Here is a 71,742-nt window from a genome sequence, read left to right as displayed (position 1 = left end):
CTCAATTAGGACTCTCCTAGCTAGAGTCCTAACAGAATGTCCCTCTCAATTAGGACTCTCCTAGCTAGAGTCCTAACAGTTTTACATGAATGTCCCTCTCAATTAGGATTTTCCAAGCTAGAGTCCTAACACATGACTTGTCATTTTGGTACATAAGCCCAGCATGGCTTTACTGCAGCCCAGCATTCCATTTACTTGAGATTTGCAGTCCAACATTGTATAAGCTCCTGTTTGTCTATAATTATTTTACAAAGAGAATACTTAAAAGAATCAAATTCATAATTCTTTTACATTATATGAGCTCCTGTTTGGACCTAGATTTATCATATTACTGTGACAACAAGTTTAATGACCAAAATCTGTATGAAGGTTATAAAGTTTGACATAACTTAGTGCCAAAAATTTATTGGGGAACTACTTTTCATCAAATTGTATCCTTATGTTTAAGAACCTGACCTATTTACTTCTTTAGTAGTGCCTTGGCCATGTTTCAACATGTGGGCCAATGTTGTGGTTGCAAAACATAGCCTTCCAAATCCATCTATTCTGCTGATTGCGCCATATTGAACAAATGTCATTTGGTTCCTGCACACAATGGGGCAGGTTGTCCACAAAGTTATCCAGCATATACCCTTGTGCCACTATCATGGATTGCTACATGTATACCACAAAATCATGTCTCTGACTAGGCATTACATTACGTGCTTGTTAGTTTAGTTAGTAAAGACTTTGATAAATCATTGCAAGGTCCTGGGCTCGAATCTCGCCTTTGCCACATACTCTTTGCAAAAAAATTACATTACACCATCCTGGACTATGTGATTGAGCTCATGATATACTCACTGGAAGAGCACAGATATGCCTGGTTAGAACTGAAACATGCCACTCAGGATACTGCACAAATATTACCTTTTAACCGAAACTGTGGTATACACGTATCGGTTAATTTGTACATATTTATTAACTTACTGAATTAAGAAGAAATTAGAAAGGAAACTACATAGTATTTATTTGAATTGGATTGTGTTGGACAGTCTATTAATACTTATGTCTAATACTGAAGACATTTTCCTTTTATTGCATTATCTTTATGTTACATGACTTTTGCCTGATGAAGTCTGATGTTGTCACTTCCTACTGTTCAACTCTTAAAATTGTGAAACATGGGAATCTTTAGTTTGCATTTACTGCATTACTCTGCTGGTATAAAGGAACTTCTCATATCATCTAGAGTGAGGCATTACTTCTTGCTTGGTGCTGACATTCACATTGGGATGTTTAGTGGACATCTCATCATTATTCCAAATTCATGTGTAAATTGAAAGACTGAAACATCTTTTAATGTGTGCCATTTCTGATGCTTAATTTTGCAGTATTTGGCATCTTTAATATGAAGAACTATGAATCTTGCTTATCTACAAGACTGACAAGTATTTATCTTAACTTGCAGGTTCCTCTGGGTTTGATTCAAGGGAGGGTGACTCATGTGATCTGGCCACCCCAACGAATAAGCCAAGTGGAAAGAAAGAAGGCTATCGAGAGAATTTCACCACATTAATTTATTTTGTTACAGATTATCTACCATTTCAAGTCAGATTCATACAATTGTTGAACCTACAGTCTGCCCTTTGCATCTAGGCCATAACTGGATCCATCCTTAGATGGACCTTGTATTCTTCATCTATTCGAGTTTCTGTGCCATTTGTTTTCCATGGCAATCATAAATTCTCATTATTTATCACTTTGTTGGGGAATTAAGCGCTATTTCTAACTAGTTAGATTTCCCCTTGAAACTTACATGACCAACACATCTTAGGAGAAAAAAAGTTCTCTGCTGCGGTTAGCCTACCTGGCTGTTAATTTGCTCAGCTTAAGTAATATGCTTTCTCTATTTTGTTGCCTTCATGAATCAATATATACTTAATGTTAACATGTGTCTCTGCAGTATGTTTTCGGCCTATTATTGGTTCAAAAACATCTTTGTGAGTGCTGTGAAGTGCAATCACCATGAAAACATTTGCTGTTCTGTTCTAAGTTTTAGAGAGAACTAATCGTAGGCTGCCAAGTTTTCTGCTTCTACATTAGTCGTTTCTGCATGACCTAATAGAGATGGTTTTCCACATGAGTGTCCCCATGCCTTGAATCAAGAGAATCTCGACTTTTGAAAGAACCAAAATTCTTAGGCATATGAATTTCGATATTAATGCTCAGATGTTTACGAGGCATTTATGGATGATTAGAAAAGAGTTATCTGTTCTCTCTATAAAGGTCATGATGGGTACTATATTTGCGAGCAGAAGATATTTTTTTTCACTCTTAAGAGTTCCTAGATGAGTTACTAAATGAATTTTAACTATTCCATGTATGTATAATTAGTTGTCATTTATTTTGTCTTCAAAAATAGGGAATAATTAATATATTAAAAATCATCCATGTTTGGAAGATTGTTCAAAATTATCACTATATATCTCATGTCTTGTAGACCTTAGAGGATAGAGTGATTTGAATGCAAGTACTGTTTCTTGAAAGGCTTTATCCTTCTTATACAATTGTCTCCTCAGTGATTCTTTAGATAAGTGAATTATAAATCTTATATTCCTGACTAGCCTCCTTATGTGGAGATATTGATATCTTCTATATGTTTCAGGGTAGTAAGCTTGTTTATATCTTTTGTTTAACCTATTCCACTTGTTTGCTCTTCAACTAGTCATCAATGATGCATATGAATAGGATTGATGCATTCTTGGATTCCAAGTCATTGTACAGGGAACTCTCCTCTGTACATCCCTCTTGAAGGAAATGTCTAATAATGGGAACCATTGACTTCTTTTTGTTACTTGTCCTCAAAACCCTGACTCTTTGCATACCTTAATTCTTTTAACTTGATCTTTCAATGGCCAAGCAATTGGTTTTGTTCTTCTTCTCTCAAGAGTCTTGAATCAACATGCTAATAGAAGAATTGTTCTTGCACTGTATGGATAATCTCATAGAGAACTTCCTGTAAAGTTGAGATAGAACCAAGCTGGTAGTTTTCCTAATTCTCAGTTCCTGTCCTCTTTTACCATTTGCCACAAGAAAACAAACCAAGTAATCAACCTCACATGCTGTCTTCATATCTCCTCTCACCAGAAATGAAAAGGAGAAAAATACAAAAGGATGTTGATGGCAATACAAAGTTTTTTTTTGGGTAATACATGATACTTTTGATCGATATTACTAGCATTTGGCATAATTCGATATTGATCGATTAAGAAATAGTCACTGACGAACACCAAACTAGATTAGTCGACCGGCACAGGTTGCATCTGCTCTGCTTCCTGCCTTAATTCTTCAAACAAGGCAGATGATAAGTACCTCTCCCCCAAGCTTGGCAAAACAGTCTGCAACGCAAATATCAGATCATGTTATTTCCTTGGCATTCACCTGACTAAAAAATGCTAACATGCTGATTTATTACAAAAGCAATGAACAAATAGAAGCAGTCTGCATGATTTCTATCGGTGTCCGATCAAGTAAATAAAATGAAGAAGACAATTAAGTTTAGAGAAGAAAGCTATCGAACAATATAATCGATATGCATTAGTAAGTTGAAACTTCCAAACTACATATGACATAATTGCATACCACAATAAGTTTGCCTTTGTTCTCTGGCATTCTTGCAAGTTGAAGTGCTGCAACAGTATTAGCTCCAGAGGATATTCCAACCTACAAACAAATCAAACCAAAGTGACATTTAATGTAGATTGAAACAAAATTATTTAATTCTCATCACAGGAGAACAAAAAAAATTTCATTTTAACATGGGATAATTGTATATGGTCATTACCAAAAGCCCTTCCTTTGTTGCCAACTCTCTAGCCATCTTTACAGCATCCTCACTCTTGACCTGCTCAAAGTTAAGATAGTGATTACATTAAGAAAAAAAATTGCCAAAGATGTTCTAGAATGTCCGAGTAAAACCTAACTTGCCTCAAGAACTTTTTCCATTACATCCATGTCCAAGATCTTGGGCTTAAAGCCAACACCGTTACCCGTGATAAGGTGAGGACCTGCACCGGAGCTTGTGTAAAATTCTTCGATGATGTAGCATTAAGAAAACATTATCTGATTTTGACTACAATTAAGGATTATACAGTCATTTGCCTTGGCTTATGATTAGTTGTAACGATAGATTAAAATGCTATGTACCTACCTGGCTGACCACCATTAAGAATGTTGGATTCAGCTGGCTCAACTCCGTATATCTACCAAAGATCGTAAAAGAATGAGTGCAAAAATTAACAGCCTACATGCATCACTCGTAATAAAATCTGCATGATTAATCAAACATGACTTATTTTTTCAGTACATCTCTCGTTAGCATCGAGAGTCAATCTCTTTGATGGAGCACATACCTTTACATTAGGGTTCTTTGATTTTAGATACTGCCCGACACCGGTCACAGTACCACCACTCCCAATTCCCATTACGAAGATGTCGACTTGGCCTAGTGTATCATCCCATATCTCAGGGCCTGTGGTTTCAAAATGTACCTGCATGCTCTTGTTAGATATGAATAACTACAAAAAATTACTGCAAATAGATTGGATGAAATGCTTAGATTTTTTTTCCTCTGTTTTCTATCAAAAATCAAAACAAAACAAGATGTGATAACTACACTTACCATATTAGAAAGAGATAACTCAGGGAATTTTTCTTCAACACTGATGAAACTTTCTTTTATTAGCTACTATGCATGGATGTACCATGAACATCACAGAATTAACTATATTATGGTTAATGTCTAATTTGTGAACTTTGCATTGGAGTGCTAAGGACATCGGTAGATTAGAGATGGAAAGAAAATGTCTTTCTTGCTACAGGACGTTAACGGCAAAACCAATTAGTGTAGGCCGGAATCTTCAAATACTGAAGTAGCTTAGGGAATATTTCTGAGTATGAAGTGAATGCAAATGTTAGTGTCCGAGCAAAAGAAATATAATATTTAATATTGGATATTACGAAATTACTGAAAGTTCAAGACCACATAGTTTGCTCAAAATCAATTGATGTTGTGACCATATATCTAAAGAGGCAAAAGAAAGTTACCTTGACATTAGCAGGATTCTCAAACTGTTGAAGCATGAACGCATCTGGGTAAGACTCCATGAGTTGGTATGCCTTCTTCACTGTTCCCCCCATCCCCTTGGTTGGATCAGTGAGCACTAAGTTTGCACCAAAAGCCCTCATAGTCACCCTCCTCTCAAGACTCGTATACGAAGGCATCGTAAGCACAAGTTTATAGCCTTTTAGAGCAGCCATAAAAGAGAGCCCAATGCCCATATTTCCAGATGTGGGTTCAATTAAGGTTGTCTGATAAGAACCAGTGATGATAAGATTAGTATGAGCATGAACTAAAAAATCATATCATCTTATTCTTTGACTTATTTCATCTTAAGGTATGTGCAACAGGGTAAACGCCAGATCTTAGTTTTGAATTGCTTTGTTAGAGTTAGATATTTGATTATTGGATTGTGTTAATTCAACCAGAGCTGCAAGAGATGAAGTGGATCAGAAAGGATGGACATAAAACAAATAGCGATAACCTTGCCAGGAGTTATCAGCCCATTCTTCTCAGCATCTTCTATCATGGCCACAGCCGGCCTGAAAACAAAGAAAGAGAAGTAGACTGAGCAATTGCCTATCAATCAGATGGTGGCCAAGCCCACATCTTGCGGACTACATGAAGACAAGAGACAGGGGAACATGTCATACCTGTCCTTCACGCTGAAGGAAGGTTGCAAATATTCCAGCTTTGCTGCGATCTGTGCATGACAGCCTTCGGTCACTTTGTTCAGATACACCATCGGCGTCCTCCCAATAAGCTGCGTTCACCAAATCAAACTCTTGTCACCAAGAAAACAAAAAAAAATTCATTTTTGCTCTTTTTCTCCCTCTCTTTCTGTGCGTTTTCACCAAATCAAACTATTATCAACAAAAAAAGATCAATTTTTGCTCTTTTTTCTTCCTTTATTTTTGTACATTTGTCGAAGTTTGAAGATTGCTTGAGGATAGATGGAAAGAAAGAGATGAATGCAAAGCAAAAGGTTATTGCCCGACGAAGTGGTAAAGCAAAGAGCAAAACGGGGCTCACTTGCGTGGCTTCCTTGTTGATTCGGAGGCCGGACAAGTCCTTGAGGTTTGGAGAAGCCACAGCAGGATCCACCGCTTGTTGAGTAGAGAAGGGCGAGGCCATTCGCAGAAGATGCAACCCGCTCCTTCCCCTTCTCACAAGCTCCATCATGTTCCTCGCCATCTCTCTCTCTCTCTGCCTGCTGCTACTGCGGCCGCTGCTGCGCTCTCTCCCTCTCAATCTGTTCATCTATTTATCTTATTGGATGGCACAAGTGGGGCGCCACGCGTTCAACGCCAACCACGTTAAGCGGGCGGATCTCCTGTTAAATCACAGGCAGGGAACAGGATATAAGCATCTCGCGGACGTGAATGTGCTTCCGTGTCGATCATTAATTGCACACAAAGTGGGACCCCGCATAATGACCACCTCATATGTTCTGTTTGGTGGTTGTACTAAGTCACAAGTCGAGCAGACCTTACCAACTATTTGGTACATAAACTCGACTGCTTTTATAGACCATCTTCCCAAAAGAATCAAAGCGGAATCGACATCATGGCAATTACACGGCTCAAGATGCATGCACGGAACCCATCGATGCAGCCATCATGTTCGCCGGAATCATCATGCAAAGACAAGAGAAGATAGGACGGATAGGGTGACGGCAATCAACCGAGATGGTACAAAGGACAGCGTCAATGACATGGGTGTGCTCCGCATCGCAGCCACCGCATGAAGGGCGGTGGGAAGAAGAGGAGACAGCGGGCAACGGGTCAGAATTGGGCTCAATGTTGTCGGTATCGTAAGAACGGGACCAAATACAAAGCATCGGAAGGCCATCATCACCCACCAAAAATTCCCACGAGAGTATACTATTTATTCTTTTGTTGTTCGACTGATTTCCTGCGGTTTCCGGGAAAGTGGTAATGTTTCTTTAAAGAATAATTTTAAGTGGTTCTTGATATATAACTTGAGGAAAGACATTGGCTTTGATACCAAAGGGCAATATAGTGACTAAATAAGGATATGGCAAGAGGAGTCTCTCTCTCTCTCTCTCTCTCTCTCTCTCTATAAGCTCATTAAGCTCGAGTATCCCTCGTGAAAGAACTCGAAGAAGAGTCTTCATGGGGTTCTAGCATGCCTAATGTGTCCCCATCGAGTACATATATATAATTTTATATGACTCAACATATTTATTTATATTTAATAAAAAATCTAAAAATTTTATAAGATAATTTATCTAAAAATTTTAATAATAAGGTTTTACTATATGATACTTTCATGTTTGGTTTTTAGTATGGGGCACCTATTTTGTTGAAAATTCAAAAATATCTTTTTAAGAATCGATCGAACTGTTTCAAAACTAAACCAAAGACTAGTTCGGTCTGATCTAAATCTTAATATAGGTCGATTGGATTTAGGTCGGATCATTTGATGCGAATTTGGGTCGAATTGAATTTAAATCAAAATATAAGGGGTATAGACCAACGAGGGTTACATTTGAACGAGGATTATGCTTTCAAGCTTTTAACTTATGTAAATTTGAAATTTCATTTCAAAATTTCTTGTTATGATAAATTCTTGTAAAACTCATTTAAACTCTTACATATCTTTAAATACATACAAAATATGAAAGACTCAAGTGCCAAATATCATAACAAATCTTTATATTTCATTTTATAATATAAATAGTAGCAAATTTTTACCAGTTCAATATATATGTCATTGGTGACATGTTCATCTTCATCTAGAGACAAAGCTAAAACATTAAAGTTGAGATCATCTTCTTTCTGTAACCCTATCCTCCAAGAGATTTTATACACATCTGGATTGAAATCGATCAGCTTACTAACAATATCATGGGCATAATATGTATTATGTCATTGTGGTTGCACAAAGCTTAATGATCAACTGATGGTTACGACGATAACGAATAATAAGAAGGCTAATGTACTTTTGTTCACTTCTTGCGTCGTTGGTGATGATAATCGTGACCCCCCTTCCTCTCCTTTATGAGAATGGCTTGTTAGAAGGATTTGATGGAGATGGTGATAACTTCGTGATAGGATTCAATGCTAACGACACCACCAGGACCCAACGGCGACAATGCCACCATCGATATCTGATGTATTGTGATAGGAACTCCAACCTAATGGCTAGGGTTCATAATAGAGGGTGACAACAATAAAGATGGTAATAGAGACGATGAAGACGATGATGTTTGTCACCAACCACCACCAACAGAGTTCATCATTATTATTGTTGCATTAGTCAAACGAGAGTAGTTGGATGATTTAAGAGATAGAAGGGGAATCTAGGTACTAATAATAAATAATTTAATACTTAGTCCTATTGAATTGGTCTATTTCAATAAATTTGATTTGGTTTAATCCATCACATTGATTCAAGCCAAAAAAATAAATTAAACAAAATCAAAGTCTTTAGTTCTACTATGCAAAAAGGGTCTGTCTCCTGGTTAAAAAAAAAAACATGGGCACCATCTGATAAACCATTATTATTGGAGACTTTTTGATGTACATTATTTTTATATAATAATAATAATAATAATAATAATAATAATAATAATAATAAAAGTAGAAAATATATTCTTTAGTTATTCCAAACTCAAATCATAGTAAGAATTTTCTCTCCTGACATTTATAAGAAAATATGAAAAGACAATTCAGATGCGGAAGCGATCCGAAAGCGACGAGGAAACGACCTCAACTACAAATGAACATCAAAGTTTATGAGTTACTGTAGCAGAGCTCAAAACTCAAATCTCTAAGCAGAAAACTAAGCACATTCATTCATAGGGAAAATAAAAAAGATATTTTAGAAAACAAAGAGTATTCTTGGAATAATAAATTTATTTCTGCATCAATACTCTGTTTAAGTTTCCAAAGTGCATTAATCTCCAACACTCCCCGACAAACTCCAATTAACTCTTTGACCTGTGGTGAAGAGATCTGCAAGTTGGTCTTTGAGTCCTGCAGTGTTGTAATTGAACTCGGATTTCATCCTATTGGTATTTGTTTTCATAAGATAGGTACCAAATATCATGATTCAAGTTTGATGAGTTAATTGGCTTAAAACTTCGTTTGACTCAAATGATCAAGATGAAATTATTATAATATACTCGTCAAATCCTTAAAAGTTAATCTTAATCATTGTTCATTTTCGTTGTGAGACTAATTTCGAGTATCATGGTAGTGGTTCTCTCTTACTTTTCTCTACCATCCTCAAGAATTTTTCTCTGTTGCAGTATACTCTGCTTCAGCTTATGTTTAGGCTATAGGATTTTGCTTCTATAAAAACCAAGAAAATGCATGACCTCAATGCTTCCTACCCAATCACTGTCAAAATAACCAACCAATCTTGGCCTTCTTGTTGCCTTGTATATGTTAGGATCAAGAGCACTAAGAGGGAGGGGGTGGTGAATTAGTGCAGCAGAAAACTTTCGACGATTAAAATCGCGTTCGTACGATAAGAGCGATTTCGGTAGAAAATCCGATTCGTAAATCACTTTAACTTGTAACCAAGCAAGATGTAGTTAAAGCAAAGATATAAAGGCAGTTTACAGTTATGATAGAAATCAGAATGTAAACACAAACTGAAATATGATGTTCGTACGATAAAAACGATTTACGTCTAAACGTCGATTCAGAAAATGCAGAGCTTGAAACACGATCGTATATGCGCAGAAGGCAGTAAGCTTTTGAGGAGGTTTGCAGTAAAGATAAGATGCTCAAAGTAAATGCAAACCGAGATTTAGAGTGGTTCAGTCAATCTTGACCTATATCCACTTTTGGCTTCCTCCTCCGACGAGGTCACCAACGTCCACTAGAGGCCTTCCTTCAATAGGCGAAGGCCAACCACCCTTTTACAGTTTCACTCCTTTTGACGGGCTTAGGAGACAACCCTTACAGAATTTTCTTTCCTCTCTTATCATATTAGAACTTGGAAGAAAAGAGGAAGAAGAACTTTCAACTCATATAACACTTTTGAGCTCTAAAAATCACAAAATAAAATCAGAATTTCGGTGGTTTCTTGGTGCCCTTTCAGTGCTGAAAGGGTGGGGTATTTATAGGCCCCAACTCAGTTTGAATTTCGAGCTCAAAACTGTCAATTCCCAGAATTCCAGGATCTGGCGGTTGCATCTCCTGACTGAGGCGGTTGCACCGCCTGGCAGAGCTCGAAGACTGAGCCTCTGGGCGGTGCCACCTCCTGTCAGGGGCGGTTGCACCTCCTGCCAGAGCTCGAAGACCGAGCTCAAGCGGTGCCACCTCCTGTCAGGGGCGGTTGCACCGCCCAGTCTCGCTCGGAGACTGAGCCCAGGCGGTGCCACCGCCTGGCAGAAATCAGGGTCCGAATGGGTTGATCCATTCGGCCCAATTTGGGTTTTTCAGGGGCCCAATTGCCCCAAGATTAAGTTAATGGGATCACCTCCCATTTTCAACTTAATCATTGTGCTAACTACGATATTTCCTAAGACATTTACTGCAACTTGCTCCGGTGCGTCAATCGCTTCTTCCGGCGAACTTCCGTCGATCATCCGATGAACCCTCGATGATGCTCCTACGGACTTCCGGCAAACTCCTGGACTTGCGACGATCCACTGGCGAGTTCCGACGAGCTTCTTTGGTAAGCTCATGGACTTCTCGGATTTGTTCCCGCAGAACCTCCGACGACTGTCCGAACTTCCGTCGAACTCTCGAACTCCCAACGTGATCATTGTCTTGATTCCGGCGCAACTCCTGCTGCATATCTTACTTTCATCGTAGTTAATCCTGCACACTTAAAATAAAACTTCGAGTTAGACAATTAATCCTAAGCAATTAACCAAGTTGTCCGGCATGTCATTGGTCCCTCGACGCTTCGTCCGATTCTTCGGCGCATCGTCCTCTCCTGCAGCCTATTGCCCAATCGGCCAGTTGACTCCGCAACTCCAATATCCTTGGCACAATACTCGCTCTTCTTGGCTCGATGCCCGAGTCCACGGCCCGAAGCCTTCTGTCGATATGTCGACCGATCCACCAGCCCGACGTCCAATCTTCTGACATGTTCCTCCGGCACAACATGATTTTTCTGCTTTAATTGTCTCATCCTGATCGAAGCATCCTGCGTCACTCAAAACGCAGATTAAATCATAAACATATATCAAGTAGTTTCATCATCAAAATACGAGATTCAACAATCTCCCCCTTTTTGATGATGACAACCACTTGATGACGGAGTTAAACTTAACTCCCGGAGTTTAAACAAACTCCCCCTATCAATATGCCATATTGATAGAATCTTGAATTCAAACTGAATTCAAGTCATTGCAATATTCATCATGAATACTTGCAACACGTCATCATGAACTTATGCATAACATCATACTTCTCCCCCTTTGTCATCAACGAAAAGGAGAAGTCTAACTATTCTTGTATTTGGAATATTAGTTTAACTTATTGTATGAAAAACATAATATCAAATTTTATCACCATGCAGTTTTGAAGCCAGAAAATTTAGCAAATGTTACATCATGCTTAAAACATTCAAGCTATCAAGTTTTAGATATGCAAGTTTTATAGCATACAAGATAGCACTTTTAGAACATGCAACCTAGCAATGTTACAACATTTTAGAACTTGCAAGTTAGCAATTTAGAGATGTTCAATAAGGCAACTCTTGCTTCTTGAAATATGCAAGTTGCAAGCTAGCAAATTTTTGCTTCCTTTGCAATGTTTGAGCTCGCAATTTTGCTTCCATTGCAAGGTGTAAGTTTAGCATGTTTAATTTTCTTGAGATAGTAACTATTTGCTTCTCTTTATACTATAAGCTAGTAATTTTTACGATATGCAAGTTTTACTACATACAAGCTAGCAAAAATTTCGAAAGCAAATGCAAGATAGCTTTCTTGTGTAAGCTTATGATTCTTGCTTCCTATTGCAATGTGCAAGTTGCAAGTTTTGCTTCTTGAGATAGGCAAGATAGCACTTTTGTATTTTTTGTTTGGCAAGCTTGTGATGTTCAAGATAACAAGCTCTTTCTTCTCTTATGAGAAGTGTCATTTTTGCTTTCTTTGCAAAGTGCAAGCTAGCAAAATGCCAGACTAGCAAGAGATAATGTTTTACATGAGGCAAACAAACAATTTAGCAAGTGTTACATTTGCATCTTCTCTTTAGAGGAGTGTAATTTTTTGCTTTCATCTTGAATTGTGTAAGCTAGCTAGTTTGCCTCTTTTCATGATGTCCACACTAGAAATTATTGCTCCCCCTTTGTCATTGTTAAAAAGAAGGGAAGACCCTTTTTTCAATTATGACAAAGGTAAGTATCAATTTTATTTGTGCATCATTATATATTCAAATTAAAACATACATAATTTCAAAAACCTTATTTTTCATGCACGATACCGAAAAATAAATCAATCATCATTAATGGGTATATCATACATGATACTCAAACATTAAAATTTTTAAGCATTTATCAACATGTTGATCATGATACCAAACATTCATCATTTAAAGCATTCATGATACATATTATATGCAATACATTATGTACATCATTGTCATGAGTATTGCATGCATCATTTCAAATTCATGAATATTTCATCATTGCATGCATCATGCCAAATCATAAAATATACGATTATCATTAATGTATGATTCCTAATCATCATTTATTTTGCAATATGATGGTACCAAATTTGTCAAATTACATTCTACCATACATGATCAAAACTTCTTATTTGTATACATCAAAACAAATTAATGAATATTTCATGTATTCTTATCATCACATAAGGAATATCAAGAAGAATTATTAGGTGATGAGATAAACATTTCATGAATACAAGGAATTTCATAAAAATCATATCATGAAAGATTAGAACATGTGAATACCAAAAGACATGATTTCTTTTTGAAAAACCTACTCCATAATTAATCAAAAGAAAATCTTAGGAGAACGATTAATGAAAAAATCTTGATTCATAATAAATCTTAATTTGTAAATATCACGGAACCAAGATCATGATTTTGGATAAAACTCATTCAAATTCAAATCACCAAAAACCATTTTTATGGTTCACAAAATTCGTAACATAAGTAGATTCATGATTTTATTGATAATATATATATATATATATATATATATATATATATATATATATTTAAGTATTTCATTTTAAGTTATTGATTTCATATTAGCATGCTTTTTCATTTAAGTTAAACATGCATCAACGTTTAGGATCGAAAAATGAATTTCATCATAAAACCATCAAGATCAATAGATTCTCAAAAATAAACTATTATGATCAAGAAAATCCGAAAATGAAATTTAACACTTTCATGCATTCGGACAAGGTTTTGTAATAGATTTTCAAGTTCAATCATGAAGATAAAACATGCTCATGATCATAAAAATTTTTGTATCCAAAACACATAATTTCCAACATGTTATTAAGGCATGTAATAGTGTAAAATCATCATGGCAATTAAGTGATTTGAACATTGAATCAAGAAAGTCCGAAAAATAATCTTAACAAGTTCATGCATTCGAATACATTTTTGCCATAGTTTTTCAAATACACTCATGAAAATAACACATGCTTATCATCATGTATAACTTAAAATCTCATGCATAAAATTGTTAATCAAAATATTTAATATTACATCATTATGCATTTCTTCAAATCAAACATGATTTTTTTTAATCAAAATAGAAATCAACGTAATACACATTATTACTTCTTAACCATGATTTCATATTTTCAATCAAAATCATTTTATTTGTTTATCATAAAATATGCAATATTATCATTTTCGAAATTACTTAGCATGATCATAATTTTTTTTTTAACATGTAATTTTTAAGAAAATTAATTCTAAACTAAAAAAATAAAATACATCATGAGAGCATCAAGTAATTTCAAAATAAATTAGGGGGGTTTCGATTACCTCATCATTGAAAGCGATTAAGGCGTAGTTTGCCACCTCGCCTTTCTTGATTTTCTCCTCATCTTCGGAGGAGCTCGATTCATCCCACTTTGTGTTCTTCTTCTTTGGCCTCTTCCTTCGTTCAAGTTTATTGTTTATTTTAGATTTTTGTTTAATAAACTTATTAAGATTTAGTGTTCGAAGTTCAAGTTCATCATTGTCCTCATCACTTGAGTCATCGCTCAAGTGGTATTCATTTGTCCGGAGTTCCAAATCCTTCCTATTCTTTAGAAGGTGATTTTGTTCATCATGTTCATCATGTGCATTGTGCACCATTTCATATGCCATCAACGAACCAATTAGTTCTTCAAGTGGTAAGTTGTTTAGGTTTTTAGCTTCTTGTATTGCAGTTACTTTTGAATCCCACTTCTTAGAAAGAGAACGTAAAATCTTGTTTACGAGTTCAAAATCCGAAAAACATTTTCCGAAGAGCTCTTAAACTATTGACGACATCCGTGAAACGGGTGTACATGTCGCTTATAGTCTCGCTTGGTTGCATTCGAAAAAGCTCAAAATCATGCAACAAAATGTTAACTTTCGAGTCTTTGACTCTACTAGTTCCCTCGTGCGTGATTTCAAGTGTTCGCTAAATGTCAAAAGCCGTTTCGCACGTAGAAATCCGATTGAACTCATTTTTGTCCAAAGTGCAAGGCATTCATAGCCTTTGCGTTTAAAGAAAAATACTTCTTCTCCAAATCCGACCATTCGTTCATCGGTTTAGAGGGAAGTTGAAAACCATTTTCAACGATATTCCATAAATCCAAATTCATAGAAATCAAGAAAACTCTCATTCGAGCTTTCCAATAAGTGTAATCCAATCCGTTAAACAACGGTGGACGAACAATCGATAAACCCTCTTGAAAGCCATGAAGAGCCATTTCTCTCGGGTGTAAATCCGAAATGAGAAATACCGGGCTCTGATACAAATTGTTAGGATCAAGAGCACTAAGAGGGGGGGGGGGGGGGGGGGGGGGGTGAGTGCAGTAGAAAACTTTCGACGATTAAAATCGCGTTCGTACGATAAGAGCGATTTCGGTAGAAAATCCGATTCGTAAATCACTTTAACTTGTAACCAAGCAAGATGCAGTTAAAGCAAAGATATAAAGGTAGTTTGCAGTTATGATAGAAATCAGAACGTAAACGCAAACTGAAATATGATGTTCGTACGGTAAAAATGATTTACGTCTAAACGTCGATTCGGAAAATGCAGAGCTTGAAACACGATCGTATATGCGCAGAAGGCAGTAAGATTTTGAGGAGGTTTGCAGTAAAGTTAAGATGCTCAAAGTAAATGCAAACCGAGATTTAGAGTGGTTCGGTCAATCTTGACCTACATCCACTTTTGGCTTCCTCCTCCGACGAGGTCACTGACGTCCACTAGAGGCCTTCCTTCAATAGGCGAAGGCTAACCACCATTTTACAGTTTCACTCCTTTTGACGGGCTTAGGAGACAACCCTTACAGAATTTTCTTTCCTCTCTTATCATATTAGAACTTGGAAGAAAAGAGGAAGAACTTTCAACTCATACAACACTTTTGAGCTCTAAAAATCACAAAGTAAAATCAGAATTTCGGTGGTTTCTTGGTGCCCTTTCAGTGTTGAAAGGGTGGGGTATTTATAGGCCCCAACCCAGTTTGAATTTCGAGTTCAAAACTGTCAATTCCCGGAATTCCGGGATCTAGCGGTTGCACCTCCTAATTGAGGCGGTTGCACCGCCTGGCAGAGCTCGAAGACTGAGCCTCTGGGCGGTGCCACCTCCTGTCAGGGGCGGTTGCACCTCCTGCCAGAGCTCGAAGACCGAGCTCAAGCGGTGCCACCGCTTGACTGAGGCGGTTGCACCTCCTGCCAGAGCTCGAAGACCGAGCTCAAGCGGTGCCACCTCCTGTCAGGGGCAGTTGCACTGCCCAGTCTCGCTCGGAGACTGAGCCTAGGCGGTGCCACCGCCTGGCTGGGGCGGTTCAACCGCCTAGCAGAAATCAGGGTCCGAATGGGTTGATCCATTCAGCCCAATTTGGGTTTTTCAGGGGCCCAATTGCCCTAAGATTAAGTTAATGGGATCACCTCCCATTTCCAACTTAATCATTGTGCTAACTATGATATTTCCTAAGACATTTACTGCAACTTGCTCCGGTGCATCAATCGCTTCTTCCGGCGAGCGTTCGGCGAACTTCCGTCGATCATCCGATGAACCCTCGATGATGCTCCTGCGGACTTCCGGCAAACTCCTGGACTTGCGACGATCCACTTGGTGAGTTCCGACAAGCTTCTTTGGCAAGCTCATGGACTTCTCGGATTTGTTCCCGCAGAACCTCCGACGACTGTCTGAACTTCCGTCGAACTCTCGAACTCCCAACGTGATCATTGTCTTGATTCCGGCGCAACTCCTACTGCATATCTTACTTTCATCGTAGTTAATCCTGCACACTTAAAAAAAAACTTCGATTGAGACAATTAATCCTAAGCAATTAACCAAGTTGTCCGGCATGTCATTGGTCCCTCGACCCTTCGTCCGATTCTTCGGCGCATCGTCCTCTCCTGCAGCCTATTGCCCAATCGGCCAGTTGACTCCGCAACTCCGATATCCTTGGTACAATACCCGCTCTTCTTGGCCCGATGCCCGAGTCCATGGCCTGAAGCCTTCTGTCGATACGTCGACCGATCCACCGGCCCGACGTCCAATCTTCTGACATGTTCTTCCGGCATAATATGATTTTCCTGCTTTAATTATCTCATCTTGATCGAAGCATCCTGCGTCACTCAAAACACAGATTAAATCATAAACATATATCAAGTAGTTTCATCATCAAAATACGAGATTCAACAGTATAGAATACCATGATCAAGTGTTCCCCTTATAAATCTCAGCACTCTTTTAGTTGCACCACAATGAAGTTGACTTCCTTTATAAATCTTGAGATTAAATTTGCAGCAAATATAATGTCAGGTCTTGTAGTACTTAAATACAAAAGACTTCTAATTAATCTTCTATAAACTGAAGCATCAACTTTCTTAGCACCATCATCCTTCTTCAACCTTTCATTGCCTACCAACAGCCTTTGCAATTTGTCTTACTAAATTTCTACAACATATATTTTGCATAATTTTTTTGAGAAATAATGATTCCTTCCTTCATTTGAGAGACTTATAGTCCCAGGAAATAATGATGCATGCCCAAATCAGTCATCTCATATGCGTTCATCGTATCATTTTTGAATTCTTACAGTATATTATTATCAAGAAAAAATAAATCATCTATGTAAAGACAGAAAGTAAGGATATAATCACCTTATTGAAAATAAATAGGAAGAAGAGTTAGAACTATCACAAAAAAAAGTAGTAAGACAAGATAAAATCTTTTATCTTTCACTCAAATCTCTTTATAATTTCTTCTAAAAAACCCTTTCAAAAATCAATAGTTAATTTAGTTTGTCCTTTGTGTTTTTCTCTTAATGCAATAAACTCTCTTTTTAATATAATGAACCTCTTTATGATACTTTATTATGTTTAATTCTACACACCTTTGATAGTAAATAAGATTTTCCTAATTACATGAGGAAATCTCTCTACTTTATTGAGGGAAATTCTTTATTCTGTTGAGGGAAATCCTCCCTCCTAATCTGTATAAATAGGAGAGGGATATGTTAATACATTTAAGCATCTTCAATAAAACTTCTTCAATAAAGCTTCTTCAATAATTCTTCTTGTCTTCTATTCTTTCCAATATGGTATCAGATCAGGTGAGACGAGCGAGGCTCCACGACCATCCAAGCTTGCCATTCACCATATTCCTTGCCTCTACAGAGAAGAGAAGGGGGGAACTCTTTCCCGTCGGACTCACTTCCCCATCGGACTCCCCTCTCCATCCATTGTACGGGCGTCCATTATACGACGTGTGATGCTTTCGCTGTTATCCTAATCGCTGCTGTGACCACACCAGGCGTCGCCATCAGGTGCGACCACAACAATCAGGGCCTATTTTGGTGCGACCGGCTACTCGCCCTCGGTAGTGGATCCCTCTCCAACCCCTACCCGCTCCTTCCCTCTTCTCCTCCATGCGGCTTTCTTCTTCACTAGCGTCACCTGCATCGACCCCAGGCTCGGGTTGTTCATCACCGTAGCATCGTCTTCGTTAGGTTGTGATCTGCATCAATCGCAGCCCGTTGCCTCATTGTCAACTATCGATCCTCAGCTCCTACTAAGAGCAAATCGTTATAGGTTTCTCCACTAAATCGCTGCAGCTTCCTCCTCTACTACAGCTTTCTCTTCTATTGTAGCATTGCTGTAGCTACCTCCTCTACCGTAGCTACCTCCTCTGCTGTAGCATTACTGCTCCTTTGCTACACCTCTGTTGTAGCTTCCTCCTCTACTGTACTTCTATTGTAGCTTCCTCCTCTACTGTAGCTTCCTCCTCTACTGTAGCTACCTCATCTACTGCACCTCTACTGTAGCTTTCTCCTCTATTGTAGCATCGTTGCAGCTTCCTCCTTTGCTTGGCTTCTTCCTCTGCTACAGCATTGCTATAGCTTTCTCCATTGCTGTAGCTTTCTCCTCTACTATAGCCGTCGCCGTCGCAGCAACAATAACAGCAGCAGCGTTATGCTTTTGCCCTACTCACAAAACTTCTCGCTCGTAAACTATTTAGTTTGCATCGATTCAAGATTGGTATCCTTGACAGGAGCACCATCTTGCGGGGGCATGGGCATGATAACAGATAAGATTTCCCCAACTATATGAGGAAATATCTCTACTTTATTGAGGAAAATCCTTTATTCTGTTGAGGGAAATCCTATAAATAGGAGAGGACATGTTAATATATTTAAGCTTCTTAATAAAGCTTCTTATCTTTTATTCTTTCCAATAACTTTGACATATAAAATAGGTTTATTTTTACTCCTTTCATATTCACTTTGAACAAAATAATTATCAATTTTATTATACCAATCACAAGGGGCTTGTATAGTTTTGGAAATGATCTTTGATGTTGCTTGCCGTAGACACAATCTTCACAATCATCTGTTTCAACTTAAATTTCTGACAGCCCATCCACCATTTGTCTTTCTTTTGCGGACCTTATTTTCAAGAAGAGAAAGATAACCATTTTCAACTAGCTGCCAACAAGGAGGATATGATGAATGTACATCACACCTTTCCTGCAATCATACCTCGCACCTACTGAAGTATCTATTCGAAGAAAAATATTTTTATTCTCAGACATATACATATGATTACTATAGCCACTATCAAAGTACCAAATATTTCTTTTGTCATAGAAATGTATAAAATAGGACTTCCCTTTCATCTTTTCCTTTAGCAAAGTTAGATTTCTCTTTTGCTTTAAATCTACATTCTTTTTCAATATGGTCAAACTTTTTGCAATGATAACATGGAGGATTTTGGATTACTAGAGTGCAAATCTTTGTCAGTATGTCCGTCTTCCATCTTACTTGTGTCGAATTCCTTTCTTCTATTTTGATTGGACTTCTTTGAATCATTGCTGAAATTTGTCTTCTTTCAAGTCTTCCAAGATTTCAATCTTCTTTTCTCATGTGCTGTGCTTGAAAGGAGCCCATCAATTCACAAATAGTCAACTTGGTAAGATCTTTCGATTCCTCTATGGCAGCAACAATAGACTAATACTTATATCTTCAAACTCATCAACAATATTTTGATCTGCAACATTTTCACCATATGTTCTCATTTGATTAACAATTTCTATAACTCTTGCATGATAATCTATATTTACAAGATTTGAAAGTCTCTTCGCAAGGCTCGAAGATCCATAGTTCATACCTTCGAAGTGCGTAGGCATCTCGTCGACGATCTACATCAACTTTCTTCCTTTCTGCTTGTAAAAGTTGATCTTCGTTTTCTGGTTCTACGAAGCTTTTTTCTTCAAAGGTCTATATAGGCCTTCTCCCGTGAGTGCATTCTTCATTTTGATCTACCAATACTCATAATCTTCTCCATCAAAGAATGGAATTATTGATGTTGAGAAGCCATCGGTTGACGGTATAGAAGTCATCCACTTGTTGGCAGAAGCGACGAGGAAACGACTTCGGTGACAAATGAACATCAAAGTTTATATGTCGCTGTAACAGAACTCACAACATAGAAAGAACAATTGACACGAAGAGAAAAACTTTCAAAATATGGAATTGATTTAGAATGCTTACATACATATATGGCCTGTTTATACATACATAGGTTGTGCATCTAAGAAAAAAAAATTAAGGACATTCATACGAGAAATAAAAAGAATTTCTACATTAATTCTTTGTTTAAGTTTCCAAAGTGTATTAATCTCCGATTCTCCAAGCAAAAATTAAAATTAATAAAATACTACTAGAGACAATTCTAACAAATTGGAAGGATGAGAAAATTCCAACTTCTTATAGTGGAGAAACCTTTACATTATTTGAGCCTTTGTTTATATTGGTTTTAGGTCTTGAAAAATAGTCAATTGGTAATGTGGGATAAAAGAAATATAAAAATAATAAATGAATAACTTTAAGCTATTTAAAAATAATTTTCTTTTGTTTGTTCATATTAATCCTCTTAACCCTTGAGTTTATGTTTGGATATAATGAAGTTGATTGTGATTGTTTTATAAATTCATCAATAATAATATTTTTATCATATGGAAGTTTATCAATATTATCATGTTGTTCATTTTTCTTAATTCATTTGGTAATTTGGAAAACAACAACTTCTTGAATAGGAAATAATAAAAGAGTATCAATCTATATATTCTTAATAACAAATCTTCAAGATTTTTTACTTCCATTGGTTTCATCATTTTTTTAGAAACCTACATTGCCAAACTTAATTTTTCTTGTATTGTGGTTAGGGTAATAAGATATGTGTCCTTTAGATTTTTCTAGATAACTAATAAGCTATCTAAAAATAGCTATTAATTTAACTTCTTTTCATATTAGTTAAAGATCATTGGTCAATTTCAAATATGTAAATATTTTAAATTAGATTTTTTTATCAATCCATATCTCGAATAGAGTTGATAGCTTACTAGGAATCATATTTAAGTTATACATCGTTATCCTTTGAGCCTCACTCCACGTTAAGTTAGGTATAAAAAATTAATTCATCATATTTCTAATTATATTTATAAGAGTATGATTCATCTTTCAATAATTCATATTTTCTTGTGGCATACTGGTGAGGTACACTTATGCACAAATACCCTATTTTTAAGGATCATAATTCTTATCTTACTCATTGTATCTATCATAAAATAATCATTTTTAATTATCTAATAATTCTAATATTTCTATCTAATTATCTTTTGACTTTATTTATGTATACTTAAAGGCATTAATAACTTAATATCTTACGTGAATTAGATATATATAGTTATATTTTAATATATCATCTATAAATGTGTTAAAATATCTATTAATAAAATAGGAAAGATGAAGTGTTCTCAAGGAGTTCTTGAAACTATATTTTATTCCAATATTTGATTGTATGATTATTACAAACTTAATATTCATATTAATTCTATATAACTATCATACAAAATTTATAATCAATTTTTATTGAATGTATCATCACTAATAGAAGATAATATCCTAATAAATATAGATAAAGAAACTAATTTTTTTGAATTATAGAGATATAACATGATTCATCAAATAAACTATCTTTACGTATAGGTAATAGGTTACTACTATTATCATTTTTTACTTTATGATTTCGATGAATTTCTTTTTTTTTAATTTCTAAGTTAAAATAAATTACTTATATTATTGGTAATATAAGTTGAAGCTCTAGAATCAATCTACCGAGTATTAAAAGAGATTTATGTTACATTTGATTTGAAATAAAGGTCAAACTTATACTTTTTCTTTTCGAACACGTTATCGTCCATAACATTTCTTGCCACGTAAGTAATATTTTATTACGAAGACTTTTGATTTATGAGTTTGTATAGCATTTCCAAACTTACTAATAATTTACTAGGTAGATTATATTTTAGCTTTCTTTTATTCTTAAAACTCCTTTAATAGTAACTAAAATATTACAAATCTTTTCTACTTTAATATTGATTCTTCTTAAATACATATTTTAAACGAGTCAAACTAAAAAGGAAGAGAATTAATAATGTAATACATGAGGACTCATTATGTCCAATATTTTGAGTTTTACAACTTTGCCGACTATAATGAAGATTTGTCCTAAAATTTCTTAAATATTGATAGGGGTATTAATGGCGACATGACGTGTCACGACGTCGGCCTCACCCGGGCACCACTCTGCCCGAGGAGGAGGGCAATAATGCTGACTCGACACGTCCTGACGTCATCCGCTCTCAGATAACGACTTCGTCGTTGTTTGACCCCGCGCGCTTGGCCGAGGCAGAGGAAGACGACAACCGACCCTCGCCCATACCCTGCGGCAAGTCGGTTCTCCACGCAATGTCCATAGCAATGTCAGACGCCATCAGAGGTACGATCCTGCCTCCCGTAGGCAGGCACCTCAGGTAACGCCAAACTACCCTATAAATACCCTCGAGTTCTAAACGAAGGGGGGGACACTTCTTCACTAGAAAAACTCCCTTCCACATCATCTGACTTGATCGTCGGAGGGGTCGGGCCAAGCTTCTGACCCAACCTGTGTGCAGGAACGAAGGCGAGGACGCACCTCCCCGACGCTGCAGTGAGGCTTCACCCCCGCGCCATATTCCATTCGGACCACCGCGATCGGCCACCCCGGCTGCCCCGAGGAGCGCCGCGCCGGATCCCCGCGCATTCGGACCCGAACCAAGTCGCGTCGGCCCTGAGGCCACGGCTTACAGTTGTTTCCCGCAACATTTTGGCGCTAGAAGGAGGGCCCCGAATGTCGAGCGATCAGCAGATCCACTATGGCAAACCCGCAGCCATGGGGTTGCGTCCGATCAACACCCCAGAAGAACATCCCCTGCGGGATGAACCCCGTGACGAGCGCCCTGCCACGACATCGGAGCGCTACTGGCAGCTGTTCAACGACCCGGGTTTGTCGCCACCCGACGTCCCCGTTGGCCCGCCACCTGTTTCGCCCGAAGCCTTCCACGATCTCGCTCACCAAGTCTGAGTGCTGGCAGGGGTGATGCAGACTATCATCCCGCTCGTCTCCCAACCGACGCCCCCACATGTAACCCAGCCTTTGCAACAGCGTGAGCCCCCCGCCCGGACGCACGCGCCACTCCCCAAGCGCCCAATATCGCCTCGAAACCGAATGGCCCAGCTCGGGGACCGAGAGGCGGAAGGCACGTCGAGTCGCCCAGGGCCTGAGGTACCACCCACGGACTCGACGAGCGCCCTGCGAGCCCAACTACGCCTCTTCAATCAACGCCTCGAGGAAGTACAACAGGAGGTTCGCAGGTCGAAGGGGGAGCTCGGGGCGGACGGATACCAAGGGTCACCGTTCGCGCCCGAAATACAAGATCAAGTGATTCCACCACACTTCCGGCTCTCGTCCCTGGACGCCTATGACGACGCCACCGACCCCGCAGATCACTGGCCGCGTTTCGCACCCAAATGGTGCTATATGGGACTTATGACGCCTTTATGTGCAGGGCGTTCCCAATGACCTTAAGGGGACCAGCCCGCGCATGGTACAGCGGCCTGAAGACCGGGACCATCTCTTCCTTCGACCAGCTCGCCCGAGATTTCAAACTCAACTTCCTCGCCTACGCCCGTCCGAAGCCGTCCGTGGCGTTGCTCCTCGGACTCAACCAAAGGGAGGACGAGCCCCTCTCCCACTTCGTGAACCGTTTTACGGCGCAGATCCGAGGGCTCTCGGACGCTCACCCTTCTCTATTGATGCAGGCATTCATGATAGGCCTGCGGCCCTCCAGGTTCTTCTGGTCTTTGGTGGAGCGACCTCCCACGTCGGTACCTGAGATGCTCCAACGGGTGAGCCAGTTCGTCGCCGCGAGACGTGGATGGCCGGGAGACGCGAGGAGCACAAGAGGATCAAGCCGGAGCCGCCCCGGCAGTAGCAGCCCGCTGCGTCTCGGCGTAGGTTGGACAGATCCGACCTGCCAACATCGAGGCCCCCACTCCCGACCTTGAACTCGTCCCGAACGGAAATATTCCTCCACATCAGGGAAAAGGGACTACTCAAAGAACCTTACCCGATGAGGAATCCGCGGGCACTGGCGGACCAATCGAAGTACTGCCGCTTCCACCGGCAACATGGGCATGACACTGAACAGTGTCGGGAGCTCAAGAGGCAGATCGAGGAGCTCATTCGAAAGGGACACCTCGGTCAGTACCTCCGACCAGACAAGGAACTTTCACCGCGCCCGGAGGGTCCCATTGAATGACACATCGACGTAATAGTTGGCGGCCCCACATCTGGCGGGGATTCCATGACCAGAAGAAAGGCGTACGCTAGAGCCGCTCCGGCCGAAGCTCCCAGGTACGGGCCCGAGCCTAACGTCACCTTCCCGGCCGAGGCATCCGAACAAACCGAGCACGACGACGCGCTCGTGATATCGACCAGAATAGCCAATGCGCAAAGTAAGGAGGATCATGGTCGATACCGGGAGCTCGGCCGACATACTCTACTTCGACGCCTTCCAAAAGCTCGGCTTACCCGGAGATAGCATGAAGCCAATATTCTCGGCGCTCACCGGATTCACCGGTGACTCAATCTCGCCGCTGGGGGCGATCACTTTACCCTTGACCCTGGGAGCCCCGCCGAGGTCGAAGATGGTGATGACCACCTTCCTGGTGATCGACCTTCCCGCTGCATATAACGTCATTCTCGGTCGCCCGACCCTCAACAAAATCAGAGCTGTCATCTCGACCTACTACCAAACTATGAAGTTCCCGACCCACTGACACGGACTTAGCTGGTTTTGCCTAAGTCGTGCGGCACCCTCGCGCGTCCGTCCACAAAGATCAGCCTCCCCGAAGCCTCACATTGTCCCTTAGGACCAACAAAAGAGAGAACGGGTTAAAGAGAACGCCTCAATCGGGATCCACAAGCAAACATGTCCGAAAAATACTTCATAGACAATGCAAATTACAAACAGACTTTACAAGCTCTGAACAGTGGCACAACAAAGGGTAAAATGGTCCATTACAGATCGAAAATCTCTCGCACGTGTCCACATGACACAACCTTTATTTACAAGCCTAAAGAGGCCACCAACCCAACTAAAATGGGACTATTAAGCCTTCGGCTGCCCCTCTATATGCTGTACAAGGCATGAACATGCCAAAAGACACGGACATACATAAGCATTACATCAAACACCCTGTTTTGAAGTTTGTCCGTGACACCACGCCGGGATCGGAGAGGTCGTAGGAAGTCCTCGAGAATCCAAGCGCTGCTACCTGGCCGCCGTTTCGTTACACAAGAAGGCCAGGATCGAACCATCGTTGGCGGACCCCCGGGAGGCGAAGAAGCCAGCCCCCCATCCTGAGCCGAGGGGGTCCACCATCGACGTGCCGCTGCTAGAGGATCAGCCGGAGCAGACGGTTAAGATCGGGTCGAAGCTACCCGAGCAAGAACGAAGACATCTCGTCGGCCTCCTACAACAGAATGTTGACATCTTCGCCTGGTCGCCATCTGACATGACGGGCGTCGACCCGGAGGTCGCACAGCATCACCTCAGTATTTCACCCGATGCCCGCCCTGTAAAGCAAAAGCCCAAGCGACACGCCCCTGATCGGCAGTTGGCCATACGAGAAGAAGTGGGTCGGCTCCTAGAGGCGGACTTTATAGAAGAAGTCAAATACCCACAATGGCTATCCAATGTAGTCCTCGTCAAGAAAGCTAATGGAAGTTGGAGGATGTGCGTTGATTACACCAGTCTCAACAATGCATGCCCGAAGGATTGCTACCCCCTTCCAAAAGTCGACCAGTTGGTCGATGCTACGGCCGGACACGCCCACCTCTCGTTTATGGACGCCTTCTCGGGGTATAACCAGATCAGAATGGCGCCCGAGGACCAAGAGCATACGGCCTTCCTCACCGACCAAGGGGTCTACTTCTACAAGGTCATGCCCTTCGGATTGAAGAACGCCGGGGCTACATACCAAAGAACAGTAAACAAGATGTTCGCCCACCAGATCGGACGGAACATGGAAGTTTACGTCGACGACATGATTGTCAAAAGCCAGGAGGCGGGAGCCCACCTGGCCGACCTGGCCGAGGCGTTCGCCACGCTACGCAAGTACGGCATGAGGCTTAACCCCACGAAGTGCGCCTTCGGCGTTACCTCGGGAAAGTTCCTCGGGTTCATCATACACGAAAGAGGAATTGACGCCAACCCGGAGAAAGTCCAGGCGATCATCAATATGCAGTCACCTCGGACGATCAAAGACTTACAACGCCTTAACGGGAGGCTTGTCGCCATGTCCCGTTTCCTTGCCCGATCAGGTGATCGCTGCCTCCCCTTCTTCAGAGCATTGAAGAACCCGAAAAATTTTCAGTGGACGGTCGAATGCGAGGAAGCCCTCGAGCAAATGAAGCAACACTTGGCCGACCTCCCCCGACTTGCCTTAGTCTCTCCGGGGGAGAAGCTAGGTATCTACCTGGCTGCCTCCCAGCACTCGGTCAGTTCAAATTTCGGCGAACAGCTTCCAGTCTACTATGTCAGCCACGTTTTGAACGGGCCCGAGGAGCGATACTCACCAATCGAGAAGCTGGCACTTGCGCTCGTGCTGTCCGCCCGGAAGCTACGCCCCTACTTCCAGGCACATCCAGTAGAGGTCATTAGTGACTAGCCGCTTCAGCAGATCTTGTCTAAATTTGATGTTGCAGGACATCTTCTCAAATGGGCGGTGGAGCTCGGCGAGCATGACATACAATACGTGCCCAGGACCGCCATCAAAGCCTAGTCCGTGGCCGACTTCATCGCAGAATTAACCCAGATTGGGGACGAAGGCCTCGAACAACCTCCCGAGGCATGGGTCCTGCACGTCGATGGATCGGCCAACTCAAAAGGCGCCGGCGCGGGACTGGTGTTGCAGGCTCCGGATGGGCGGGCGTTCGAGCGCTCCCTCCGCTTCGGGTTCCAGGCCACTAACAATGAGGCGGAATACGAGGCGCTCATAGTAGGACTCAAGCTAGCCCTCGAGATGCAGGTGGTCGCCATCCGCGTCCTCACCGACTCGCAGCTGGTGGCCGAGCAACTCAGCGGGGGATACGAAGCCCGGGACCCGAACATGGCGAAGTACCTGGCACAGGTAAAGAACCTGACCACCAAATTCCCGCATTTTACATTATCTAACATCATGAGGGAAGAAAACGAGCGAGCCGACGCACTAGCTAAGCTAGCATCGAAACCAGCCCCCGAAGCCGACCCCGAGGTCGAGGAGCTCCCCGCCCGTGCCATCGAAGTCGCGATGGCAACCTCGAGCAGCGCGCCTACCACCTGGGTACAAGAATTGCTGCGCTTCAAACAGGATGGGACTCTCCTGCCCGACAAAGCAGCAGCTCGGCGCTTGCGTCGCACGCATGCGTGGTATACCGAGGTGAGTGGACGACTCTACAAGCGGTCCTTCACATACCCCCTCCTACGGTGCCTGGAGCCCGACGAAGCTCAGATGGTTCTGGCTGAGGTCCATGAGGGAGTCTACGGGGAACACATCGACGGGCAGACCCTAGCACACAAAATACTTCCCCAAGGCTACTACTGGCCGACCATGTGCCGGGACGCGAAGGCCCACGTGCAACGATGTAGTTCGTGCCAAGAACATGCCCGCACACCCCGGCAGCCCGCGGTCCCGCTCACCCCCATCGACTGCGCATGGCCATTCGCGCAATGGGGTCTGGACCTGCTCGGCCCCTTTCCCCCTGCCCCGGGACAACGAAAGTACATCGTCATGGGCGTGGATTACTTAACAAAGTGGGTCGAGGCCGAACCGCTGGCAACAATCACGGAGCGGCAAATAGAAAAGTTCGTATGGAAGAACCTGGTGACTCGGTTTGGCTTGCCCAAAACCATCATCATGGACAACGGGCCCCAGTTCGCCGGTAGAAGGTTCCGGGAGTTCTGCGTGAACCACGGAATCCAGCTACGGTTCAGCTCGGTGGCCTATCCTCAAACGAACGGGCTAGTAGAGGTAACCAATCGATCCATCCTAGACGGGCTCAAAAGAAGAGTATCCGTAGCCCGATCGGCCTTGACGGATGAACTCCCAAGCGTCTTGTGGGCACTACGCACCACCCCCAAGACCATGACAGGACAGTCCCCTTATAGCCTCGCGTTCGGAACCGAAGTCGTTCTGCCACCCGAGAGAGCCATTGCCACCCTTCGGACGAGAAGCTACGACGAGGAAGTCTCGAACGAGGGACTTCGTGCCAGCCTCGACGTGCTCGAGGAGCGACGCGCCGACGTGCACTTGAAGGCCCTCTCTTACAAGAGAGCCGTCGCAAGGGTCTACAACAGGAAGGTACAACCCCGACCGGTTAAGTTAGGCGACCTAGTCCTACGAAAGACCAAGATCAGCGACCAGACCCAAGCGAGGGGGAAGCTGGCCCCCACATGGGAGGGACCTTACCGGGTCATTGAGGTAGTTCGACCGGGTACTTACCGGCTCGCGACAACGGACGATTCTCCTTTACCGAGAACCTGGAATATCCAGAACGTTAAGAAGTTTTTTGTTTAAACAAAGAAACCTTTTGCCTAGGGAAGAAGAAGGCGATACACAAGAGAAGTAAAAATTTTCTTTTATTCAAGGAAAACTTACAAGACTCGACTTACAGGACTCCTACTTACAGAATTGACTAGCACCTTAGAAAACAAAAAACAATAGGACCCTCCCTTATTATAGTGGAGCGTCCAGGCAGTCGTCGAAGGGAACCTCCTCGGGCATGTCTACCTCCTGATCCTCGGGGTGGGGAGTGAAGGGGTCCTCCTCCACCTCAAGACCAGGATGGCGACAGCGGAAATGGGACGTGGCGATTCGGTATCCATACTCAAAGGACACCCGCCCCGTCCGCGTTAGCCCGAGTTCAAACCCCTCGGACTTCTTGTACGCCTCGAGGAGCTCCTTATCTCTGGCAGGTCGAAGCCGGGCCTCCTCCGCCAGTGCCTCCGAGGCTGCTCTCGTCTCGGCCTTGGCCTCCTCCAGCTTCTTGCTGAGGGCACTCGCCTCCGTCTTCAACAGGCGGAGTTCGGTCCGCTCCACCCTTATTGTCTTCTGGAGCTCCTCGTTTGCCTTTTTGGAGGCTTCAAGCTCCGACCGAAGGCGAGCTGCCTCCGCCTCAGAATCCGTCGCGCGCTTCTCGATGACCGCTACAGCCTCTGGGCCGGCCCCGGCTCGGACCTCCTCGACCTGGCGAGCCGCCTCGTCGTTGCGCCCGACGAGGCCCCCGATGACACGGCCGGCGTCACGCACCCTGTCCATCAGGGCCGTCGCATAATGGAGGCCCTGCAAAAGGAGAAACATGTCACGAAGGTCGACGTTGGACAGACAAAACTAAACGGGAAAAGAGGAGGCGTACTTACCTAGGTCAGTGATTGGGCGGACTTGTTGAGCAGCACCTCCGAGGGCAGGACGTACAAATCCCGAGCCATATCGGGATGAAGCGCGCCTCGGAGGAACACTGCGGAGGGATCCCCTCCGGCCCACACTCTATCCCCCCGGGACAAGCCCTCCCAGCGGGCGACCAGGGGCTCGCTGGACTCCCCGAGCGGGATCTCACTCACCAGCCACGTCAGGAACGGCTCCCTGTCTCCGGCTGGCAGTCGGTACAGGTCGCGTATGGAGATAGGGCGCGGACCCTTCCCAGCCGCCCGCCGACTAGGCTCAGCCACGCCTCGACGGGAGCCCGCCTCAGGCCCCTTCAACGGGGTTGTCTTCGCCTTCTTCGGAGGGCACCCGGCCTCGACCTCCAACGAGGCGTCCTCCGAGCCGGGTTGTGGGTTGACCGGCGGAGCTGGGGGAGAGGCTTGCGACGCCTAACCCCCTAGAAGCGACTGAAGGTTCACCATTTCTGCAAGAGACGGAAAACGTTAGTGCCCGAAACCAACCATGCGAACACCCGAACCAAACGTCTCTAAACGTACCCAAAGGCATCGGGCTGAGACCCGCCTCGGCCAGCCATCGCTCGGTCATATTCTGGATAGCCTATGACCTAGGGAGAATCTCTTTGAGCCTCCCCAGATCTTGACGCTCTGCTTCGCCCAAACATGGGGTGGTATTGTCGATCGTCGTCGCGGACCACCGAACCTCAAAACCCCAGTCCTTCGCGCAACTAATATAAAAAAACCTCCCATTCCACCCTTTATTACTGGAAGGGGCCCCTCTGACTCGGAAGCCCGTCCAGGCGGACAGGAAGTAACCCCCCGAACCCTTGGAAAGACGATAGCAGGAAAGAAAGAGGTTGAGGGTGGGGGTGATATTGGCGTAGTGGCATTCCCCCAGGAATACCACTAGGTAACGCCAAGAGTTCGGCGCCACTTGGGATGGCGAAATCTGCCAGAAAGACAGACAGGACACAATAAGGGGGTGAAGGGGAAAGTGCAGACCCGCCTCTAGGGCGTCCAAAGTCAGCGCAAAACCCTTCGGGATAGGGTCATACGCCCGCTGCCCCGGCTCTGGGGCACTAAGGATGTGATCCTCCGGGATGCAATAGCGCTCCCGGAGTCCCCCCAGCAGGGACTCACTCACGGTGGAGTCAATATCATGCGGCCACATCAAGGCCTCTAGGTCACGCACCGCTTCCCCATCAGAGGATTCTACGGGGGGCGTCGAAGGACGTCCCCCCTCAGCCACGCGGAAAGGTGAAGAATGGGAAGGAGGAAAGGACGACATCTCAACTGACCTTAACAGGGAGGTGCTACGGAGAAGGGGAAGACGACGCAGGAAGTAGAAGATTGGAAAGGGGACGGCAAGGCCAGGAGAGGGAGACTCAGAAGCAAAAGATAGTAGTAAAGCCGGGCGTCCGCTATTTAAAGGAGATACACCAACAAGATTGGCGCCCCTTCACCTCCCGAGAGTGGGCGGCAGCCCACCTGCGCACATGCGTAACCGTCACATCGCATCGGAAATGACCAAAAGGCACCCCGCCTTAATGAAAGCCTGACGTGGCGACCCCGCTGAAGCGACAGCAGGCTGGCGCCTTGATCTCGATGCCCGATAGCGTGTGGCAAAAGTAACCAATCCCTTCAGAAAGGAAGTCAAATACGAATGCTTTCCGACTCCCGCTACTCATAAGTATCCAAGGAGGGAAAGAAACACCGACGAGTAGCTTCTCGGGTCGTCAAGCCGTGCCGTGCTATTCGGTCGCATGATGCCCGAGCCCCCACGCCTGCGCGGTCTGATCGCCTGCGTCGTGATCCTCGGCTGCATAATGCCCGAGGCCACCTCCTCGGCCGCACAATGCCCGAGGCCATCTCCTAGGTCGCGTAATGCCCGAAGCCACCTCCTCAGCTGCGTGATGCCCGAGGCCACCTCCTCGGCCGCGTAATGCCTGAGGTCACCACCTCGGCCGCCTAAACGCCCGAGGCCATCTCCTCGGCCGCATAATGCCCAAGGCCACATCCTCGGCCGCATAACGCCCGAGGCCACCTCCTCGGCCGCGTAATGCCCGAGGCCACATCCTCGATCGCATAATGCCTGAGGTCACATCCTCGGCCGCATAACGCCTGAGGCAACCTCCTCGGCCGCGTGATACCCGAGGCCACCTTCTCGGTCGCATAATGCCCGAGGCCACATCCTCGGCCGCATAACGCCCGAGGCCACCTCCTCGGCCACATAATGCTCGAGGCCACATCCTCGGTCGCATAACGCCCGAGGCCACATCCTCAGCCGCATAATGCCCGAGGCCACCTCCTCGGCCGCATAACGCCCGAGGCCACATCCTCGGCCGCATAACGCCCGAGGCCACATCCTCGGCCGCATAACGCCTGAGGCCACTTCCTCGGCCACATAATGCCCGAGACCACACCTGCGCGGTCTGTTCGCACGCGTCGTGCTACTCGACCGCATGACCATCGCAGCCACACCCACGCGGTCTGTCCACCTGCGTCGTGATCCTCGACCGCATAATGTCCGAGACCACACCTGCGCGGCCAGCCCGCCTGCGTCATGCTCCTTGGCCCCATGTTCCCGAGACACACCTGCGCGGCCATCCCGCCTGTGTTGTGCTCCCTGGCTCCATGTTCCCGAGACACACCTGCGCGGCCAGCCCGCCTGCGTTGTGCTCCTGGCTCCATGCTCCCGAGACATGTCCGCGCGGTCGGCCCGCCTGCGTCGTGCTCCTCGGCCCTATGCTCTCGCTTGACCGCCCGAGACAAAGCTCGACCTCATGTCGCCTGAGACTACTGCAACACCGAGGGACAAAGCCATGCCTCGGAGTCCCCCCAATGGCAAAAATCGATGCATAACTTCTTCCGGGGGGGGAATATGATAGGGGTATTAATGGCGACATGACGTGTCACGACGTCGACCTCACCCGGGCACCACTCTGCCCGAGGAGGAGGGCAATAATGCTGACTCGACACGTCCTGACGTCATCCGCTCTCAAACAACGACTTCGTCGTTGTCTGACCCCGCGCGCTTGGCCGAGGTAGAGGAAGACGACAACCGACCCTCGCCCATACCCTGCGGCAAGTCGGTTCTCCACGCAACATCCATAGCAATGTCAGACGCCATCAGAGGTACGATCTTGCCTCCCGCAGGCAGGCACATCAGGTAACGCCAAACTACCCTATAAATACCCCCGAGTTCTAAACGAAGGGGGGGACACTTCTTCACTAGAAAAACTCCCTTCCACATCATCTGACTTGATCGTCGGAGGGGTCGGGCCGAGCTTCCGACCTGACCTGTGTGCAGGAACGAAGGCGAGGACGCACCTCCCCGACGCTACGGTGAGGCTTCACCCCCGCGCCATATTCCATCCGGACCACCGCGACCGGCCACCCGGTTGCCCCGAGGAGCGCCGCGCCGGATCCCCGTGCATTTGGACCCGAACCAAGCCGCGTCGGCCCTGAGGCCACGGCTTACGGTTGTTTCCCGCAACAAATATCATAATGCAACAAATGACTTTCTAGGAACTTTAAATCCATTTTTAAATATTCTAATATGCTAGTTGTATATTATAATAAACTTTAAATATTATTAGTAATTATCATCAAACTAAGCCTATTAGACCTTTCTAGATCAATTATTTTAATTAATTATCTTACATAATGATAGGGGATATTTTGGTATCACCCTACGATGATTCATTTATCATCGAAGATCCATAACCTATAGTTTTGATACCATTTATTAGAAGATGTATTTGTAATGCCAATTGCATTCAGTCAAAAGTTCCTACCAATTATGTTGTAAAATAAAATAACGAATCAGTCTTAAATCATTTAAAGTTTATAAAATTTATATTTATAATTTATAATGACTATCAAATATTTATTCTAATCGATTTTTTTTTTTACAAATCATTAAGGGACTATAAGTTGATTCTTTCTTATACGGATGGATAGGTAAAATTATTGTATGATTTAGATAAAGTCAGTTAAATTCATGATAATATCAAAATATAATATATCACAGATTTAGAAAAAGGAGACATGAGAGAGGAAAGAGGAGAGAGAAGAGAGGGCATAAAAATGCATTTCGAATATTACCTTCCTATTGTATAAGACACGTATATGGTTGGTTAACAAACTCAACTCCATTTTCGTCTTGCAAGCAAATAATAATTTCTAATATATTTCTTCATGAAGGCAATCAATTCACATACTTGTCGTATCTTTCTCCTTTCACATTTAAATTGCTGGTTAATAATAGTTGTTAGTGGCAAAATCTATCGTTCTTTAGGTTTCAAGAGTGTATGTGAGGTGGTTTCATTGAGAACTTATTGTTGTTCTCTGTCTTATTTCTTGAGAGAGACCAACATTGCTGTATATTGAAGATGATCTATTTTAGAGAGACTTCATTAATGGCGAAAGATATGGCCGAAGCAACAGCTCTCCATGAATGTACGCAGATGGATTCAGATGAAGAGGAGGGGCGCAGGGAAGGATAGACGTCCGAGACGACGACTAAACGACCATTAACCTATGCGGAAACAGTGCTAAAGACAGCAAGGTGGGACAAGCAGCGGACGAAGACGACGTGGACGTCAGTAGTCGGCGGAGGCGAGCTGCTCGTGGGTGCTGCAGATGAAGAAGATCTCGTAGACGAGGCCGGCGAGGGCGCCACCGCTGAGCGGGCCCAGCCAGTACACCCACTGGTGGGTCCACGACCAGCTGACGAGGGCGGGACCGAAGGACACGGCCGGGTTCATGGAGGCACCATCGAAGGCGCCGCCCACCAGGATGTTGGCGCCAACGATGAAGCCGATGGCGATGGGGGCGATGGCGCCGAGGCTACCCCTCCTGGGGTCGACGGCGGTGGCGTAGACGGTGTACACGAGGCCGAAGGTCATGACGGCCTCCAGCACCAGCGCCTCCCACACGCCCACCCCCGACGACAGCCCGAAGGTGCCGGTCTCCAGCCCGCCGGTGGCGAAGTGGAGCAGGAGGCAGGCCGCGGTGGAGCCGAGCAGCTGCGCCACCCAGTAGAGAACGCCTCGCAGCAGCGTGATGTTGCCGCCCACGAACGCACCGAAGGTCACGGCCGGGTTTACGTGCCCGCCCGAGATGTTCGCTCCCACCGACACCGCCACGAACAGGGCGAAGGCGTGCGCCAGCGCCGCCATGATCAGTCCTGTGGGCGTCGCCGGCCCACCGCTCGTCATCTTGCCTTTCGTTGTTCACCATCGACCATCAGCGACCAAACACGCATTACGCAAGCAAACAATTCGAGGAAGAACGTACTGTAGGCCATGCCGGAGCCTTGGCCGGCGAAGACGAAGATGAAGGTGCATATAAACTCGGCGAGCGCGGCTTTTAGCGCGCTCGGGTGCGTCGCCTCCTCCGTCGTCCCGATGGCGATCCGAGAGATCGGCATTCTATCTCTTTCTTAATGCTGCTGCTGCTGCTGAACCAAGCACTATATGTACACGCATTTGCTGCGAACTCGCAGGGAAGCCACCTTCAGTATCCGGTAAGCCGGTAACAATAATAATAATATACAAATGCATCTTCTTCCCTGTATCACGTTTCTTCTAAGATCCATATGATCCGGTCCACTCGTATAGCTCGGCCGCGTCAGCTACATACCTCGAGACATGTGTTCGACGAAGTAATGACGCGTGCGGCCTATGTCTGGTCTCAGTGCTCATGGGGAGCACAATCATTGGCCAAACAGGATGTTTGGTGAATGCTAATGAGCAGCTAAGTAGGGTGGTAGTATCGATCTCGATGACCGGATCAAACATGAACTAAGAACTTACCCACATTCCGAACAGTGATCGAGAGGTGTCTTCACAAATGGCAGATTTGGGAAGCTACCAACCCACACGTGGGGTACCCCTACTAATGATGGGACATGTGCTAAAAGCACATGGTGATGGGATACTGCCTTTATAATTATGTTGGGATGGAGATAATGGATGTCCTTGGCGGACTGTGACTTGTTGCAGAGAGGTATCGATGGATGAGCGTGAGAAGAGAGGAGGGCAAGAAAAGGACCTGAGAGGCGGTGATTTGGGCGTGGGGTTGTGGAAACAGCTCCTTTGGCTTCATACGAAACACAGGAGTCCAAGCAATCTCGTTGCCGATAACGTCTTTAGACTGTTGCCAGTATTACGCTAATTCTGCTTGAGAGCTCCTGTGGTGGACTCGATGCCTGAAAGGGTCACTCACATTCATATATATTTTTGGTACATAGGATTTACATTTGTATTAATTTAAATAAGTATCAATTATAAGACATTATGGAGGTTGAGCATGGTGAAAGCAAATGAACATCGCTTAAAGATCATTTCCTAAAAATCATTCAATAATAAAAATCATAGAATTCCATATACTTCCGAGGGAAAGGATCGACGCACACTCTCAGTATCTTTACCCCGTGTCCTTCAATTAAGCTACTTGACAACCGGACTCTATTCATCAACACACATTTAAACTCGCTCGATTACAGCTGTGGAATTATAATTTGCACCAAACTTTCGATAAGCCCATAGAAGAAAAAAAATTAGTAATCAGACTTGAACTCCACGATCAAACTAAATCATATGACTTAGAAAAGAATAAATAAAGTAAAAAAATGAGTTTTTCAAAAAAAAAAAAGAAGAAAAACACCATATAATCGAGTGGCAGGGGACTTGCTATAGATCAAGTATTTAACGATCACATCAATCCTACTCGACCAACGGCAGAACAATCTCCCGGATAAAGCAGCCAATTTTTTTTATGAAGTACGAACCAGTATAGCATGCAACAAGAAAAAAAAGTTTAAATGCTTCTACAAAATTGAAGCACCCATGCTGAAACAGTAATATTTATTTGAATTCCAACACAGAATATTCAATATATTTAAGTACAGGCACTGGATTTCCCGACCAATAAGTAATCCAAAACCAAAAAGAAAGAAATAGAGAGACCACATCCACTGTATAAAATCATATGAAAGTTTTAAAATACAATGCCAAAATCAAAAGAACACAAGTCATATAAGTTTTTCCAAACAAAGAAACTGCATATTTAGTTCTCCTCAGTCAAATGTTCAACTTGCCATATCCAGAGTCAGTATATCTGTAGCACTGATAAAAGCACTGGAATGTAAAACTAGTACTACTTATTTGTTCATGCAATAAAAAAATACAGGGTATCAGTTACACATGCATTTGAGCTGAAAGGTCAAACAGTATGACATAAAAAAGTATACAAAACTTGCAGTATATTTCAAATACTTATGAGCCTCTTTGTAACACTACCAAAGCACAGTAGATAAGAACCTGATTATAATCACGCAATTGTTTGCAAGATGGATTCCCTATCAACCAAGATTATTTTCACTGACTGGCAGAACCCTTGCACATATGACTAGAAAAGACAATTCATGGTTATAAGTCTCTGATCAAAAGGTTAAATAAATCAATTATTAGCTCAAATTAGTAAAGAGGTCATATTATCTCATAATCAGGAAAAGCAAGTTTAAATAAGCATATACATTCTGAAATTAAGTCAATATTGTCAGTAAAAAACTTCCTTCTTTCTACCAACAACAAGCTTTGATAGAGAACAAATCAGAAAAACCATGATACTTACCATTGTGTCACTTGACGGACAGTATTTACGATGAGAACTTGCTTCCCTTGCTTGTGTCTTCACTTTATAAAATATTGATTTTATGGGTGCAAGTTTGCGATGTTCAGCATTTAACATACAAGATAACTGCAATGTGGTCAAGGACCGACATGACTATGATGCTCAAATTTAAGAGTTTATGTACCATTTCTACGGCTATGCATTGAAGAAACAGAACGAAGATCTACTGATGGATTAAGCTTCATTTGATCTCTCAATATCTGATATGACATGTGATCAGATAAAAACCAGTGACTCTCACAAGGATCTCTCATATTATCATGTCCCACCCTACCAACCTGAATGCTGAGAGTATCAGTTTCAGATGTCATTCTTTCACCAAGACGTGGTAACATGTGCTGCATCCCAAGGAAGAGATCCACCTTGGGTTCATGAAAGATGGCCCCGCTAGGATAGCAACCATTCATGGATCTTGATGAACTTCCGTGACCATCATGAAGATAAGCCACTTGCTTCAATTGGTTGAATGGAACAGCACCATTGCCACCTGTCAGAGGTGTGGATGCACCTGAGGTGGCCATAGGGCTTGAGATGGGAGACGGGGACATTCGTCCACTGATGTGCCGGGGAGACCTGGCGTTCAGAAGAGGACTTCCAATGGGAGAGACAGGGCAAGATATGTACCTTGCAGGATTACTGGAATTCAGACCAAACTAGTCAGAGAATATTATCATGTCTATACGGAGGATGTAGAACAGTACAAGTCCACAAGACAAGTAACTAGAGTAAACAACAAAAGTTATAGTCAAAACCCCTTGTTTTAGTGGAAAATAATATCTTTAAAAAAATTTATTGCAAATTCTCACAAAGAACACCAACTGCTTTAGCTGTTTCCAAGAGAACAGCTGTAAGTCTTGCACTCTTGCTCATCTAATATCAAATATGATACTGATGTACAAAGTTTTATTGTTCAGATCATGACCTTAGCCTCGAAAGAAACCATATGCATAACACAGCAAGAGTTAAGAATCTAGACAATTTGAATATCTTAAGTTTCTCGATTTAGCTACTCCATCCATACGCATCGACAAGTAAAATTTCTCAGCCAATAAGAGATGTAAATTGGCCTCACCAATAAGAGCTGTAAATTGGCCTCACCACTTGAGATAACAGTCCTTTCTTTACTAATTACAGAAGAGAAAACATTAAATAGTGTGATCTTCAACGATGACACATGATAAAAAAAAACATAGTCGTTTCCTGGCAACCTTTGAGATCAGCTCATGTCAAAACAGTTAAAAATGTGTCCTTAGCGAAGCACTAAAGTCATTTCAATGAAGCAGTGGTCGATTTTTCTACCACCACCAGCATTTTCCAGTTTTTGGGAGTCAATCATGGGAAATGCTGTAAAAAAATGATACAAGGAAAAATTTAATCTATAGAATCTCGGAAAATGGGTGGCCAATATGGTCATAGAAAGATAAAGTCCATAAAAGTAACTCATCCACTAATCAATTAGTACCCGATGGCTCTTAGAAGAATAAGATAGCTAGGACCAGGTTTTTCTTAGCTAATACATGAATAATTGGAGATCAAACACATATTCTAATCATACAGTTGAATGGAGCTCAGAAAATTACCATTGCATATCCAGGGAAAAGTTGAGGTTTGCTCATCAATTATCCTTTATAGGTGAGTGGGTACATATTCTAATCTTGGTATCCAGTTTTAGGGGTTTTATGATTGGTTCAAACTTCAGAGTCAGTAATAAAGAATGCTCCATTCTTCCATGTAGCTTTCTGCACTTAAAGCTATTCATAATAAAAAATCTATCAGACTAGAGAAGGCTAATTGAAAAATCTTTCTTAGTAAAACCCTACAACATTATTCAAATGGATTTAAAATTTTAAACTCGATGTATACCCAATTTGTTTGCAGCAAACATAACTTGTTACTGGTTTACAACAGAAAATTTTGGCTTGCATACCTATTTCTGTAAGCTTAAAAAAACTTTATAAAAACTGAAAGGGGAATTTTGATCAATTTACCTAGACAAAATAGTAGATTTTCCACCTCTTAAACGATGAAATGCCAATCCCTCCACATCCAAAGAAGAAAGATTTCTTGCATGACCAACACCCTGGGGTTTAGTCATAACAACAAGAGTTTCATTATTTTTTAACTTTGAAGAGCAACAGATGAAAGCCCACAAATACAGAAAACTAGTAAGAAAGAGAATATGTTCTCATTGTTTATGTCATGATACCTAAGACAAGCTCCTTCTTAATTTGGACAAAATTATGCATAAGCCACAAATATAGAAGTTTAATGAAAAGAAAAACTTACAAATGATATACAAGATAAAGCAAGAGTATAAAATTTTAGAGATCAGAATAGTTCACAAAATTTAAAATTTAAAAACTCAAGCAAATGGCTATAATCTGTCGTTTAAGAGTTAAAAATATTATGACAATCCAGACATTGAGAACCTTGCAATCTCATGCTTAGATCCAAGACTCACATCATAAAAACTATGGTGCTACCAACGAAGCTACAAAAAATACAATAGTTATTTTTAACTGCATGGCATTTAAAACGACCTGGAATGGTGAAACACAAGCACATGTAGATCTAGAAAAACCATTGAACATGCATCAATTTATCATGTTCTAGAAGATTAATGGAATGACTATATTTTAGCTCCATGATATAACAAAGCAAAAGACAGATTCTCTATACCCCACAAATAAAATAAAAGAAGAGTCAGGTGTTCCAACCCAAAGAAAAAATTTTAACTAGAACTAGCAACAACAAATACATGTGCTCATGGACAAGCATACATGGTTCAATCGTGCACTTCCTTTAATATTAAATATGCTCTTTCTTTTTTTTTGAGCCACTGCTGATAGTATACACAAAAAAGGGGAACAACAATGCACAAGGTTACCACAAATGGAAGTATACAAAAGCTTCCTAAATGGAAGGCAACTATAGCATGGTAATGACAGATTTTTGATATAGAAGTTATCAGCAAGTCATTGTATCATCCTTAAAATTAGTGAATTTAAATAATTTAAGGAAAATATTAGCAGAAAATATCATGCTGTACATGATCTAGCCAGCGGACAAAGAAGCAAGAAACCACTATACCAAAGTATTCTTCTCATTGTTATTTAGCCATGAAACCTAGGCTCAACTATTAGTTTAGATAATTCAATCAGCTCCCTAAAACTATGCTGCCAAAAAGATATTTGTAACACTATAATGATACTGCTAGTTGAATTCCCACAGAGAGATATGGTGTGTCATCCTGTAAACAGAATGGGAAAGTGAACTTAGAGATATAAATATGATGACCTGAGAATGACTTAAGTGTAACCATTTTAGGCCACTTTAGCTATGTACTGCTCTATACAAGTGAGATAGGCTAGTAGGCATCTTGGCCCATGGTTCGCTTAAGAGCATTTAGTGAACCGCTACATGTGGGCTAAAACAATGAGATCGGGATTGCCTTGGCATATCAAGATGGGAGTCCTACTATGTTGGTCCTACATGAAAATCCTAAGTATATATTCATGGCTAACACTGATATTGATGCCAAGTAATCAAGCAAACAAGTTTATGAACCACTACATTCCTACATCGACATGGAGAATATTCGAAGTAAGATAGAAATTCATGAATTCACTGATGCATAGAGAGTTGATAATTTTCTTAAACAAGGGTCTACAAACATCTATTTGATTTATCTTTAGCCATTAAGAGTACCAGAACTACACATGGAGAACATTAGAAGGGAGAGGTTAACACTCCAAAGAAAGTCCAGCCTTTATCATACTTATTGTATTGCACGTATGCATACATGAGAACTGGATTGGAGTTGGTACACGAGTGAAAATTTAGCAAGGAGATGCTAGGACATGTAGGAAAATATAACTGTTCCAAAGACTGCATACATGAATACTACTTGTATACACACATAAGATTCCCACAAAAAAAAAGAATTAAAATAAACAGGTTAATCTAAAAATTAAAATGGGACTGTATTTTTTACATGCTGTAGATGAGGTCATAATGCAACATATTTCATAAATGCATCACATTTTATAAGTATTAACTGGGATACTCTAATTTATTTTTTAAAAAAATCATTTTTGGCTTTAATTTAGAAGACACAAAGAAGTAACTTGAAGTTTGATAGAGGGACCATCAACGAAGGGCAAATTGTAAATTATTGGTCCTACAATATGTTACATTTAAGCCTTAAAGACATGAAAGGTGTCCAAGGGAGCTGCTGATCATTGCATCAGTTCCATATATAAATTTATAAAGCTTCAAATGGTAAATTAACAAAGATGAGAAATATTGCACCATGTACAATGACAAAATACAAAATCAGAGAGAAGCTATGGTGACAATTATGTCAATAGCAATAAATTCTGATAAGAAAACTGTCACTTTACTGCAGCAAAACCACCATCTTGTTATTAAACAAACTAATGAATAGTTTTTGACTTTTAACTGCATATTGATAATTCAAACTAAAATTTCAATAAGATAAACATCTCTTTCACAAATAATACATTGTAACTCAGTCATAATTGGCAATATTCTTCCTCCACCGTATGACAACCATATAGCAAACAATGAATCAATACTAATAAATTTCCATAACACAGCTTACAAAATTAGCAATCTCCCAGAAGTTGCAATTTATATGCATGGCAAGAACCAGTAAACATAACAGACAATATGAGAGCTGATATGTCAATACCTTGGTACATGCTCCACTTGAAACACCTATCAGTTGTTGCACAGGTTGGGAACTAAAGATGGATTTTTCTATCAAGGCTGCACTGTTAACAAATGGATGTTGTAACAGTTCAGATGCAGTTGGACGCTTGGATGGATCACGTTGAAGACATTTTCCTATAAAATCTTTGCCATCAACAGAAAGATGATCAGGGATCGGTGGCAGCTCCTTACTATTTCCAATCTTGAACATGGCTGCAATCTAGAGCACAACAAGAAAAATCTAATGCTAGTAAAACAACTACTGATTGAGAGTGTAACAACAGGATGATAATACTAATGGATGTTGTGATTTTTTTCCCGCAGCTAAGTGCTGCTATCACAGTAAATTATGTACCAAAGTACCACTATACTCGGCCCAAATGATCAAGTACTAACCCCTTCATATTGGCTCCAAGGTGGTTTTGATGTAACCATCTCCAAGACAGTGCACCCTAGGCTCCATACGTCCACAGCAAGATTGCAGCCATTTGAGTTCTTTATCACCTATGCACATATTGCAGTGAGAAAGAATATTAGAAGCAGACAATTCACAAGTCAAAAGGAGAGAAGTAAAATGACTTTCATAGAAAATGTAAATTTTGGAGGAAGAGAAAATAAAACAACAGTACCTCAGGAGCCATCCAGTAAGGACTTCCCTTGAATGACAAGGGACAAGATTGTCCAGTAATCTGGAAAAAGGAACAACATTTGAGTATCACTATAAAATGTACTTAAACAGCAAATTTTCTTTACTGTGGTGCCTTTATGGAGTTTCAGGGATAAGTTTCATTAATAAAAACTGATGAATAAAGAGACTGGAAATTTTTTCAAGATACGAATAAATTGCAGCTTTACAGGCACAATGAAACACAAAGAAGTTGAAAGTTATCCCTTACAGAATTAATAAATGTTAATTCAAAAAACACATGCTATCATTTGCTTGAGTTTCAGAGGGTGCATTACAGTTTAAATTTATATCAGATGCAATTGCTAATCAATAACAAAATTTGCTTATGTTGCAACCAATATCCATAAGTGTTCTTTTAAAGTGTTATATCTCATCAACTCAGTTTGATGTTTTGGAACATATCATGTAGTTCAGGTTCAATTCAGAAGGAACTCGTTGTATACATCTGTCATAGACAAGTATTTTATAAACTATACATTTCATACAGAACTCTTGGAGTCACATGGCAGTAATGGCATGTAATTGACACTAAGACAAAGGATCAAGAGGATATTAAGAACATTGTAATTGATGGTTAACATTTCCCAGATAAATATATAAGAATAAACCAAAGGACACTATAAATCAGGGTAAAGTGCTGAAATAGCTGGTCGAAGATGAACCATGGAATTTATATAAGATAAAGTTATGCCATCAGTTTCTTCAAGCGAGTTATTCTATGGCCATACAATGCCCAAAACAAACTTGAAATGCTGGAAAAAGCTCATAACACAAAACTGTGCAAACAACATAAAGATTGTATGTTAGAACTAAGATTTATTGTCTATCATACTATAATTTGTCAAACTGAAATGACCACAAATCAATTTGGCCTGCTGTCATGCAGAACTTTGCTACGGTGCATCAATGTTTAGCGTTTCAATCCTACAGCACCATGATGAGGTGTCCGATGTTTAAAAGAGAAAGACACTACAGCAATCACAAATGACATAAAAATAACAAAAAGACAATCAGGATATCATTACATATTCAACATGTGGGAAGAAATGGGTAATTGAAATCGATTTTGTAATATAAAAGCATAATGCTCAGGTCATTTCTGCCTCCTATATTTTGATTTCATGTTTTACAACTAGTTTGAAGTTGCTTGTCCTTTACTCGAGCATGTTTTACACTCCGAAATTAACAAACTCCAAACAGGACCTTGCAATTATATGTAAACCATGTATATTACATGGTTTCATCTCTCCTCTATAGTCCTGTATAAAATTCAGTATATCTGTTAAAGCTAAAAGCAACAAGAATAATTAAATAGTTCCATTCTGAAACTCCCCTCCTCCCTACAAGGCATCACTTTTTTGGATTTGGACCAACATGACTAATTTCTAGCTGCAACTAAGGCCAATTAAAATAGTTAAAACTGAACTGGAGCTCTAAAAGATGCAATCTATAAATCTTCCCACAAAATATGAGTTTAAACCAACTCACATCACGATTAACCAAGGTTCGCAATACCGTACCGTACCGGAGTTTCGACCTGGACTCGGTACCGGTACGGTACGGTATACCGCTCGGTACACCCAGGTGTACCGAGCGGTATATTCAGGCGTGCCGAGCACTGTAGCAGTGCTACAGTACTGCTACTTTTGTTAGACCGGTACTGCTATATTCCGCGTACCGGAAGCCGGTTGGACCGGTATGTACCGCCCGTACCGGGCGGTACGGACCGGTACTGCAAACCATGCGATTAACATCACATCATTTAAAACTTTAAAGCCTGATATTTATTTCCAACTAATCAGAAATATACTTATATAATTAAAAAAAGGAATATCATTATTAAAACAGTACATGTTTTGCCATCCCGAAGTCTGCCAGCTTGACCCGGCCATTTGGATCTACCAATATATTCGCACCTTTGATGTCCCTAAGTGTGAGTGATAGTTTGGAAACATAAGAAAGAAAATCTACGGTCAGGATATCATCTTCCAAAACATGGACTCGCAGATATTCAAAAATTATAAACCAAGACTTATTCATACCTGTGAACAGTGTTTTTTGCATGCAAATATGCTAAACCTGAAAGAATTTGTTGCGTATAACTCCTAATTGCTGGTTCACCAAGTGGCCCATACTCTTGAAGTAGCTTATGTATGGAACCACCAGACACATATTCCAAGTAAATATAAAGCTTGTCATCAATCTGTTAAGAAGTACAAAATTAAAACAAACAAAGTGATAAAACACTGCTACTTCTAAAGAGTAAATCAGATTAAATTGACTTTAAAATAATTAAATTGGCTGGGCAGATTAGTTTCACATATAGGGGTTACAACAGTTGTCAGTCTAAATGCTTAATGGGATTTTCAATAAAAGGAGGAGAACTCCCTCCCTCCCTCACATGCCTTGTCCCCATTTGCATAACTTAAAGATGATATTTCAGAAAAAACTAAAAAGATTACAATTCTACAGCCTATCCCCATGTCGCCATAGTTTCCAAGATGAAATTTAAACAGCAAAGAGAAATATGAAAAAGGACAAAGATAGGCATCCGACAAAACATGGATTTTGATTGGCTACATAGATTCCAGATGAAATTAGAACAGCAAAGAGAGATTAAAAACAACGAAGATAGGCATCAGACTAAAAATAAAAACGATAGGCATCAGATAAAACATGGCACTGTTTTGATTGTCCCCTGATGGATGTAGGGTCATCAGGCCTCCATGGGAACTGCATAAGGTGTTCAATCATTGGCAGCAACTCACCAACCCATGAAATTAGTAAGGCTGCTAGATCTCTATGAAATGAACTAATTCTTCCATTGATAAGTACTGGGAGTTCTTTTCATCTGTGTGCTTTAAGGAGTCCTTTAATGTTTGGTTCCATCTAGTACATTATCTGTCCAGATCAGATCTAATTATCTCAATGCAAACCATCCAATTGTAAGAGACAGTTTAAGTTTATGAATAGCTGACCAGCAGTTGGCAGCCCAGGAACTCTCATTTTACATCCCAACCAGATGGAAAGGAACTACTCCAAAAGGCATAGATTAAGGTGCTGTCAGCACCAATGAAGGTGTACATCCAGTATTTGCAGTGTCAGTAAGAAACCAACACAAAGGTGTATATTATATATTGAAGCATTTATCTATACAACAGTATGTAGCAGGTACCATGCCAATAGCCAGCAGAAAAAGGCATGGTAAAAGGCCCTTACATCCAAAAAACTAAAAAGAGTTGGGCTTGCCATGGCCCTTAACCATATATGGCTTTGGGATAAAAGGAAGAAAATTCTGAAGTATTGTGCTATGTTCAATGACTTGTATTTGAATGGAAAGTGTCGAACAATTAGTCTTACTACCTGTGCAATAAATGTAAGATAGGGATGTAAATTTGCTTATTGAAAATGAAACGAATCAAAGTTCTTAACAGATTTTAATAGGATTTGGTATTTATTTTAGTGTTTTAACTTTGATAGTGGTTCTACTTTTAAGGTTACCTTCTCTTCATCACTGTACTTCTATATCTTGATTTATTTCACATAATAAATTTTTTTCTTTCAAAAATTCAACACCTGATAAATAGGTTGGCAGACCTTCCCTCCATTTTCATTAGAAAAAATTTAACTGTGATTCTTCAGCTACATTTAGTTAGCCATTAGACATCAACTCATGGAATTCTGGCATTCATAAAAGTGTTCTGAAAGTTGCAGTAACTTGGTCCATATAGCAGTTGAAAATACCATAATTAACTGTTGAATACCTTGAGAAAACACTAATCCTGCATGTATCTTAACAGGATATGCATGAACAAATAACAGTGTACTCCTAGATAAAAATGCAAAGTGATAGATAAAAGTAAAACTGTAAAAGTCCTGTCAAATGTCTGATTGGTATCAAGCTTACTGAACATAAAGATCCTATAAAAAAAATGGCTGACATGGCACAGTTTGGAATGAGAGAAATATAGGTATGTCAAAATTCATGTATGATGATGAATAAAGAAAGACTGAAATCCAGGTCAAGATCATAGGTCGTGTCATTTCTAGAAAATTGACATACCATCTCACAACCATAATATTGCACAATATTTGGATGCTGTAGCCGACTTAAGAGGGATATTTCCTGCCAAGAAAGCAAACACCTAAATGTATACTGTCATAAAGGGAAAAGATGATGTCATATTGAGTGCATATCCTCCAGAATAACTAATAGGACAAAATACTCACTTGCCCCAACTGTTTTGCACTTTCTTTTGACTTAGCATCATCCACGAACAGGGTAACCTCCTTCATTGCACACATTTCACCACTCTCACTAGAAAAGGTAGAAAATCAACAAGCAGCCAGTAGAAAGAAAAACTTGAGCAGATAGAATAGAGAATGACTCTCTTATACGAAGATCAAAGAAATAAAAACAAGATAAAATTTTATCAGATATGGATGTTTCAATTTAAACAAATATAAATTGTCCGAAAAAACCCATTACCATTTGTTTCTACTAGACAGCTCATTTTAGCTCCTTCACAAAGGAAATGCAAATCACCTACAAGCACCATCAATTAAGTCTTAGGTTCTCTCACTTTCATTATCATACGACCCGGTCCTATCACCTTCACCAAGTAACCTACTGAACAACTTGTGTGGTCATCAAAACTTACCGAGAACTAGTTAACAGAGAGACCTCTGCTGAGGTAATCATGAACATTTTCGTAGATTCAGGTTATATGAAGAAAAACATCAAGAGTCATGACATGTACTCTAAAGGGATAATATAACCCATCCATTCTTCTAAATATTAGCGCTTTTTTTTATTGGGTAATTTAGCCTCTACTGGTCCAAGCTGCTGCAACTGTTAAAAGTCAATCGAGTTAGTATGTCTTTATATGCTGTACATGCATGTAACAGTTCTGAACTTGCTCATGTTTTCTTACATGTGTCAATAATGGATGGTTATGTACTGATTCATGGTGCCATAATCATGCTAAAATTATAGAAAGATATGATAATTGACTTGTATTTCATTGAACACTTTTAAACCTCTTACTAAGTGAAAGGAACAAGTGATCTTACTACAAGTTATAGTGCTTTCTTCAGCCTAAAGAGAAGACTGGACACCTATGTTGGTTCAGAAATCAGCTTTACCTAGTCAGTTGATGAAATAAAACTCGATCAACATTCCATGTAGAAAGTTCCTAAACTAACAATGTAATTTTTAACAAACTAAACCATGCATCTCAAAATCCATCAGCATGGAAAGAATCAAAGTAACAGCATGAAATTTTTGAAGGGTAGAAGGCCCACAATACCTGTTAAAACCAATATAAACATGTCCAAATGTACCACGTCCAATTAATTTTCCCTTCTTCCACTTTGATCCAGGACTTGTGGGATTATCTGTCCTTCCAGGACTGCGTACTACTGACATTGAAGAATTTGTGGTTGAATTATGTGGAGGAAAAGTAGCACTGATAGATATATTTTTTGGCGGCAGTGGCAATCTGTGGCTTTCTTTCTTCCCCTCATCATGCCGCCTTGTTGGTGACTCTGGTGCTGTTCCTACAGCCCGTGGATGCAGTGGAGAGACGGTTCCACTATGTATCCTAGAACTAGGACCAGGACTCAGCATTCTTGGGCTTGGTATTGGAGAGCACTCTGGACTACCTCTACTATGCTGCCAGAACTGTCCAAGCATGTCTCCTCCCATTGAATTATGCCCAGAAGTCTGACCTGAACCTGGACTTGAGCACTGGCCAGATCCAAAAAAAGTTAAATCTTGTTGCGGCTTTGTCGCCCAAATGGCTGATGTTGGGATCTGCTCAGGGAACACAACTCTCATAGGACTTCTCGAGGGACTTGACAACGAACTATCTGGTGCACTTGCAAAAGCACCATGTCGAGGAATTTGTATATTTGATTGGTAATTGTTCTGAAAACCCTGCTTAGATGGTGCAGATAAAATATGGTTCCCAAGTAAGAAATTTGTGGATTTCATCATCTCTCTTGTTTTGCATTGTGTCGCAGGACATGGGTCCTTGCGCCCCGCACTTCAAAGAGAACAAAGAAGAAAAGTGTGTAAGGGGAAAGGTCTAGAAGTGAAAGATCAACAAGCTAAAATGGAAATGAAACACGGAAATCAAATCACAAGTTCCACACCTATGGTTGCTTGTAACAGCTCTATTGCTTTTTAAAAAGTCATTGACTGGGCTGTGAAGTTCAGAATCTGCTGCATCGTCACTATCAATAGAGCAATTACTAGAAATAGAGGTGGTAGCTACACCTCCATCAAGTTCAGCAGTATCTGGTCTTTTTGAAATGTGGTTAGGTCTTGGAAGTGGTAAAAGCAGCTGTGATTTTCCACGCTCTTCTAGGATCGACTTCGATGTAATGACCTCAGAGGGCTTGCATGATGTGCCTGAACACAGCCCGGGTAGAGGAAGTGGTTGGGAATTTGTCCTGCCTCCGAAACTCTGACACCGGGACACTTGTGCAGAAGGTGATGTAGATCGTGATTCTGTTCTTGATCTGGATGCCTTTTCTGAAGTGTCACTTTTTCGCCGTCGACTTCCCCTTGATTTTGTAGTGCTTTTTTGTTCAGTTGAACTAATAAAACGGTGTAATGTGTCAATAAAATTTTCCTTTGTGTTCTTCTTCACATCCTTAGAAGACAATTTCCCCCACCATGAAGGCATTGTGGCTGGGGTTTCTAAAGACAATAAATGGCTATGTAATACTAGCAACCATGGTAGCTAATGCTTTAGCCACCAGAGAAGAGATTCATAGTCTTGCTTCAGGTTATAGCACCTCACCATCAGCACTAGCAACCAAAGAGAGACACCTGAAGAACCAAGCCTCCCCAAGAAGGTTCGTCATTAACCTGAATAAGAAAGCATCATGAAATGCTGAACCCAGCAAGAAGTAATCACAAATGAGCATCATACATGAATACAACTTCAAGCAGCATGATATTCGGTGTTCATAATTTTACATAAGCAAATGGTCAAAAGCATCAGCAAATTTCTACTATTTCCTCATCATAAATGCCTCAAAAATCTCAAGCTCGTACCATAAGAGGTAAAGCAAATAATGAGCAGATAAAGGAATATGTACAAATTGAATTCATATGATGCTTGCTATTGAAGTGGACAGATTACAATGTAGTGACTATCAAAAGTAACAAACCAGGAACAAGATTAAAAGGTTGATCTTGCAAATATGCCATCCAGCAAAGACCAAGCAACAAACAGGAACAGTCATGGCATCCAATAAGCAGCTTATCCACCAGTACTGACCGTGCTTAAACTCAATCTACCGATCCAATTATACGACAACAGAGTCACAACAACCTATCCGTCCCCCGATCTTAGCCCTGTAGCATGCGGGGATCCAAAAATTCGTCCAATCCAACAAACTCAAGAAAAGAACCGCAAGAAATGTCAAATTCTCCTATCAATGAACTCACCGCCAAAATCCAAGCACCACTAGAAGAGCCCCTCCAGCAATTTGCAGATCACAACGCCGCCGAATCCCTCCGATCCCCGCCCGATCAAACAACTCAAGAGCTCCCAAGGCAGAGTACCAGCGGGCGCCCAACGTCCCAACCAACCCTGACCTAGATTGTCAACTCACTTGTCGCTCAGTCTCGCTCGCCGACCTCGATCTCCCGGTTGAAATCAAGGAACCCTAGAAACCCTAAGAAGAGACGGAGAGACTGGAGAATCGATAAGGGCGAAGCGTTCGGAAGAATGCCACAGGCGAGCGACGACGAAGAGGAAGAAAGATGAAGACCTAAGCGGAGAGAGTGTGTGCGAGGAAGAGCGGAGAAGACGAATGGCAGTGACACGGAGGAGAGGAGAGAAAAGGGTTCGGGTGAGCAACTGTGTGAGAAAGAAGAACGAAGGCAACTAAAAAAACAATGCACTTACAAATCACACTTATTCCACGTGTCACCTCATCGCGCGGGTCCCAATAGCACCGTTGCGGCCCGACGCAACGAGAGGGGAGGGTTGGCGTTAGTGCTTAATTAACGCACGTAATGAAGGACTTTTAAATGCTAATGCGAGGCGGGGGCTGTTGGTTACTGATGCCTTATTCTATTCTCGTGCACGCTCGTCGCCGTCTCGTGCCAATTCACCCATCGGGGAGTTTACGCAGTAATAACAAATGTTTTTTATTAGCTCATTATTATAGTTCAAATTTGTTGCTTAGTTTAATTAACAATTTTTTAATTACATTAAACTAAGCACAGCACCTTTTAATAAATCTATTTTTGTTTATATTAATACTTGGTATTTAATACAACTATGCTGCCGTCACATGTTTCTTTTATTTGTTTTATACTAATCGTTGTAGGAGATAGATGTTGAAGTTATACATGTACTTCTTGTTCGGTGGTGTACCTTTTGATGTTTTTACATATACAACATTGTATTTGTAGAAATAGCATATTTGTGTTTTGATTCATGTCACATGCCATCTTTGTTTACGTACATTATGGAGATTTGCACTTTTAGGAACCCATCTATAACATGAGACATAATACAATTCCATTACATATGTTATATTATATGATATTATTTGTCGTATAGTGACACCGACTTCCTTGATTACCATCTAATTTACGTGTACGCAAACCATGCGTCGCGGTCGTGCAACGTTAACCTTACCACCATTGCTTATTGTACTACGAGCAGGCGCATGCACTCGGCGCTCAGGCACCAGCGGCCACGACCTCGGCGGGAACTGCCGCCGCCGACTGCCGAGTCTTCCTTACCTCGCTGGCAATGGAATCCATGTCGCGGTCATGTACGTTCATCTTCAGCCCGTGCTTCATGAACAAGGTGAGCGACATCTTCTGCTCGACGCGGTGGCCCGGGGCGACGTTAAGGCGGTGTCGCAGCAGCACGGAGGCGGCGATGGACTTCATTTGGAGGTAGGCGAGGTCCTTCCCGAGGCAGATCCGCGGGCCGGCATTGAAGGCCACGAATCTGAACGAGTCCTGCATCTCGAACCGCTTCCCGTCCGACGAAAGCCACCGGTCGGGCCGGAATTCCAGGCATTCGTTCCCCCACACTGACTTCATCCTCCCGGCCGAGTAGATCGAGTACGTGACAGAGGAGCCAGCGGGTACGAACGTGCCGTCGGGGAGGACGTCGTCGGCCACGACGTGCTTCGAGTCCTCGGGTACGGACGGGTAGAGACGGAGCGTCTCCGAGAGCGCCGCTTTCAGGTAGACGAGGCGATCGACCTCCTCGAAGGTGAACGGGGAGGCGAGCCATGCGCTTGTGTCGGGACCGCGGGATTCGTGGAGGACGGAGGCGAGCTCGAGGAGGATGCGGCGCTCGACGTGGGGATGGGAGGAGACGAGCCAGAAGAACCAGCTGAGAGCGACCGAGGAGGTGTCTCGGCCGGCGAGGATGAAGTTTAGCGCCACGTGCTGCAGGAAAGACTCGGAGTACGTGCCCTTCTTGATGAAGCGGGAGAGGAGGTCGTCATGGTTCTGCCCGTCGTCGATCTCCAGCTTGCGGGTCTTGATGACGGCGGAGAGGTAGCGGTCGACGTGCGCGACGCTGCGGAAGAGCGTGGCCTCCATGCCGACCCGGAGCCACTTCTTGAACCGCCACATGGACTCCGGGAGGATGAAGCGGTTGAGAGTGGCCTCGGTGGCGCGGTCGAAGGCCACGGCGAAGGCGTTCTCCGGGAGGCCGGGGGCGAGCGTCTCGGGGTCCTTCCCGAACGCCAGGCCGCAGATGTTGTCGAAGGTGAGGCGGAGGAGGAGCTCCTGGAGGTCGACGACACCGGACTTGAGGGAGGCGTCCTGCAGCATGGGAAGGAGGCGGAGGTGGATGGAGCGGCAGACCCATCGCGACATGGCGTGGCGGAGGGTGCGGGTCGTGAACTCCAGCGCCGCGGTCTTGCGCTGGAACAGCCAGGTATCACCGTCGGAGTTGAAGATGCCGTCGCCGAGGAGGTCGAGGAAGACGGCGTGGTAGGTCGGGCCCTTGGGATAATTGTCGAACCGGGTCTTGAGGACATGCTCCAAATTCCGGGGGTCGCACGTCACGGTGACCAGCCCCTGGCGGCGGGCGAGCCCCGGCACGGCGCAGATGCAGGTCTGATAGGTGCCGCCGTTGACGCGGAGATTGTCGGCGATCCACTCGTGCATGCGCTCCGAGTGCTGAATCAGTCCCGGCAGGCTACCGACGACCGGCCAAACCCGCGGGCCGGTGAGACGCGACGCCAGCCGCGAAAACCACAACACGTAGACTGCCATGCATGCTGCCACCACCAGCAGCGTCACCACTTCCATGTTCCCCTTGTCACCCTACCGTCTTCAACCCTCGCTCGCTCACAACACAAGCACCGAAGTGAACGAGGCATAGCCCAGCGATAAATATATACATATACATATATAGAGAGAGAGAGAGAGGGAGAAGTCTCTTAACAAGGTGAAGGTGAAGGGAAGGTGGTGGTGGTGGCTAATGACTTAAGCTAACATGGAGGGAATTAATGAGGAGATGGAACAGAAGAAGATTACAGGCGACGAGAAAGGTGAGAGGATGGGAGGCATTAAAGAGGCCACCGTTTTCTTGCTCCTCAACAGCTCCACCAGGCTAATGCTTTTGAGCCGCTCACACCCACTGCGTTCTCCGGCGGGCCTTCCCAGCTTAATTAAAACACCCATTGAATGCTGTCAGAGTTCGCTGGATCACCGAGACACCGTAGGAACGGCATCATCAAGGTTAACAACTATGGTCAACATTCCCATCGGTAGAACACAACTAATCTCACCATCGTGAATCAAGGATAATTTTTTTAGGATGATGCCTCCATATTCATTTTTACCTGTAGGTGTGTCTTTTTCGATTTGGACGAAAATATTCTCAATTTTTTACTAAAATGATTTATTTAATCATATATACTATTCAAAAAATTAATAATTAATTATCATAAAATTTTTAAAACTAAAAAAGTAATACTAATCATCTTAAAAATAAAAACGACATAACTGCATCATCTGGTAAAAAGCAATATTATGGGTTTTTTTTCCGATAAAATGGGTTTTTTTCCGATAAAATACCCAGTAATCAATGAAGAGGAAATTATTCTGTCCAAAAATCTCTCTCTCTCTCTCTCTCTCTCTCTCTCTCTCCATATTATATATATAAATGGAATATGTTTATGACCTTATGATGATTTAGGAATTGGCTTAGTAAGAAATTGCGAACTTATTGACTCTTGTGAGCAGCTGTGACAAATGATTTCACCAATTAATTAATTAATTCTTTTTAATGCAGTTCGTGGAAAAGGTATCTTTATATAGTCTTTTAGGTTACGGAAGAGTCAAACTTAGAGTACATCATATGATTTCTAAATTTGGGTAATTCTTTTAATCCGATCTCTGTTTAGGTGTTATTTAATGACGTTATCGCTGGATATTTAATCAAACAAAAGATGTGTTTTGGACTGACTCCCCACTTTCGACTTTGTCTGACTAATTTATGTGTTTCTTGGCATCTAAAACAAATGATCCATGTCTTTAGCATCTAAAACAACTTATAGTATTATATGGAGTGAAAATAAATATAAATTTTTTTTTCTAATTAATGATGTTTTTAAAATTTAAGGATCCCTCCATATATATATATATATATATTCTTATTCACATTTTAAGTTAAATGTATTTTCAATACGGTTTCATCGAATGAAAAATTTCAAATCGATTCAACTTTTTGAAAGCATTAATTTCAACCACAAACCCCCCCCCCCCCCCCTCTCCTAATGGCTTTACAGACCTAACATTTGGTATCATAATCTTTGGTTCTCTCATTTAGTTTAACACTCAAGAGAGATTAAATAGTTTTTTTCGATAATCAAGATGGTCATTCTGTCACTCATCCTCTCATGTTCAATGAGACGGAGTATATATATTAGAAAACACGAATGAGGATTTTTTTGATTTATATGAACTTTAATTTATGAAATATTATCGAATGTGATTTTCAAATATCCTCTATATCAACAAATGAATGGAATAATATAGAGAAAAAAATTATTTTCTTTAAATGTTAAAGGTATGAATGTTTTATTTTATGTTTTAGACAAAAATAAGTTTAATCATGTTTTTTTATCTTTATGTGACACATATTCAAAGTTACACAGCATAAGTAGAGTTAAAAGAATATAAGATTAATCTCTAGTGCATAGTTATGAATTATTTAGAATGAAGCCGAGTGAAACTATTGGTGACATATACACCTATTTTACAGATGTTATCAATGGTTTGAAATCAATCGCACAAATTGAAACTAAAATATGAATGTATTTTTCTTAAAAAAATTTCTATCCCTATAGCTTATCGAGTTTTTCAATAAAAGACCCTCAATCATTGATGAATCTATTTTTAAATCTCTTGAACTAAGAAAATAATTTTGATTATGATTTTAAATTTTATAATTTGATTTCTTCTCTCCAAAGTAACTTGATACATTTAGAACTCTTACCCAAAGAATGGAAGCATGTAGATGCGGAGCTAATCATTTGAGATATATTAAAATGTGTTTAAACTCACTCTTGATTGAAAAATATTTATTCAAATGCATGAATCGAGAACTTTTACTATTTATTCTCGTATGATTTTTTTCATTAATGAGAATATTTATCTATACGAATCATGATTTTTCACTTGATACTTGAGATTTATTATTTGATCTCCTATGATTTCTTTTGCTATTTACTATAAAGGAGATTTATCCAAATGAATCATAATTTTTCTCTTAATGTATCGATATTCACAACTTGAAATTTGTTTCTTTCATATGACTCTTTTGTGTTTATAACATGTACACCCTATCATCAAATCAAACTTATCTTTGATATCTTTCATGTGATGATTGGAACATTTATGTAAAAGGAAAAGAATTGCATCATTGTATCATTTGTAAGAAATTTTAATTAAGCCAACTTGTGTTTCTAAATCATTGTAATAGAAACACAATAAAACTAATGCGGAAACGAAATAGCGTACCTCCAGCCATTGTCGCCAAGAATTTCTGCAGAGATTTCTTCTTGAACTTTGGTTCTTCTCGGCTCAGAACTCTCGCCTTAGATGGTGTAGAAAAGCCTTTCGCTTCAAAGAGATGATTGAGCCAAGGGACCAAAATCCTCGTGTATATATATATGTTCTCCCATCAAGAACATTTATCATCACCAACTCATAACGTTCAAGAATTAATTCAAATTTGTAACGTTTGAACCATAATGAAGAACTTAATGATATTAAATATTAAATTTAATAATAACGGTTTCATGCATAAAGAATAAGAAACGGAAATCATTTAAACCATAATAAATGAAGAAATTCATGATAATGAATTATGAATCTTAATAAGAACGGTTACGTTATTATTAAATAAGATATTTAATAATAAGCGTTACATTAAGAAATTTTAATGAAGCCAACTTGTGTTTCTAAATCATTGTAATAGAAACACAATAAAACTAATGCGGAAACGAAATAGCGTACCTCCAGCCATTGTCGCCAAGAATTTCTGCAGAGATTTCTTCTTGAACTTTGGTTCTTCTCGGCTCAGAACTCTCGCCTTAGATGGTGTAGGAAAGCCTTTCGCTTCAAAGAGATGATTGAGCCAAGGGACCAAAATCCTCGTGTATATATAGATGTTCTCCCATCAAGAACATTTATCATCACCAACTCATAACGTTCAAGAATTAATTCAAATTTGTAACGTTTGGACCATAATGAAGAACTTAATGATATTAAATATTAAATTTAATAATAACGGTTTCATGCATAAAGAATAAGAAACGGAAATCATTTAAACCATAATAAATGAAGAAATTCATGATAATGAATTATGAATCTTAATAAGAACGGTTACGTTATTATTAAATAAGATATTTAATAATAACCGTTACATTCTCCCACTTGGTCCATACGTTTAACTTAATAATTTGAATTAATCTTTCTCGAACAACTTTCTTAAGAAATAAATACATGAATCATAGCGATAAGTCCTCTAAGAGCGAGTATTATCATCCATGTATCACGATGTATTTAGTTTCTTAATCTTAATGTGGTAATATTACTTTATGAATAAACCTTATGTTTATTCTTGGTCCAACAACAATATATTTTCTCAAAATAATGTGCACATAAATGAGAAAATTTCACAATATATATGAGTTTCAATATCATTACAAAGTGGAACTAAGTCCCATTTTCTTTACATGATCCTTGAATTTTATAGGTGGCATGCCTTTAGTCAAAGGATTAGCAATCATCAATTCAGTGCTAATATGCTCAATGACCACTTTCTTTTCTTTTACACGTTCTTTTATGGCTAAATACTTAATGTCGATGTGTTTACTTCGACTTCCACTTTTATTGTTTTTAGCCATAAAGACAGCAGCTGAATTGTCACAGAAAATTCTTAATGGCCTAGAAATAGAATCCATAATTCTAAGGCCAGAAATGAAACTCTTAAGCCATACACCATGTGAAGTAGCCTCAAAGCAGGAGACAAACTCAGCTTCTATGGTAGAAGTAGCAGTCAAGGTCTGCTTAGCGCTTCTCCAAGAAATAGCTCCACCGGCCATCATAAAAATATATCCTGATGTTGATTTACGATAATCAACACAACCGGCGAAGTCTGAATCTGAGTAACCAATCACATCCAGATTGTCTGTATGTCTATACATAAGCATGTAATCTTTGGTTCCTTGTAGATACCTCATCACTTTCTTTGCAGCTCTCCAGTGGTCCATACCTGGATTACTCTGATATCGACCTAGCATCCCCACAATAAATACAATATCAGGTCTAGTACAGACCTGAGCATACATAAGGCTTCCTACGACAGAAGCATATGGGATGTTTTTCATTGATTCCCTTTCAAAATTGTTCTTTGGGCATTGGTTCAAATTGAACCTATCACCTTTCACAATGGGAGCAACACTTGGTGAACAATCCTTCATCCAAAATCTTTCTAAAAGTTTATCAATATAGGTTTCTTGTGATAGACCTAAAATGCCTCGAGGTCTATCTCTATAGATCTTAATGCCAATGACATAAGATGCTTCACCCATATCCTTCATGTCAAAATTTTTAGAAAGAAATTGTTTCACCTCATGCAGCAAATCCTTATCATTGGTTGCAAGCAAAATATCATCTACGTATAAAACAAGGAAACATATTTTACTCCCACTAACCTTCTGGTATATGCATTGATCCATGAGATTTTTAACAAATCCGAATGAAGAAATTACTTCATGAAATTTAAAATACCATTGGCGGGAGGCTTGTTTTAAGCCGTATATAGACTTCCTAAGCTTGCAAACCAAGTGCTCATCAACACTAGAGGAGAAACCTTCATGTTGTTTCATATAAACCTCTTCCTCTAGATCTCCATTAAGAAATGCTGTTTTCACATCCATTTGTTGCAACTCAAGGTCAAAATGAGCAACTAATGCTAAAATAATACGCAGAGAATCTTTCTTAGATACAGGAGAAAATATCTCCGTATAATCGATTCCCTCTTTTTAAGTAAATCCTTTTGCAACAAGTCTTGCCTTGTATCTCTCAATGTTGCCTAACGAATCTTTCTTAGTTTTAAAGACCCATTTGCAACCAATGACCTTTGCTTCATTAGGCAACTCTACAAGATCCCAGACTCCATTGCTCATCATGGAATTCATCTCTTCTTTCATAGCATCATGCCACAAATTTGACTTTTTGCAACTCATGGCTTGTGAAAATGTTTCAGGATCATTTTTGGCTCCAATATTATAGTCAGATTCTTATAGATATACAACATAATCACTAGGAATTGCTGATCTTTTATTTCTAGTAGATCTTCTTAATGTTGTACCAATGGTTCCTTGAGGAACTTGTGGTTCAACTAGTTGTTCAGGAGCTTGTTGTAATTCCTGAACTGCTTGATCTATTAGAATACTATCAACAACTTGTGGAATTTCAATGATTGGTTGTTCAGCACTAATTTGTACTTGAGGAGTGCTATGAACTATAACCAATCTATCATTTGATGTGGAAGGTTGAGATTCTATACGATCATGTGCGGAAACTATGTTCCTGAAATGATCGCTCCCACTAATCACATCATCCTCAAGAAATTTAGCGTTTCTTGATTCCACAATCCTAGTTGTGTGAGATGGACAATAGAACCTGTAACCTTTGGACTTTTCGGCATATCCAATGAAATACCCACTAACAGTCCTCGGGTCCAGTTTCTTCTCTTGTGGATTATATATCCTAACTTCAGACGGACATCCCCAAACACGCATATGTCGCAAACTCGGTTTCCAACCTTTCCATAGTTCAAATGGTGTCTTTTGGACAGCCTTGGTTGGAACTCGGTTTAATATATACACAGCCGTTTTTAATGCTTCAGTCCACAAGAACTTAGGAAGATTGGAGTTGCTAAGCATACTTCGCACCATGTCCAATAATGTTCGGTTTCTTCTTTCTGCAACACCATTCTGGTCTGGAGAACCAGGCATAGTGTATTGGGCAATAATCCCATGTTCTTGAAGAAACTTAGCAAAAGGACCAGGTGCTTGTCCAATTTCAGTATATCTACCATAATATTCTCCACCCCTATCTGATCTCACAATTTTAATTTGCTTACCACATTGGTTCTCAACTTCAGCCTTAAAGACTTTGAAGGCATCCAATGCTTCATTTTTATTATGAAGCAAATATATATACATATATCGTGAGTAATCATCTATAAAGGAGATGAAGTATTTCTGACCATGTATGTCCATGTCTGGACAACATATATCAGTATGAATTATTTCTAATAAGTCTGAACTCCTATTAGCACCCTTTTTGGACTTATTAGTCTGTTTTCCTTTAATACAGTCCACACAAGTCTTAAAATTAGTAAAATCAAGAGTACTAAGTATCCCATCTTTAACTAATCTTTTAATTCTTTCTATGGAGATATGTCCTAATCTCCGATGCCATAATATAGAGGAGTCCTCATTAATATTACACCTCTTAATGCCAGCGTGAACATGCATTGAACCTTGAGTATTATCATTTTGTAATAAAATACGGTAAAGACCGTCAGACAAAATACCATTCCCAACACAATCAGATTTATATAATAAACGAACTAATGTGTCTTTAAAATTAAAGGAATATCCAAATGGTACGAGTCTGGAAACAGAAATTAAGTTTCGTGAGAAACTTGGTACATAAACGGTTCTTTCCAATTTTAAAACAAAACCACTACTTAAAGTTAAAATGCATGTTCCAATTGCTTCCACATGTGAGCCCATCTTATTTCCTGATAAGATGCTTTACTCATTTCCCACTGGCTTCCTTAGGTTTTGCATACCCTGCAAAGAGTTTGCAATATGAATTGTTGATCCAGAGTCAATCCACCAGGTGTTAATATTAAGATTGACCATATTAGATTCATAACATACATATGAGGTTGGTTTACCTTTCTTTTCAAGCCATTGTTGGAATTTCGTACATTCCTTCTTCATGTGTCCATTTCTTTTACAAAAGAAACACCTTGCTTCTTTCTTGATATCAGCTTGGGGTGGTATTTTACCTTTTCCCTGCTGATAAGCTTTTTGATTGGCTTGATGTTTGTCAGTTTTGTTCTTCCCGCGAGTGGTTACCATCAATGCAATCTCACCCAATTCCATTACTAGCTTCTCTTCTTCTTGAACACACATGGTCATTAATTCATTAATTGACCATTTGTCCTTATGTGTATTGTATGAAATTTTAAAAGGGCTATATTGAGGTGGAAGGGTGTTCAAAATATAGTGCACCAGGAAGGATTCTGACAAATTAACCTCAAGTTTCTTAAGTTGAGCCGCAATATCTCGCATTTGCATTATGTGCTCACGCACACCCTTTATGTTGGTGAGTCTAAGGGATGAAAATTTCATTATAAGGGTGCTTGCTAGTGCCTTATCCGAAGTGATGAATTGTTCATCGATAGCCTTTAGCAATTCTCGGACATTTTCATGCTGGTCAACAGAACCACGTATGCCAGCAGTTATCTTAGTTTTGATAAACATCACGCTGAGCCGATTGGATCGCTCCCATCGCTCATATAACGCGATCTCAGTTAGAGTGCTGGTATCAGTGACTATAGGTGGTTCGTCTTTTCTAATAGCATAATCAATATCCATCCACCCTAAATGGAGGAGAACCCTCTCCTTCCATATCTTATAGTTATCACCACTAAGTTCGGGAATATCACATCGAATATCAGAGAAATTAACAGTTTGAGAAACTGCATAAAATCAAACATGCTTATGTCAAAATTTGAAGTTTAATAGACTAAATTACATGTTTTACCAATGTGAAACATGCCAAAAATATGAATCTCATGACATAAAAATTACCTGTGGGCTAAATTCTTAATTCAAATAGATTCATATGGTCTTTATGATAAAACTATCAAATTATATTCCAATTCATAATCCCTGTGGGTAAATTATGAAAATAATCTGATATTTTATCCTGATTAATTATATTAAATATAATAAAAGATCCTGTGGGATAACAATTATTATACAAAATATAATCAATCACGATATGATGTCTAATTACTTATATGATCCTTATTTTAACTTTATATATAATTTTAATTAATTAAGGATGCTGTGGCTAATTCTTAATTAATTAAGATTATATGGATCACTAGATATTTTAAACATAAAAAATTTGCTCATAAGCATAATTTAATATACCTAAATATGCATTTTACCGACTAAAAATGTTGAAAATGATATTTCCTCATGATTTTCAACAAAATATATCAACAAGTTTCCAAGAAGAAACCAAAATCAAATCATTTTCATGGCATAAAAATGAAAACTTTTTCATATCAAGGCAGAGGTCATTCGGCTCTGATACCAAATGTAAGAAATTTTAATGAAGCCAACTTGTGTTTCTAAATCATTGTAATAGAAACACAATAAAACTAATGCGGAAACGAAATAGCGTACCTCCAGCCATTGTCGCCAAGAATTTCTGCAGAGATTTCTTCTTGAACTTTGGTTCTTCTCGGCTCAGAACTCTCGCCTTAGATGGTGTAGGAAAGCCTTTCGCTTCAAAGAGATGATTTAGCCAATGGACCAAAATCCTCGTGTATATATAGATGTTCTCCCATCAAGAACATTTATCATCACCAACTCATAACGTTCAAGAATTAATTCAAATTTGTAACGTTTAGACCATAATGAAGAACTTAATGATATTAAATATTAAATTTAATAATAACGGTTTCATGCATAAAGAATAAGAAACGGAAATCATTTAAACCATAATAAATGAAGAAATTCATGATAATGAATTATGAATCTTAATAAGAACGGTTATGTTATTATTAAATAAGATATTTAATAATAAGCGTTACATCATTCCTTTCTTTTTGACAATGACAAAGGGAGAGAAAGAATTGCTATCTTATATAAGAAGCAAAAACTTGTTAGTTTGTACATCTTAAGAGAAGTAAAAAACTTGATAACTTACACATATCAAAGAGAAACAAAAACTTGCTAGCTTGTATGTTCCAAAGAGAAGTAAAACTTGCTAATTTACTAGCTTGTATGTTTCAAAAACTTGTTAAATGCACTTTTCTTCTTTTTGTTGATGATAAAAGGGGGAGAAGTAACGATGATTTAAATTTTTAATATTTTTGAATCATGAATATTGAATTTAAGTTATGCCTAAAGTGATGACGGTTTAAAATTTTTATGTTTTGAAATTATATATGTTATAATATACCTTAATGATTTTAAAGCATGCAATACTCATGATTTTATAATGATGATATATGTAATGATATGAATATGAAGTAAGTAATGATTACTTTCATATGATGTGAATTTAAAGATATTATGATTAAAATATTATTATTTTCTGAATTTAAGTTTATTTAAATATGACATATAGATAAGCGGAGTTTAATTAAAACTCCGTTCTCAATTGGTTGTCATCATAAAAAAAAAAGGAAGATTGCTGAATCCTAAATTTTGATGATAAAATCAATTGATGAATTTATGATTTAATTAATATTTGAGAAAAGTGGTGCAAGACTAACTTCCATCATGAAAAGGTAAATCGATTGAAGTAAAAGAATTATACATTGTGGCTGAGTTAAAGATTGGGCATTGGGCCGAAAGGATTGGATATTACGCCAATATCAGATATTGCGGGAATCAACATGACGATGGATCTGGCAATACGCTGAAGGAAAGAATGATGCATTGGGAGTTCATGACATGCCGGACAATATATGATTCATGTTGTGTAATCATTCATGTCTTGATCATCATAGTTTATATTTTAATTGAGTTGGCTATAGGTGTAACCATGCAAACTCAATTAGTAATCCATTAGGCCTGAATCATGGCTAATTTGAGCCTATTAGAAGACTCATTCAGTGATATGTTGTTGGATTAGGTGGTGGCACCACTAGATTAGGCGATGGAACTGCCTATGAGTTGGAACGTACAAAGTGTATGTTTCTAGAAGACCCAACGGTGGTACTGCCAGAACATAGTCTTCGAGACTATGTCAAGCAGTGGTACCGCTAGTGCTCAGTGCTACAAGCGATGGTACCACCCAACACTAGCGATAGTATCGCTAGTAACTAAAAATCGAGATTTTTTTGCTTTATTTTTGAAGTCATTTGTTGCCCATAAATACCTCACTCATTCTTGCTTGAGATAGTAAGAAAAGAGCATAAAACACTTGTGATTCTAAGTGTGTAAACTCTCTTGAAAGTCTTGAGTTCTTTTCTCTTCAATCTTTTAGGTCATTCTTAGGGAGTTGTGATGACTATTTATAAAAAGAGTTGTAAAGGTTCTCTCTTAAACTTATGAAAAGGAGAAAAAAGTTGTAACAAGGGTAATTGATCTTCGTCTAGATCGTTAGTGAAAGTCGGAGGCCTCGACGGAGGAGGAATCGAGAGTGGATGTAGGTTGCGATGACCGAACCACTATAAATCTGGTGTATATTTCTTTTGTGCTTTTCATTCTTATTGCTTAATTATTTAGTTGCTCACTATTTTTACTCACATTCCAAGTTAAACATATTTTCGATATGGGTTTCATCAAATGAAAATTTTTAAATCGACTTAACTTTTTGAAAGCACTAATTCATCCCCTCTCTTAGTGCCTTTACAATCCTAACAGTCGACACCTTACGTGGTTGACTCATCAGTACTCCACGCCATCAGTCTGCCCAGCAAAGAACCCATCACAAATGTGTCTAAGCTATTGGTTAACATATGACCAATCTAAATAAATGAAATAACCCCGTGATAGTTTCAACCAATGGTAGTTCCAACCAATATAACAAATAAGTATAATAGCCTAAGATGTAGTTATGATCGCTTCTTACCGGATCAAATTACTAATTTAAGTATTAGAGGAACATTATCAAAAATACCCCTGACTTAATTTTATAAAATTTGGATATGTGATTTGATGAGTTCTACCTTAAGAATACCCTGGAGAGAGAGAGACTTGGTTCTACCTTATATATATATATATATATATATATATATATATATATATATATATATATATATATATATATATATATATATATATATATATATATATATATATATATAAATATAAATATATATAATTTTATTAAAAAGGTAAATAAAAATTCTATGATCCTTAGGGATAATGAGAAATAACAAAGGTAATGCATGCCACTTCAGGATAGTTGAATATAGCAAGAATACATAAATTGAAGATTTAAAGGAAGGATGAAACATAATTTTTATTTAAAAAAATATATTTTTAAATTGTTTCATATAAGCTTAAATATATGGAGAATAAATGCCATGTAAGATCCAAGTATTATCTCCATTTAAGGGTATCTTTTAGGGTCCATGAGACTGACTCCCCGTAGCAAAACCCAAAATGCCTCGATCCCTACAAGGTGGATCCTAATAAGCACAAACTTTACCTATCGAAGTGGTTTCGATGTGCACATTCACTGTCATATCGGTTGAGGTCCATGAGATTTTAAGGGACAAAACTCTACCCAGTATATATATATATATATATATATATAGTTGTCTTTTGTTGTATGCAAATAAAGATGAGTGGATAGTGAACGTCCCGATCACGAATTGAATAGCAAAAAAAGGTAGTTCATACCTTTACATCCGCATTTGATTCCTTTGGCTCTAATTTGATGTATGACACATTGTATGCACCTTCTACATTTAATCCACATTAATGAAAGCTTCCATTATTGATTACAACAGGTAAAACCGTGGTCATCACAATCCACATTAGCCAGCTATTAATGAAAGCCTTCTAACAAAGAGGTCTCAAAGTAACTTGATTCCATTGATATTTCCTTTCACCTATACTATAGGATCATCCTTCTTCTCAACAAAAGAGTTTGGTCTGCTTGACTTTTCCGAGAAAACATAGATTTGCTATCTCAATTTCATCGCATAGCTTAGGAGTCATATATTGTTGGGATAACTAAATGATTAGATTTTGTAAATAATAATGATAGGATAAGAGTTTGAGATAGGAATTATCATTTAATTTTTTGTCACTTATTTTTAGATGTAGTTTCCCTTTTACCCCCCCCTTTTTTTCCATGTCTACATAAGACTATGGATGAAAGCATATTTTAATATGTTCAATTCTCTTCTTCTATGTAACATTTCAAATTGATGGATGTTTCTAAAGGGCCCATTTTCTCTTCTTCTTCCTTTCTACTTAACATTATGGTATTTCACAAAGAGAATTACGAAATCAATTATTTCATAATGGTATTTCAAGATGGAGTGAAGTTGATTGGATTCTCGAACTGCAATGACGAAGAACATGGAAGCAGGATGAGTGAACAAAAGGTTGACTCAGGTTCTTGTTCTGTGGCGCTCCATGGAAGTCGAGCAAAGAAGATAAAGAACAGAGGTCAAACCATTGGGTTTGTCTTCCATTCTCATGGTGATGGGTTGCTGGCTGAAATCTTTAATGCACTGATCAAAGACTAGAAGGACTACTGACTACAAACCTAAAAGCATATTATATTGAAGAGGATAGTGTTGTTGAACTCACTGTTGTTGTTGTTGATTGTGAAGAGCAGATGTAGAGGAGAAACCACAGGCATTGAGCTGCCTCAGCTACTTTGAGTAGCATTTACTCACTTGGCTTTCTTCTTCCACCGCAGCTAACGTCCAACTAATCTTCCTTCCATTCATGGTTGACAGTAATGACTGCTGCTGTCCTGCAGCAGATGTGTTGTACTTCGTGGCTGCTCTGCCTTCTCCAATTATTGGCACTCTTTATTTCGTAGATCATGCTTTCAGATTCAATTACAATAACCGTTTTATAGGGATGTAAATACATGTACATGAAATTTAATCTTTATATTAATTATGTTGTTTTATGCTTTCTAAATTATAATAGTTCAGTCTAAGTTCATAATGCAACAAAGTTTAATACAGCTCATAGTTATTGGGTCTTGAAGAACCCATTAACTGTTGTACAATCATCTATGACAGGAAGCTTAATCATGGATCGATAATATAATGATTAATCATCAGCAGAATACAGATCATATATTATCCAGTCAAACTACAACTCCATCTTGAGTATATGTGCAACATAGTTTTCCTATATTACAAAGTTTTATACAGCTCATGTTTGACGGGTCTTGAAGATCCCATTAACAAGCATCTATGATACCAGGAAGGTTCATCATGTCCATGCTAATACATGCACGAGATACGACAACGGAGACTAATCACCGGTTAGTGCACGGGGCCTGTGTTCGATCGTCAATAATGACATTGAAGTTTGTGAAACAGCTCGCACGAAACCCGTATTAGCCGTCAATGTTGGTGCATGCCAATGATCTCCTGTCCCAAACACAATCTTGTTCTTCAATGCAATTTTTCTTGTTGTTGGAAGTTTCATCAGTCGTTCTGAAGGAGAGTCTGGGACAACTCTGCGAGTAAAAGCCGAGTCAATGAAGCGATCTCAGAATAACAGTTAGCTTTTCAACTATTAGTTTGTAGCCCAAAGAAGACAAGGTTCTCCAGCTAAAACACTCGAATAGAAGAACAGCCAAATAAGCAATGCCATGCATAAAGGGTAATATAAATTACTTGGAACATGTAACCTTTCTTCAAGAACCAATGTACATACTGATGCATGCATAGCGATAGTATGATTATATGAAAGCCATGTTGTTTATTAAATAACTTTTCTAGTTTCTACAAACTGAAACATATTAAAAAATTTTAGCTTGAGATTAATACAGTTGGATTTACCATTCAATCACTAATAACTCAACGTCAAATGGTAAATATTGTCTTAATAAGTATTTTATTCTGTTTCAGTACATTACAGTGCAGTAGTCTGTAAAATCTCCATCCCTCTTTGGCAACCTTCTCTATTCCACTTCTCTATTTGGTAACCTTCCACTATGAGGTCCTAACTTCTTACCTCATCACATCACTCCACTGCTATTTTTTAGTGTCATCCCAAACAAATGTTCAACATTAGCTTTGTCACCCGCCCTCCCCCCCACTCTCTCTCTCCACCTTCTCTAGAAGGCCATATCACTCTTTTATTTTCTTTTTGGACTAAACTGTTTGACATGTCACTGACCCACAGTTTAAGTCATACACACCATAAAAAGAACCAAGTCAGAGTTCAAAAGATAGGAATAACCATTTGAACCAATATGATTTCATCACAACTAGCAAAATGAGCAGAAAAAAGAAAAGCAATATGTATTAGAGTAGTGACTAGTAGGAAAAGTAGAATCATAAGGCCAAACAAACCAATTTAGCTTTGCTGAAACAGTTTCTATTAAAATAAGGACCCAATTACACATCCCCTGGAACTCAGCTTGTCCTCCCAGAAGTAGGTTTATTTTGCGTGTTACCTATAACTCCACCAATTTACTAATATTTCCATGATGAGATATGCATACGTAAGAACAACAATTGATAGACATATGCCAACAATTTAAGGTAAAAAAAAGAGTGTGAAATGAAAATGCATGTGCCCGCCGTGCTTGGAACTCTTACAAATCACGCCCCTGAATGGTGAAATTTTGAAGCAAAACTAAACCATACCATACAATATGTAATTGATTTCTGATGGACAAAGAGTAAGTGAGCAGTAAGATAACTTACTGGAGATGCTTTATAAGTTGATCAGCTCGTAACCTTTCACTGGGTCCTGCACACATAGAAACCAGTTCTTGAAATTCAGAAAGGACATTTTCACAGATTATACCTTTCTTTCCAGCTATCGCAACGCTCAGTTCTGCTAGAATTGGATGCTCAAGTTCGGATGTCACCTGCCAATTAAGATGCAAAGATATGGATGATTCAATGACCAAATATAAAAAACTTAGTGAAGACATTCAATTAAGTCAGAAAAAATGAAATAAGATGCCAGCATTAAACACTGAACATATAACATTACCCGTGCTAGTGAAAAACACTCCTACGGGAGAGAGGAAAGAACATGATAAACCTTTAAAAAAATTTGTCCATTGCAAAGTTCACACTATAACTAACATATCATACCAACAAGATTCTCACTAAATAAATATACTCCCTTGTAAAAGGGAATGAAGTAACCAAAGCATGATACAAACCAAAAAAACATTACTTGTGAACAATAAATTGAATAAAACTTCACTTTCAGAATTACAAAATACATAGATGCATAAAATAAATTAAGGCAAAGTCTATGCCTTGAAATATCTGTTTTAATAGAAACAACTTCTTCTAATGCTAAAACAATAACCTTCCCCAGACATTTTTCTTTTTGATGTCCTTGGTATTTACTGTACTCATCATACATCTTAAATAAAAAAATCCTATTATTATACAAAGAATACTATTTAATTATTTATAAGATTCGGACTCAACCCGGAAGATCCATAAAATGGGTGGGCATATATTCATCCATTCACCACAAAAATAAGATTCCAAGGCAAAGCAACTGATAAACAGATCAGAGGATACTAATACAACTCAAGCAACAAAAGAAAAACTCCTCTCTAATGACAAAGAGCTTGGACCTACATCTTGAAAGTTCGGAAGCCATAGTACAAAATCCAACTTCTAGAACCTCAGTCATGAGAAGTTGATCTGACAGACACACAAAAAATTAACCTGAATGCCCTCTTTGAGAGTAAAGAAATTCAGACTTGGAAGTCCTGTGACCTTTATAGGATTTGTCATTGCTATTCTTAATCCTATTCATGGAAGGTTGTCAAAATTTAAAAAAACTTCAATTTTGTCTTGATAACTTGGAGAAAGGACCAAACCATGTACCTAGAACATTGCCACTCATGCATCAAGAGCAGCATAGACATGGAATACATTGGCTATACATGGAGCATCGTTTTGTATAATTTTGCCATATATCATAGCACATAATCGACAATGAAAATTGACAATGAATTTCTGTACTTATTCCAGTTGTTTGCATCTTCAAATGAGTTTTCTTTCTTCAACAAATTATTTAATGTGACAAATGTCAAACTGCAAAAGCGACCAGAACAGACTGGGAGGGGATTCTTTTGGTCATAAAATTCAAGTTAGTAATTCAATGAGTTCTAACGAAATCAATTTAGACAGAATATTTCATCATAACCATTTCAATATTCCTGATAATCATATTACCATAAAGAGTCTCATTATGGATCAGTGACGAGAACTTACCAAATGTGAAGTTAGTAATCACAGACATCATCATCGAAACAATGCTTCCTAAGGTCTAAAATCTTTGCAAGTCAAAAAGTTTATATTACAGTCTTGCTGAATTATTTGTGCATGGCTTCTTTGTCGCATTAAGGTACTTGAACAAAATATAGTTGTCGCAAACTAGTACGTCATTCCCTTTTCAGAAGAATTCTCAACAGTCCTGATGAAAGATCAGAAAGAAGCTGAATCTTGTGGTCTACATCAGCTGATACGAAACACTTAAGATACATCACTGCTTACTAGCTAGACCAATTTCCATAATGTTGTTAGAACATGTTCAATTTTCCTAAACTTTTGGGATGTTGGCCAATACCATAAAGCAAAAGAAATACCATCATAGTGGTAATTGGATTCTTCCTTTTCATCTTGGAACTTGACTTGATAGATATGTTTTTTCTCACAAACAATCAACAGTCAGCAAACTCTATAATGCAAAGAACATAACTATACCCTGTATCTCTTGAGATTCGTACAGAACTTTTCTGGAATCACAGTTACCAGTATGATCAAATGATTATACTAAAACCTTACCATATAACTCATGTAGAACTCAAGGACATTTTTGTCCTCAACTGAAGATTTACTATGATAAGATTTCGAACTATTTATTCAATAAAGGAAATCAACTTCTGTAATATACCCTAAAATAGAACGTAGGCATACCTGAGCCATCACAAACTCATAGTTGCTCTTAAACCTTGCTCGCATCTCTGCCTCCGGCGCCTTCATCAGCCGCTCGCAACCACCGTTACTTATTCCTGACACCATCGCGATCAATGCCGTGGTATCAAAGTTCACCACATCCGCCGAATCCACATCAATTCTCGAAACCAAAGACCCAAACCCATCATCCAATACACCCACTTCTTCTCTCTCGTCCACGACCTCTAAGCTACGACATGCGTCTCTTCCATCATCTAAGGCGATCTTTACCTCAAACACCCTGGAATTCGAGCTCCCTGACCATCTAACCCCAATCCACCCATTGTCCAACTCCTCGAACACATCTTCTTCGTCGTTGAGCAAACCAACTTCCACAGCCCCGAACTCATCCACCAGATTGTCGGAAACATGGTCGCGGATGCCGCGCGAGAAGACGAATAGGACGGATGCGGGCTTGAGCGCCCCGGCGGAGCGGGCGGCGGCGATGACGCGCTCGACGCGGGCGCGGAGGCCCTTGGGCCCAAGCCAGGAGAGGTAGACGGGGTTACGATCGGAGACCACGAACCAGGCGGGGCGTCGATGGAGGGTACAGACAAGGTCGACGTGGACGGGGTGGTCTTTGGAGGCGGCGGGGACGGGCCGGGAGACGCGGGAGACGCAACGGACGGAGGGATGGAGGAGGAGGCGGGCGATGGATTCGAGGTAGCCGACGTTGGAGCTTAGGGGGAGGGAAAGGGCGGAGGAGGCAAGGCGGGATAGAGAGCGAAGCTCGGCGTCGAGGAGGCGGAGGAGGGAGATGTAGGAGGAGGGGGGAAGGCCGGACTGGAGGAGGCGATGGCGGACGGCGAGGCAGCGGGACTCGGCTTCGCGGATTTGGTCGACGCCGGTGGCGGCGCGGTGGAGGTTGGCTTTCAAAGGCATCGTCGCACAAGGCGCTCATTTTGTGACCCTCGTTTCCTTTTAGCGATCCGACCCAACCCAATACAAACTTGGGTCGAGCCCAATCTACCTCCCCGAGGCCAATTTGATCCAACTCGATCCATCGCATCACATAAATTGCTGACGTCCCCGACTCGAGGCACGACGTCACTGACGACACACGGATCTGGCGCACGCCCCGGCATCTGCCGCAGCATAAAGTCGTATCTTGCATGGGATCCCACATGCTTTTGGCGGCTCGTTCGTCAAAACTCACCGCAGTCGCGGGTGAACCAACGATGGAAAAGCTGACTGCACTCCGCCACCGCCACCGTCTCCGTCTCCGTCGCGGTATCCTTTGGGGCTTTCTCACTTTCACCGAACCTAACAGACCGCAAGAAAGTTCACTTCTTTCTCATCACCCGAAGGATAACAGAGAAGAGGCGCTCTCAAACTCCACGCATGGACTTACCTTAGGTCAGATCTCTTTTTCTTCACCCTTCACTACTTCCTCGGCAGGATTGCAACATTATCTTATTAGTTTGTTTCCCCTCGTTTACTGCGGTCAAGTAGGGGTCTGAGATTTATCTGTTGTGGTCGGGAAAACCAGAGGGGTTGATGCGTTTTCGTACCGAAAGAAAGAACGATCTTTGAAGATG

The 71,742-nt window shown here is 40.6% G+C and overlaps 6 protein-coding genes across 15 annotated transcripts in view; 1 reads left to right on the top strand and 5 right to left on the bottom strand.

Moving 5' to 3' along the window:
* The window catches only part of LOC103985754 (uncharacterized), an 8,250-nt gene extending 6,512 nt beyond the window's left edge, over positions 1-1,738 (top strand). For all 6 annotated transcript variants that reach the window (XM_018826629.2, XM_009403567.3, XM_009403569.3 and 3 more), the window contains exon 5: positions 1,451-1,738. In XM_018826629.2, coding sequence (XP_018682174.2) covers positions 1,451-1,638 — 188 coding nt within the window. In that variant the 3' untranslated portion in view covers positions 1,639-1,738. The remainder of the gene's footprint in view (positions 1-1,450) is intronic.
* Positions 1,739-3,088: 1,350 nt separating this feature from the next.
* On the bottom strand, positions 3,089-6,345 carry LOC135612773 (bifunctional L-3-cyanoalanine synthase/cysteine synthase 2, mitochondrial-like). Its single transcript, XM_065109429.1, has 10 exons — positions 6,134-6,345; positions 5,755-5,864; positions 5,586-5,643; positions 5,089-5,352; positions 4,395-4,532; positions 4,193-4,244; positions 3,970-4,049; positions 3,827-3,886; positions 3,625-3,705; positions 3,089-3,380 (listed from the first exon to the last, which is right to left on the bottom strand). The coding sequence occupies exons 1-10, from the start codon at positions 6,293-6,295 to the stop codon at positions 3,282-3,284; spliced, it is 1,104 nt and encodes a 367-aa protein (XP_064965501.1). The 5' UTR covers positions 6,296-6,345; the 3' UTR covers positions 3,089-3,281.
* A 27,644-nt stretch (positions 6,346-33,989) lies between these two features.
* On the bottom strand, positions 33,990-35,135 carry LOC135611793 (probable aquaporin TIP1-1). The gene is made up of 2 exons (XM_065107433.1): positions 34,889-35,135; positions 33,990-34,814 (listed from the first exon to the last, which is right to left on the bottom strand). Exons 1-2 carry the CDS (start codon positions 35,019-35,021, stop codon positions 34,192-34,194), a joined length of 756 nt encoding a protein of 251 aa, XP_064963505.1. The 5' UTR covers positions 35,022-35,135; the 3' UTR covers positions 33,990-34,191.
* Positions 35,136-36,407: 1,272 nt separating this feature from the next.
* LOC103985758 (mitogen-activated protein kinase kinase kinase YODA) lies at positions 36,408-50,599 on the bottom strand. 5 transcript variants are annotated; one of them, XM_065109427.1, is made up of 12 exons: positions 50,173-50,599; positions 48,867-49,587; positions 48,020-48,757; positions 46,941-47,028; positions 46,774-46,866; positions 44,753-44,913; positions 44,562-44,637; positions 42,652-42,711; positions 42,419-42,526; positions 42,003-42,242; positions 39,277-39,368; positions 36,408-36,720 (listed from the first exon to the last, which is right to left on the bottom strand). In XM_065109427.1, exons 2-12 carry the CDS (start codon positions 49,400-49,402, stop codon positions 36,684-36,686), a joined length of 2,229 nt encoding a protein of 742 aa, XP_064965499.1. In that variant the 5' UTR covers positions 49,403-49,587; positions 50,173-50,599; the 3' UTR covers positions 36,408-36,683. The 5 variants fall into 5 exon arrangements, with proteins under 5 accessions (XP_064965499.1, XP_064965496.1, XP_064965497.1 ...); XM_065109424.1 differs by lacking the exon at positions 36,408-36,720 and adding an exon at positions 37,207-37,924; XM_065109425.1 differs by lacking the exon at positions 36,408-36,720 and adding an exon at positions 37,207-37,912.
* Positions 50,600-51,239: 640 nt separating this feature from the next.
* Positions 51,240-53,127, bottom strand: LOC135612771 (cytochrome P450 86A8-like). Its single transcript, XM_065109423.1, has one exon. The coding sequence runs from the start codon at positions 53,017-53,019 to the stop codon at positions 51,421-51,423; it is 1,599 nt and encodes a 532-aa protein (XP_064965495.1). The 5' UTR covers positions 53,020-53,127; the 3' UTR covers positions 51,240-51,420.
* Positions 53,128-66,265: 13,138 nt separating this feature from the next.
* LOC135612770 (uncharacterized) lies at positions 66,266-71,108 on the bottom strand. Its single transcript, XM_065109422.1, has 3 exons — positions 70,166-71,108; positions 67,916-68,082; positions 66,266-66,717 (listed from the first exon to the last, which is right to left on the bottom strand). The coding sequence occupies exons 1-3, from the start codon at positions 71,084-71,086 to the stop codon at positions 66,510-66,512; spliced, it is 1,296 nt and encodes a 431-aa protein (XP_064965494.1). The 5' UTR covers positions 71,087-71,108; the 3' UTR covers positions 66,266-66,509.
* Between the last annotated feature and the right edge of the window lie 634 nt (positions 71,109-71,742).

Source organism: Musa acuminata, chromosome BXJ2-5 (assembly GCF_036884655.1).
Source record: "Musa acuminata AAA Group cultivar baxijiao chromosome BXJ2-5, Cavendish_Baxijiao_AAA, whole genome shotgun sequence".
Classification (NCBI taxonomy): Eukaryota; Viridiplantae; Streptophyta; class Magnoliopsida; order Zingiberales; family Musaceae; genus Musa; species Musa acuminata.
This window is presented reverse-complemented; position numbering and strand designations above follow the sequence as displayed.

Coding starts and splice junctions, on each gene's coding strand:
- LOC135612773 (XM_065109429.1), bottom strand. CDS start 6,295: ATGGCGAGGAACATGATGGAGCTTGTGAGAAGGGGAAGGAGCGGGTTG. Junction 5,644..5,754: donor TCCTTCAGCGTGAAGGACAG/GTATGACATGTT, acceptor CTTTGTTTTCAG/GCCGGCTGTGGCCATGATAG. Junction 3,887..3,969: donor TAATGGAAAAAGTTCTTGAG/GCAAGTTAGGTT, acceptor AACTTTGAGCAG/GTCAAGAGTGAGGATGCTGT.
- LOC135611793 (XM_065107433.1), bottom strand. CDS start 35,021: ATGCCGATCTCTCGGATCGCCATCGGGACGACGGAGGAGGCGACGCAC. Junction 34,815..34,888: donor AGGCTCCGGCATGGCCTACA/GTACGTTCTTCC, acceptor GAACAACGAAAG/GCAAGATGACGAGCGGTGGG.
- LOC103985758 (XM_065109424.1), bottom strand. CDS start 49,402: ATGCCTTCATGGTGGGGGAAATTGTCTTCTAAGGATGTGAAGAAGAAC. Junction 48,758..48,866: donor GCTGTTACAAGCAACCATAG/GTGTGGAACTTG, acceptor TTCTCTTTGAAG/TGCGGGGCGCAAGGACCCAT. Junction 39,369..42,002: donor CAAGTGGAGCATGTACCAAG/GTATTGACATAT, acceptor ACTAAACCCCAG/GGTGTTGGTCATGCAAGAAA.
- LOC135612771 (XM_065109423.1), bottom strand. CDS start 53,019: ATGGAAGTGGTGACGCTGCTGGTGGTGGCAGCATGCATGGCAGTCTAC.
- LOC135612770 (XM_065109422.1), bottom strand. CDS start 71,086: ATGCCTTTGAAAGCCAACCTCCACCGCGCCGCCACCGGCGTCGACCAA. Junction 68,083..70,165: donor ATGAGTTTGTGATGGCTCAG/GTATGCCTACGT, acceptor CTTAATTGGCAG/GTGACATCCGAACTTGAGCA. Junction 66,718..67,915: donor CAACTTATAAAGCATCTCCA/GTAAGTTATCTT, acceptor TTTTACTCGCAG/AGTTGTCCCAGACTCTCCTT.